The sequence below is a fragment of the Cyprinus carpio genome, chromosome B9, assembly GCF_018340385.1.
Source record: "Cyprinus carpio isolate SPL01 chromosome B9, ASM1834038v1, whole genome shotgun sequence".
NCBI classification, from domain to species: domain Eukaryota; kingdom Metazoa; phylum Chordata; class Actinopteri; order Cypriniformes; family Cyprinidae; genus Cyprinus; species Cyprinus carpio.
The window spans coordinates 25,357,241-25,429,329 of NC_056605.1; the positions used below are offsets into that span (position 1 = coordinate 25,357,241).

General features: G+C 37.2%; 3 protein-coding genes across 4 annotated transcripts in view; 2 read left to right on the forward strand and 1 right to left on the reverse strand.

Annotated features, from left to right (window-relative positions):
* The first annotated feature begins 943 nt into the window (after positions 1-943).
* ctdsp1 (CTD (carboxy-terminal domain, RNA polymerase II, polypeptide A) small phosphatase 1) lies at positions 944-24,133 on the forward strand. 2 transcript variants are annotated; one of them, XM_042730469.1, is made up of 7 exons: positions 944-1,340; positions 11,428-11,582; positions 16,908-17,009; positions 19,103-19,159; positions 20,813-20,905; positions 21,763-21,948; positions 22,123-24,133. In XM_042730469.1, exons 1-7 carry the CDS (start codon positions 1,265-1,267, stop codon positions 22,249-22,251), a joined length of 798 nt encoding a protein of 265 aa, XP_042586403.1. In that variant the 5' UTR covers positions 944-1,264; the 3' UTR covers positions 22,252-24,133. The 2 variants fall into 2 exon arrangements, with proteins under 2 accessions (XP_042586403.1, XP_042586402.1); XM_042730468.1 differs by lacking the exons at positions 944-1,340; positions 11,428-11,582 and adding an exon at positions 11,607-15,411.
* Positions 24,134-25,906: 1,773 nt separating this feature from the next.
* LOC109104029 (obscurin-like protein 1) lies at positions 25,907-57,505 on the reverse strand. Its single transcript, XM_042730463.1, is given in 27 exon segments — positions 25,907-26,637; positions 26,921-27,190; positions 29,059-29,325; positions 29,658-29,762; positions 29,872-30,033; positions 30,283-30,436; positions 30,573-30,685; positions 34,899-35,165; positions 36,184-36,450; positions 36,954-37,223; positions 37,335-37,601; positions 37,710-37,979; positions 38,077-38,352; positions 38,643-38,674; positions 38,676-38,916; positions 39,000-39,275; positions 39,374-39,409; positions 39,412-39,648; positions 39,878-40,150; positions 40,237-40,512; positions 51,033-51,308; positions 51,403-51,669; positions 51,740-52,045; positions 52,152-52,412; positions 52,542-52,811; positions 53,954-55,067; positions 57,165-57,505. Coding segments are annotated over 26 exon segments (6,465 nt in total). The 5' UTR covers positions 54,969-55,067; positions 57,165-57,505; the 3' UTR covers positions 25,907-26,626.
* A 10,993-nt stretch (positions 57,506-68,498) lies between these two features.
* Positions 68,499-72,089, forward strand: part of LOC109095683 (collagen alpha-1(XVIII) chain-like) — a 76,545-nt gene continuing 72,954 nt past the window's right edge. Inside the window, 3 exon segments of the mRNA XM_042730466.1 lie at positions 68,499-68,832; positions 68,927-69,000; positions 69,887-69,889. Of these exon segments, the coding sequence (XP_042586400.1) occupies positions 68,514-68,832; positions 68,927-69,000; positions 69,887-69,889 (396 nt within the window). The 5' untranslated portion in view covers positions 68,499-68,513.

Sequence of the window (72,089 nt, forward strand, 5' to 3'; positions counted from 1 at the left end):
TGTAGACTGTTAAGTGTAGTGTGTCATGAATACCAATGATGTAAACTTTGTAATCAACAGGACAGAGTGCGCGAACTTTGAGGACGCTCCCTGAATACGGTCTCAAGCCCCCCTGTGCTCGCAGCTCATGCTAAAAAAGTTAGCAAGAAAGTTATCTAACTTGTTAAAACATAGAAAATGGTCACGCATTCATTTAAAAATCATTTTCGCCTTACTTCTTACGATACATATTACCTGTCGGACGTTAGAAAAACTTGTTTTAACTCAGAATCGAGCACTTTCTTACGCGAAGGCCAAGAGATCTTTTAAACTTTGTTTGCGTATTGAAGTGAGTAGATTTTAAAGGGGCAACGCATAATAATCAGGTAGGAGTCCGAACGAATAGAACACTTTGTACCAAAGTCAGATTTCCTATACAGTTCAAATTAAATAATAATAATAATAATAAAATCTAAATCCAATACTTATAGCGTAGAAAATATATATTGGTGTACATTTGAACGATTTTTTTTTTTCAAATTAAATAATACAATAAACAAAAGTCAAAAATTGGACCCACTAAAAATAATAAAATGAATTTACCAAAAATCTTAAAAAATGTAACATGTTCCTCTTGAATATATGAGTATTTATTAACATAAAAGAGTGTTGTACTCAAAACCTGGTAAACAATATTGTGTATTGTATATTTTTGTATTTACATACTGTATAATGCTTGCATTGGAAAGCCATTAAAATAGTAATTATTGATGTACAGAGTTATTTACTTTTTAAATTTATATTACATTCAAATAATTTATAATAATGTGTGCAATACAATACTACGGAGCCCTGCACATGGCATGCAGGAAAAAATAGTAGGCTAAATTGTGCGCACGATTTACTAATTCATTCCCTCTGAGTTGTCGTTGCCCCTTTAAGACGAAGGGTGCCTTGAAACCGTCGAGTTCCATGTTTGTATGTTGAAATTGAGAGCAGAGCCGAACTCCATGTTGAGAAAAGTTACCATCCAGCAACTGAACTTTTTATAATTATTTTTATTTAATTTTCTTTTTGTCGTCTAACTTATGAAAGCACAGAAATCACATTTAGCTTCTTATGGTGTCGCATTATGAATGTTCTTAAGCGGTAAAAGTCTTTTGGATTTTGGGGTCATTTGCAGGGAGGTTTTTTCTTTCTTTTTTTCAATTCAGTCGTAGCCAGCCGAAAGATTTTAATACGGAAACCCCTTTTAAGTTGCGATTTTACTGGCTTTACGGATCTCATGGACCACCCGTCCTCCTCGATCATCACGCAAGTGAGCAGGGATGAAGAAGCCAGTGCTCCTTTACGGGACAGAGGTGAGTTTGGAGAAAGTTTGGAGTCAGCACATGTCAAACTCTGATGAATGTTTGGTGAGCGGCGGCCGACTCATACAAAGTTTCGTTCCGTATAAAAGCCGCATTGACTCGACTTTATGGAAAACTCGAGTGTTCAGTCACACATTTCCGCACATCAAAACACTACAAAAACATGTGATTTCCACTTTCTGAGGGCTTGGGGATGAGGATCAAGTCCATTCATTATAAGAGCACAGTGCAGACCTATCACATACAGTTAACTTCATTTGCATGCTATAAACTCGAGTTTAATTAGAAAACAAACAAAAAAAGTATATTTTTCCCCTTATAAGTGAAGGCTTTGATGTAGAGGGGGCGTGTCCATGATGACACTCTTCACTGACGTTTGAGGGAAGACTGCTCTTGTTTACTTTGTAGTGTGTGCTGCTGTATACAGTACATCGTCTCTAACCTGTCATTTTATGCTTATGTGTGCACGTAACTCATAATGAATGACTTCTCAGGTGATTGGTTGTCATGAGACATGATTGCATTGTTTGGTGATAGCAGACTTCTAGCCTCCCTTGTCTTATCTCTGATTTACAGATTAAGTCTTTTTGCTGTGGTGTCAGTGCAAGAATGCACAAGAATGGTTCTTTTTGGTATAGTTTTGTAGTTTGCATTAATGTGGTAAAGATTCATTAAATGATCAGGGAAGCACTTGATAAATGGAAATGTTTTATTAGTTAAACACACCTGTTTATGCTTTACTGATGGTGTCTTTTACATTTTGCAATAATCATAAAGTCTTCAGAATTATGAAATGACTATATGGGAAGTGGTGGAATTATGTAAGTCTAACTTCAAGCATTTAGGACTTTAGATGACAAGTTTTTATGATCACTGCCTAAACTTTTGACTGGTAATATTATTGAAAGGTCATAGGTCATAATGTGACAGTAAGCAAGATTGGCCACGGTTTGCAGGTCAAAGATTAGAAGAAAAGTGATTCCGTAATCAATTATTTGACTTTTTTTCAGGAAAATATTATGGCTACGACAACTTTTTAGGGACACAAAGGTCTCTTGTAGCAATTTAAGTTTTTTTTTTTTTTTTTTTTTTTAAGATTTCCGATGTTCCAGAAAATGTTTGGATGAAACTGTACTGTATCAAAATATATTTTCATGTTTTCAACTCTTGGAAACATGACTTCCACATTGCTAATTATATTTGCTCAGTGAAGATATGTATATATAACCACACAAGCATGAAGTACATTTATAAAATATTTTCTTAATTTATCTTAATATATATATAAGAATGGTTTAGATTGGTCCCTCATTTATTTAAAATATTAATTTTGATTCCTTGTTATAATTCCTTATGCTATAAAATTACTTATAAATAGTTAGTAGGTAGTTTTGGTCTTGGGTATTATGCTAATATGCATGTTTAATACAGCTTTAATTTTTTTTTCTTACAATTAGTTCTGTTTAATTGTATTTATTTATTCATTTTCAGAGCAAAAAAATAATGACTATACTAGATTTTTACCATGATTTACAGAAGACGCCCAGTAAAATATCATTCACTCACACTGTAACAATACTTTAATATCCAAAAAAAAAAAAAAACATATCAGGCATATTAGAACAAGAATCATTAGATAGCATAAAAAGGTTCTATAAGGATCACAGTGCATTCCCCAAATATGAATTAATTGCCATTTTAAATCTTTAACAATCTTGGGTACCTATATTTTACCCATTTATCATCAAGAAATGTTAAAGCATTTAAAATATAGTAAAATTTAGCATCACATTTTCCTTTTTATATATATATATATATATATATATATATATATATATATATATATATATATATATATATATATATATATATATATATATATATATATATAAATACGTAATGGTCAGAATAAGTATGGTTTTTTATGTAAATTATGTTATGCTAAATGATGATGGAACAGTATTTAATTTTATTTTCACAAAAGTTATTTAAAACATTAACATGGATACTTTGCAACACTAATGAGGTAGTGCTGCTTTAGTTTAGCTGATATTTTACACCAACATTGTTACTTTAAGCTTTGTAGAGGTTAGCAGTTTTTATATTTTAAAAATATAAAGCTGATATGTTTCAGCAACGTTATAAATGCGTTTGAATGAACATAAGCATGCTTTCTAAATGATGACGACTACAGTGAGAGCCGGGGAGGATCTTCTACAGCTAAAGCCATAGCAGTCAGCCTCACTGCTTGTTTTTCCAACCGCTGTGTTTTTCTCCAGCGCTCCTTTTTCCCCTCTTGCGCACACAGAGATGGAGATGGTTTACAGGCCTGTGTTTTTGTTAGAGGTTTGATGAAAACCACTCCCTGCAGCAGGTTCAGTACAGTGCACAGACCCTTTCCGTCTGTCTTAGCATTTAATTTTTATACATTGGTTATTTGTGCTCAAATCCAAAAAAATCTCCTGTTGAAGAAGGAGATACACTGGAATATTTAGGAATTAGGAAGGTGTATTATAGTTAAAAAAGGGGCAAGTCTCTGTGACATGCCTAGAGAATGTTGCAGAACTAGGTAGTTACATCCCCGATTGCCCCATGACTGTAAAACGAAACAGATTGTTTTATAAGGCGAAGTATGACGTGGTTGAAAAGGAATTAAGGGCATGTACTGCCTTTACAGCCATGTCAAGTCAAGTCACCTTTATTTATATAGCGCTTTAAACAAAACAGGTTGTGTCAAAGCAACTGAACAACATTAATTAGGAAAACAGTGTGTCAATAATGCAAAATGACAGTTAAAGGCAATTCATCCTAGAATTCAGTGATGTCATCATGCAGCTCAGTTCAGTTTAAATAGTATCTGTGCAATCATTTGCAATCAAGTCAACGATATTGCTGTAAATGAAGTGTCCCCAACTAAGCAAGCCAGAGGCGACAGTGTCAAGGAACCAAAACTCCATCGGTGACAGAATGGAGAAAAAAACGTGGGAGAAACCAGACTCAGTCAGGGGGGCCAGTTCTCCTCTGACCAGACGAAACCAGCAGTTCAATTCCAGGCTGCAGCAAAGTCAGATTGTGCAGAGGACTCAACTGGTTCCTGTGGTCTTGTCCCGGTGGTCATGTGAGACAATTTCTTTACAGGGGATCTGTCTCTGGGGCTCTAGTTGTCCTGGTCTCCGCTGCCTTTCAGGGCTGTAGAGGTCCTTTCTAGGTTCTGATCCACCATCTGGGCTGGATACGTACTGGATCCGGGTGACTGCAGTGACCATCTGATCTGGATACAGACTGGATCTGGTGGCTACGGTGTCCTCAGAATAAGAGAGAAACAGACTAATATTAGCGTAGATGCCATTCTTCTAACAATGTAGCAAGTACATCAGGTGTTATGGGAAGTGTTCCCAGTTCCAGTTACCTAATTAATGCAACCTAAAAAGCCTTTAACAGATTTGGATATTAGAAGCGTATTAGTGTGTTATGTGTAAGCCAGGTTAAAGACATGGGTCTTTAATCTAGATTTAAACTGCAAGAGTGTGTCTTCCTCCCGTACAATGTTAGGTAGGTAGTTTAGGCGCTAAATAGGAAAAGGATCTGCCGTCTGCAGTTGACTTTGATATTCTAGGTATTATAAAATTGCCAGAGTTTTGAGAAAGCAGCGGACGTGGAGGACTATAATGTAACAAGATCTTATTCAAATACTGAGGTGCTAAACCATTTAGGGCTTTATAAGTAATAAGCAAGATTTTAAAATCTATACGATGTTTGATAGGGAGCCAGTGCAGTGTTGACAGGACCGGGCTAATATGATCATACTTCCTGGTTCTAGTAAGAACTCTAGCTGCTGCATTTGGACTAGCTGGAGTTCGTTTATTAAGCATGCAGAACAACCACCCAGTAAAGCATTACAGTAATCTAACCTTGAGGTTATAAACACATGGATTAACATTTCTGCATTTGACATTGAGAGCATAGGTCGTAATCTAGATATATTTTTGAGAAGCTGCAGTTAATGTACAAAAACTTTCCCTTGCGCTATGTTTTAATAATGTAATAACTGTAATACAATATTAAATTAAAATATAAATTATATATGCATTTAAATAATAATTTTAGAAGTTTTAAAAAGTATTAAAAGTATTAATATATATTTAAACCGGCTGTTACTATCATTTGTGATCATATTCATGGTTGATGTGAGAGTTTTGCCTGGGTTTTGGTTAGGCTTGCATGGGTCCCTCTTTTGGCCTGTCTGTTAAAAGTGCTGTCTCATGAATCATGGGAAGACTGAGTAGCATGAGGTGCATATGAGTCAAATGATGCTTCTGTGGTCTTCGAGGTGAGGGCTGTTCGTGAGATCTTTTTATACTTTCATTTGCAAACATGATTAGAACTGCATGATGGTTCTGAAAGGGCGATTTGCAAGTTAGACCACATCAAAGGAACTCAACTAGTTCTCTAGCACGTACTGTAAATGTGATAGAGCCTACCATTACATGTTTGAGTCCAGCAGTGGGAACTTGATGCTTACGAGGATTTCCTGGATTTTCTAGTCTTCAGTATGTACACTCTCGATTTAGCAGATAACATTACTGCATTCAGGATGTGTCGTAATGGTTGTGTTTACAATTTTAGCACTCATGTACCCCACTACAAAGTCATAATTACTAATAGGAAGCCCTGGATTTTTTTCAGCACACCTCAAACTCACAAGTCAGCCTTGAAGGATCATGGCAGACGCAAATTGGTGTTATATATAGTATGTTGTAATGGTGCATGTTTTTGACATTTCAGTTTATGTAAAGCTCAAGAGTAAGGATTTTTTTTTTGCCTTTATAGATTTTTACTTGCCAAAATGTTTACTTTTTACAAAACTTCTACAAAATCTGTGCTGGCTGGTCAGATAATTTTTGTATATTTATTATGTATATATAAATGCACACACATGCATGTATATTTTTAAGGAAAATTTTATATCTATACATAAAATATTTATATTTATGCATTACTATAAATTATATATAAATATAAATACACATGTAATTAAAAAAATAAACATGTATGATATGTTTATATTTTCATGGCATAAAAACACATGCACAAGATCAGCGAATGTATAACAGGGTAGCTGGCACACCAGGCCCTGGTCAACAGGGTCATTCATTCTTACTGTTAAGCCCTGGTTTGTATGTTTTTGTGTTGTTATTATAAAACACACAGATAAAGCTTGTTAGAAAAACTGCTCATTTAGCTGGTTTTTGAATTAATTTGATTTTGCAGGAAAAGTAAATTTTCCCATCTCTCTGTGGCAGCAGTATAATGCTAAAATGCGTAGAAAAAACATTAACTTTTTTGCATTTGGAAGATGCTTTAATCCAAAGAACTTTACATTGCATCAAGGCCTACTTTTAATCAGTTCGTGCATTCCCTGGGAATCAAACCCATGACCTTGGTGTTGCTAGTACCATTTTCTATTGCTCGGTGCACTTTTTTATTTATTGGCAATCATTCTTAAATAATTTTATAATAATAAAAGTAGAAGGCATAAACCTGTCAAACTTCACCTGGAATAAGTGCAAGTTATGCACCTTAGAATCCCTTAAACTCAGTGCATGAAGTCTTTTCCTGGATACTGGAGTTAGTGTCGCGTCTGGCCGTACAAACACCCAGGCTGCTTGCATAATTCAGTAATTGTCGTCTTAACAGCTTGGTCTTTGAGCTAAGGAACTTTTTAGTACTTGGGTTAATTTAGGTACGCTGATTAATGCACCAACATAGAAGATATGTCACTGGATGATGTTGTTTACTGAGGCTTAGCTTTTGGCGTGACCCTGTGAAAAGCGTGCCAAGACATTGTCCAGGACCATCGGATACATTTACGGCGGAGCACCTGTTCACCACGTTGTTATAGAACTGTATTTTTGGAAAGGCCAAGCTTCAAAGCCATGCCCTAGTCGTTTCTCCATGTTTGGGATTGACAGCGGCCAATGCTCCATTGACAAGTCTGCTTGTATATGCCAAATATTCCTAATATTTCAAAACCCTTTTTGTTATTTCCTGTCTTAGAAGGTGTTATGGCCTCAGCAAAGTGGGTCAGTGGATGTGGTTAGTAATCTGAATCCTTCCCTGACTGCACGACATTGTGGATTATCTCGGCATGGTGTTCCCAAGCCTTCGCCCTTTTTTTACCTGTTTTGTTTATACGTGAAATATAATCTGCCTGATGGAAGTCAGAGGCGGGACACAATGAAGGCTCAGTGTGGGCCTTCCATTGCCTTGCGGCGGCTCTTACTTCACTTCCTCACACTTCCTGTTCCTATTTTGGTTTGGCCGGGCACAGTGCAGCAGAGTTATGGGCCAGAGATATGGCTGCATTCCAGTGAGGGTGCGCGAGAGGGAGACCGGGAGGGAGAGTGAGTTCATTGGGGCCCCTGGAGGGATTCTCATGCTCTCTGAGTTTAATCCAAGCGGCGAGACTGTCATTTTACGATCTGCTCTATTTGTCTGGTTTCCTTTCTGGTACTGGCCACTTTGTCATTAGGCAGTGGTTGGACCCCTTTTAGTGGCTTCTGAATTCGTTGAATTTAATTCAAAACTTCAGTCACTGTAATATTACTTCCAAATACACAACAGTGAAATTACATATAAAAGAAAAAGAAAAATGTGTATTTTTTGTGATTGCAACTGATATATTATGGATGCATGCTATATGTAAACACATAGGCTATTACATAAATATACACAGTATCAGCAAGGATGCATTCTATTGAATTCAATTTATCAAACATGGCCGTAAAGACTTTTATATTATTACAAAAGATTCATATTTCAAATAAATGTTATTCTTTTAAACGTTCTATTTGTCAACAAATTCTAAAAAAAAGTAGCATGGTTTCCACAAAACCACAGCTTAAACTTTTTGATAATATTGAAAATATATAATGTTTCTTGATGCCAAATCGGCATGCTAGAATGATTTGTGAAGGACTGAAGACTGGAGTAACCATGAACAAAAAACAAAAAAAAACATCAAAGGCAGAGCATTGCGTTAGTAGCGCTCAGTGGCAGAGCAAAACGTAAATAGCGAAAAAATTTTAAGTCTCAATTCACAAAAAACACACATAAATGCAAAAAAAAAAAAATGTATAGCCTGAATGCATTGTAAGTCGCTTTGGATAAAAGCGTCTGCTAAATGCATAAATGTAAATGGGGAGCAGTTAAATTGTAATATTAATGTTTTTACTGTGTTTGGTGTTTATTTCAAAAACATAAAAGAAATCGTAAAGACCAGAAAAGTTGATTGTACATTTTTTTGATTTTTAACAAGATTTGTATTTGTCCAGTTTTTATAAAAGACTGTACCATGGGAATTTTCTAGAACTAGATTTATTTAATTTTTTTCTCAGCAAACACTTTAAATTACACATATAAAATACATTGCAGGAGTGAAGTAATATATATTATAGTGTATTTATTTGTTTGTTTATTTTCCAGTTTGGCACTTTTTAAATGTTTAGACTTTTTCCCATAACAAATGTTTGTATTCAAGAAAGAATTAATAATGTGTTATGGTATTATTGCAGTACCATGATAATTTGTACAAGGCATGATAATACTACGTTTTTTTTGTGTAGTACCATATAAAGAACATGATCCTTGAATATAGTTACAATACCACAATATGTACTTATGTTCACAAATATTTACCATAGCATGTGCCAAATTGTAATCCACGAATCATGTCACACAAAACTGGCTGCCCTTGTCCACCAAGGGGTGGCATGAAACAAGTTACGAGTTTGTAACGTGGGATCGCATATCACCATCGTAAAGTCAGTCGCTGAGTGTCCTCTGTCCGTCGGGATTGGAATAGCATTGGGACCCTCGTTAAAAGAGACCCAGATAAGCCACCCTTAAGTATGTGGACAGAAACTGAACTGGGTGGGGTCACAAAGTTGTAGCCTAATTATCAGCTCTGGAGAGTTGAAGTGTATTTAGACCTCAGGCTCATTACAGAACGCCAAGGAGTCAAGTTTTCCTTATAATTGTCTGTCTCTGCTAGCTAGTCTCTTTTTGATCTTTTTCTGTTTACAAGTTCAGGTTTGTTGCTCCAAGCTAATAGCTTACAGCTTTTCGGTCTTTCATCATAGTGTCCATCAAGGTATCATATGTACAGCAAGAGATAAACATATGGTTGAGCCATTCTCTCCTGTCCCCACGCCGGGAACACAACAAAGTTTTGTTTTGTGATTCCGTTCTATATTTGTGTAGAATGCCATCACTAACCACTGTCAACAGCTGCCCGCGGGTGCTATTTAAAGCCCTCTGATGTGTAATATCAGAGGAGTTGGTGTGAAGTGATGGATGTGGTTTCTTCACAGTTCCCTTCACCTGCCCTTTTCCTCACATTTGTAAACCTGCCACTCTCGTGTCCTGTGCCGGGATGCAGGTGTGATCGCTTAGCGATGTTTCACTATTATGACCTCAGATTCTCTGGATATTTATTTACAGAGTGTCACATGCACGGTTGGCGTGTGTGTGGTATCGTTGACAAGTCAATGTACATTTTATGTTTGAAGGTCAAGAGAGACATGTTTTATACCCCGATGATGGGCATATAGGTTAACTTTGGTTTTAAGGGCAACTTTTATGTTGTAGGACATGTCAGAATGAAGACAAATCTGATAGGCTAATCTAAATTTAAAACAGAAACTCAACCTTTCTGATCACATTCTTTTACCGTCAATCCCAATAATAAGACGCTCAGAGTAACTCAATGAATGGACTGTATGAACTTTAAGTTAGAATTTGGTATGGTATGCTAATCTTCCCTGTTGACAGCTGCCTCGGCCGTCTTGGCTGCAGCCTAATTTGTCAAAGATTTTGTCTTGCAAAGTCCAGCTTTCGTCGCTGTTGTTCATGGCTGTGCTGCTGCCCCGAGCTTAACATAGATCCATAATCACATGGATTTCCTGTAATGTGTCACTATTCACGAATACTATGTCTCCATCTGCTGTATTTGGTGACAAATATCTTGCTTATTAGCAAAGAGTAGGCATGAGGAGTTTGAATAATTTTATATACGAGTATTCTAACACTGATTTTCAAACTATTTGATGCCAAGAACCCCCAAATATGATGATAATGATAACCTTTGCAAAACAATTCCCTTAAAATATAGGCCTAGAGGTGGTTGTATATTTTCATTTATGAAGGCCCATTTATATTGTTTTATTATTAAAGACCTGCAAAAAGAAATAATTTGCTTTTATATTCTTACTGTATTAAAGCCAAATTAAAATCTTAAAATATTTCCTGGGAAATATTGACTTATTATTTAAAAAATATTTTCTTCTACTACTTTATAGTTAACTTTAGAGTTAATAGTATTCTATATTTATTGTATTTTATTTTTTAGTAAAAACCTTTTTTTTCTTAAATTTACTTTTTTGGGACACAGTCGTGTTGCAACCATCTGTGAAAACAAATTTGGCTGTTGAAAATTTCAAATTAAGCGATTACTTTAGGAACAATCAATCTGAGCTATTTAAGTAGTGTTTTTAGTTAGTTTGAGGGCATGGCATAATTTTTCTGCACTGTGCTAGACTCAAAAGCATTGTTGTTCAGTGTCATACAGTGTGTTGAAGCTCAGATTATGGAGTAAGTTTTGGGAAGCTCATGGGTGTGACGCATGTGTTTCCAATTAATAAAACTTCCACTCCACCCTTTCAGAAATCCATAGATACAGTTAAAACACCAGTTATGCTAAGGCTTTCAGTGAAAGATTTTACAACAATGTAAGAAGCCTGCTTGTCTTAATCAGTATCTCAAAATGTGACTTAGACGTGCTTTGGATTTAGGGTACCCTTAATTTAGGGTACAGTCTGTAATTACAAAAACTTTTTTTATTTTGATGTTTACATTGAAGACTAGTCATTACCGGTCATTTTTATGTGCGTACAAGTACAGCTATCTCATAACGAGCATAAGCTGTCGGAACTAGTTGAGTGTATCATGTATGCAAAGATATATGACAGTGAACAGCAGGGTAGCTGTTGGTGTGATATGATTTCTTCTCGTTTCCCAGGTACCCCTCCACATGCTGCATCCTCATCGAAGAAACCCCGCAGTCGTGGCATTTTCCACAGTCTCTTCTGCTGCCTTTGTCATGACGAAACGGATCACGTGCCCGTCAATAACAACGCCCCGCTGCTGGTGGAAGAGAATGGAACCATCTCAAAAGTAAGAGTTATTTCAGTTTTGGTAACTTCTTATTTTGATGTCCTGCTCTAACCTCTCTAGAGTTTTCTGAATACTGGCCAGCTCGTGGTTAACACGGCTGAGAGCCACATGATCAACTGTGATAGTGAGGAAACCAAAACCTCAAGTTAGCTTTTGCGCAATCCCTTTCCTGTTTACGAGTTGTGACAGTTGAATATAACCATGATGAGAATTAATCTCATTTGTGCTCATGTAGAGACCCTAAATTACTCTAAATCAATGTTTTAAATTTATTTAGCAAAAAGTAAAGCTATCGGTTCTTATGATTCCCAACTAATTGAAAGCCGATATAAAGGTATCTCAAAAATCTTGCCACTCATAATTCCATTGAACTAATTATTCAGGGAAAAAAAAGCATGGCTGTGAACAACTACGAGCAGATCGGGTGTCAAGACGCTGTAGGTGTCGGATTCAGATTTATGCCTTACTTCAGCTTTTTATAGTGATTTGATACACTAGGAGTTATTTGTCACATCTCTGAAGCACCAAAATAAATCGGTAGGTGTCCTGAAGGCGGGCTGAGTGCAGGGTTCAGTGGAGTCTCAACCCCTCTGTCATGTCATCGTGCACATTGCTGCTGGTGTCTCAGGCAGGCTGTGGGCTCAACGAATCCCTTCAGCCTTGCAAGCCTTCTCTGCAAATGCAGATCTCTGAACCTATGGGAGAATGTTTGGAGTGTTTCCCTTCTTCTGACCTTTGCCAGTGTTTTGGAGAACGGATGTCTTTTGTCGAAAGCAACTTTACTAAATACTTGGAATCCTCTGCCTTTTTTAAAAGCGAGCCCTCAGAAGTAAACATGCCCGCTGAACTGTGCTTTGGCCATTCTGAGGTCTCTGGACAAGGGGATCCTAAAAAGGAAAACCAGTCTTTGGAACGTGCTGCAGAGCAAGAAGCACTTATTGAATCCACTGCACACCAAAACGCCATTGAGGTGAACGAAGCCGATGGAATTTGCATTGAAAATGGTCAAATCAATGGTGAATTTTCAGATCAGTCTTGTTCATCTGGATACAGCTCTTTGTTTGACAGCTGCTCTGAGCATGGTGAGTGTTTTGAAATAAGCAGTTCTTCAGTTGACTTGGTTGAAATAAGCCAGAATGATGAACTTGGCATTACATTTGAGCCAAGTGATCAAAGTGAGATTTCTGAACATGATGCTGAACAGTTAACTTTATCCGAGATGAGCCTAGATGATTGTGAGTCTTTTCAACGAGATGATGCAGAACAGATAATTTTATCTGAGATGAGCCTAGATGATTGTGAGTCTTTTCAACGAGATGATGCAGAACAGATCATTTTATCTGAGATGAGACTAGGTAATTGTGACTCTTTTGAACAAGAAGATGCAGTATGGTTAAACTCATCAGAGATGAGCTCAGACCTTTGTGAGTTTATTCCACAAGATGATGCCGAATCGGTAACTTCATCTGAGTTTAGCCCAGACTGTTTTCAAGAAGATAATGCAGAAGTAATTTCATCCAAGTTGAGCCTAGATGATTGTGAATCTTTAACACAAAGTGATGCAGAACAAGCAACTGAGGGAGATCTTTGTGATTCTATTCTACAAGCTGATGTTGAGTCCTCACAATTAGGTCCTTCAGATCATGAAACGCTTTCTGAATGCGATGTAGAATATCAGGACCTGCACAGCGAGTGTGAAAACAGCAGTGCTGAAGACAGCTTATCTGATCAAAACAGTGCAGTTGAACTAGATTCTGAAGTCTGCGAGACATCTAAACAGTCTGAGCATAACAATCAAAACAAGCTTGATGACTACCATGCCACACATTTTGAATCCCCTGAACTGTGTCAGGACTCTAAAGAAAGTAAGCCATCTGACCACTGTGTGTCCCTTGAGCACACACAGCTTACTGGGCAAATGGACACCACTGATGACAGCCTAGATGATTGCACTTGTTCGATGGAGAACTTTGATTGTAGTCGGACCTTTGACTCCCCAACTGAAGGGCATCAAGACTGTAACCGGCGATCTGAGCACAGCGAATCCTCTGTATGTTTTAAGGTTTTAGAACAATGCACAAGCTGTGGAACGTACTTTGAGAAATGTGATGTCCGTGAACAATGCACTCCCTCTGTGCCCACTGACCTTTCTGAGGGCCCACATCAAAGCAGACTTGCAGAAAAATGCCCAGAGTCTTCAAGAACACACAGCTCTGTCTTTCACAATCCTGAAATAACCAAAGAAAATTTGCCTAATCATAGCAGTAAAACTGAAATTAGGAAACCATCTCAGTCTGATGCCATGTTTTCTGGATCAATGGAAACCTTTGAGGCTCGGTGGCTTTCTCAATTTCTTACTGATCTTTTGAGGCATAATAAGGAGATTTCAAGTCCTGCTGCTGAAATCAGTGAGTCAAATGGAGACACAGAAATCCCTGAAGTTGAAGCTTTTGACAACTATAGGAAGCTCTGTAAAAAGTGTGACGACTTGGAGAATGGGAAATGTTGTAATGATGAAAACCTTCAATCTTTTCAACTTGCTGATGATGATGAGGAGGTAAAGTTTGAACACCACTCGAATGTGGACATCTCCCTGAATGCATTGACCACAGTGGCAGGTTCTTCAGATGAATCGAGCGAGGAGGAGTATGGCGACTGCATGGATGGTAAAAGTCAAGAAAGCTGTGAAACTGAATCATTCAAAAGTTTTGTTGAGTCTGAATCATTCGAAATCTTCTCAGATCAACCATGTGATAAGGAAAACCGTCTTGAAGACGATGATGAGTCCTTGATTCAAATTCTACAGCCAGATGAATACCCTGATGAAGGTAACGATGAGAATTTTGGTTTAGATGCTTGTGAAGAAGAATGTGAGATTGATTCTGAGCAACAAGTGACAGGAAAGAAAAGCAGTAAAACATATGCTGAAGCTGTAGCTGTTGGACTCCCAGTTAAATGTGCCAAACCAGATGAGGTCCATGAAACTGAAGATTATGGGCCTGGTTTTATGGATGAATGCTTCTCCTCGTATTCTGAGAGCAAGGATGATGAACTTTGCTACAGAAATGGAGAGGTCGCTGAACCCCTTGTTGATATGCAAGTGTCCTGTGTTGCAGCTATTGATGGTTGTGGACTTGAAGTCGTCGACAGTGTATCTGGAGATTCCACAGAATTGTGTGCTGTGAAGGACACATTTCAAGGACCTGATACTTTGGAATCACGTGTTGAAGGAAGTGAGGTCAGTCAGGATTTAACTGAAAATGACAGTTCTGAGAACGCAGAAAACGTACAAGATCTCAGTTCTGTGGTTGAAATCGATGCAAACGAGGAGACACACTCTGACTTTGATGAAACTGAGGGGGCTCATGGTCCTTGTTGTGGAGAGATTGAAACTACTGAAGATGAAGAAACAACCCTGTGTGACTTTGAGGATGTTGTGGTATGTTCTGATGAACTTGACGAAGGTAAAGAAACCCCAACTGCTGATCAACTGATCTCTTGTGCCTTTGAGGAGCAGTCAAAAACAGAGACTGGCACTATTTGGGTATCAGATGGTCAGCAAGAGGCCAATACCGAGCCAAAAGACACCTCTGGGCTCATTCATCCTTCTGGAACAGATGGCCTGTCTGAGAAGGACCAGAAAAATGAAAAATTAGAGGAACTTATACATCAAGTTGCAAGAAGTGAAGCATCTGAACAAGACACATTATTTAAGTCTGACCAAAAAAACAGTGAACAGAATCATTCTTACGAGGAGAGTGATGTATCTGAAGATGAAGAGTACCCAGAGGACTGTGATTGTGAATTCTGTCTTCCACCCATAGATCAGGTACCTTTTTCTTGGGGGAGACACTTGCTAATTTATTTCAGCATGTTTTGAAAAGTCTATGCATGAATTTGGTAGTTCAATGTGAGAATGTTTTACTTGTAAAAGAATGCATTCAGTCTGTTTTGAGTTGCCAGACATTCCTTCCATCTTGGTTTTTGCTTCACATTTGAATGAGTATAAAGTCAGTAGCAACAGAACTAAAATAAGACGCCATGCTGGATTCTGATTCCCTGTCATATGTTCAGTTATTTAAATCAGAGTCATCTGTAGACTCTCCGACTTGGTAATGAATCCGGAAGAGCCTGCAGGTCTTGAGATACTCATTCTGTAAATGTAGGACAGAGTCAGTTTCAGACTGTGTGTGCACTGTGTACTTTTTGATGAAGAATTGGTTGGGCAGCAGCTTTGCAATCCCATCCCAGCTCTAGTCAGTCACTTGATCTTCCTCTGCTTATGGAATGCTAGTGCTAAAAGAGCTACCTTATGCCCCCTTATGGATACTAATATCTATAACTAATACATCCTTTTTGGGTTAGGCTGCCTTACAAAAGATTTAGCATAGTGTATTTGCATAATGTTAATTGTGAACTACTGTGCAAAAGTCAGTCAGTGAATTATTATTATTATTATTATTTTTTTTTCTTTTTAAAGAAATTAATATTTTTTTTCCAGCAAGGACAAAAATAACAGTAAAGACTTAAACTGTTAGAAAATATTTGGTTTTAGTCAGTACCAAATTTGGTTTCAGCACAACTGTTTTCAACACTGATAATAATAAGAAATGTTTCTTGAGCACCAAATGAGCACATTAGAATGATTTTTGAAGCATTGTGTGACACTGAAGACTGGACTAATGATGCTGAAAATTCCGCTTCGCCCTAACATGAATTAATTGCATTTTAAAAAGAACAGTTATTTTAAATTTGTAATAATATTTCACAATATTGTTGTATTTTGGTCAAATAACTGCAACATTGGTGAGCAAGAGATTTCTTTAAAAAATTTATACTGACCCCAAACTTTTGAACTGTAGTGTACATGCTGTATTATAGTTTTACTTTTTATAATATATTTTTGACACGCCATGCATGCTTAGTGTTTTGCATTTTTCCAAGTGACTTTATAGCTCTAAATAATATGAAGCAACCCTGTCCACCAATAAATATTTAGGCAAAGGTATAGAATATCAAATAAAATCTTTAGCAGCTGACACATTTTACTGTCCATCATACAGTACATACAGTACACCAGCACACCCTACATATATTACTCATAAAACTAAATATCTTCTCTACTAACAGACTAGAGATACACAATATAAGATACAAAACATCATAAATTGTTTTGTATAGCTGACATGCAATTCCAGTCTTTATTTGTATGCTAATGTCTGTGAAATAAGAGCCTATACTGTATTTTTTACTATAAAATAGCTTCTTGTTGTAAATGCCAACTTCGCTACTTATTTACCAGCGTCCTTGAAATGTTTATTACAGGTCCCAGCCAAACCACTTCTTCCACAGATAAAGTCTAAAGATGTAGGGAAGATCTGTGTAGTCATTGATCTGGATGAAACACTAGTCCACAGTTCATTCAAGGTAAGTCAATGTGTTGAGTCCTCTTTTTCCATCACTTTATAGCTCGCAGACGGTGTGAATTAACTGTATGTCACATCTGCTGTTGGCAGCCCAGCTAATCATCTCATGGATATGGGATACACTTGACTCAAATGTTATAGATAGATATTTAACACCATTGCATGCATTCATATCACAGACTTTAAAGCTGAAGCGTGTCATTTATCTGATGTTCTCCTGTTCGGGCTTGAAGGGACGGTTCACCTAAAAAGGAAATTTGTCATCATTTACTCACTAACCAAACGTCATGTTGTTCCAAACCTGTAAGACTTGCTTTTTTCTTCAGTACTCAAAATAAATATATTTTAGTGTTTCTTGTCTGTACAGTGATAGTTAGTTTGGTCCAGTGTTGTTTTGGACACCACCGACTTTGATTATATGGACAACAGCAGTTCAAAATATAACTGCAGAAGAAAGCAAGTCTTACAGGTTCAACAAAAAAAGAGCGTAATGATGTCAGAAATTCCAAGTATAAGTAAGTTGGTTTCCCTGAAAAATGTAAAAACTGTGGCTCTGCGATGCTATCAGAACACTGCTTTGTTTGTTTGAGCAGTCTAACCAGCAGCATAAACTCAACCAATGGCGTTAGTTTAAAAATCAGAATTTCTGTTTGTCCAACCAATCACAGCTGGTGGGAGGGAACATGTTTGAGTCTATACAGTATATTAATTATACATTATATAATTGAAATATGAATCGGTGACAGTAGTGGTGCAGAATGCTCCAATGAACATTTTTGCTGTTTTAGATTCTTATTTTTAAGTGACTTCTACTGTAAACAGTCGCCTTTTATACAAACAGATAGGAAGCACACTTCGGTTAAATCTGTTCTCGCATGTTAATATAGACATGTTTTTGCAGGCATAATGCAACAGTTTGAACCAATTTAATGTTCTTATGCAGTGTAATAATGTAAATAATGTCTGCATTGTAAGAGAACATTTGCAATGTGTCACAATGTTTAACAACTAGTTTTAGATACCAGACACAAGTTATTTTCCAGTCTTCAGAGTTAGCAGGGATTGTGCCTGTGTAAATACAAGTAAGCTTATTTGAGCCGGAGGAAAGCATCAAATTGTCTCGAGAAAGTACAGTATGCTACTTTTAGTGCAATGATTCTGTCTAATGGCGTCTTTACTGTTTGTTTTTACACGCATGCATGCACTTTTCCGGAGAGATGCGGCATTCCTTGATTTGACTCTTTATGGAAGAATTTTCTTCCGCTGCATGACATCATTAATGTGTTATGTGCACAATTTGGGAAAGCCAGGAAGAAAAGGAATGTTTTCCTCCTGGGAGTCTCATCAGAAAGTCAACTTGAAGTATATTGAGTGTATTAAATATAAGCTGTTTGTTTAAAAATAGTTTATCCAAAAATTGTCATTATTTAATTTATCAATCTATCATTTAACCCCCATGTTTCAAATCTGCATGTTGTTTTATTCTTCTTTCTGTGGAACACAAAAGGAGAATATTTTGAAGAGTCTTTGTGGAGCTTTGTACTTTGCAACAGTTCATAGAATATGGTTTTAGTAGACTGAGAATACTGCAAAGTCTTGGCAACATTTATGTTTTTTTTTTTAAGCTTACCAGCTATGGTCATTATAAACTGCTAAGTAAAGATTTGTAAAAATCTTCATTCGCGTGCCAATGAAAATGAACAGTATGCTTTGGAATGACTTGAGAGCGAATAAATAATGACGGCTTTCATATATGGGGTGAACAAGTGTGATCTTTTAGCACAAGACAGCATAATGTTACTTCATGCCACATTTGTGAATGTAGGTCACACTGTCCTGACATCTCTATAACACATAAACGTAATTATCTCAACATTTGAGATTGAGTTTCTAGACCTATCTAAAGAGCACTCTCAGGGTCTGTAGCAATGGTCTAAATAATGACTGGAGCCTGTTGGGTGTTTACACATCATGTTCAATAACATTTTGTCAGCCATTGATCCAGTCACCTGCAATATAGATGTAACTTATTTTCTTCTGCCTAAAACAGTTCAATCAGTTTTATTGTGTGTGTTTTTTTTTTTTTCTTCCTAGCCGGTAAATAATGCTGACTTTATCATTCCAGTGGAAATTGATGGGACAGTACATCAGGTGAGCATAACCTGTTCTCATACAAGGGTGTTCATAAATAACTTATGAGTTGAAAATCAGGCTATGTATCAATTGGGGAAAAAAAGATCAAGATTATAACTGCTGTTTCAATAATGAAAGTTGCCAATTTTAATGCCAATATCCTCGAAATGTGATGACACCCTGAAGAACCTGCTTCCTAAAATATACATTTTCATAAATAAAAAGTGTGTGTGTGTGTGTATATATATGTATATATATATGTATATATATATGTATATATATATATATATATATATATATGTATATATATATATATGTATATATGTGTGTGTGTAACAAAAATATATATACAGAATGCAGTCTTATATTCTGACTGTACTGGAGAAAAATAAATTTTTTCTACCCACTTTGAGAGGTAATGTTAGATGCATAAACCTGGAAATAAGCATTTCTTCATATTTGTTTGGTGCTTTCCATCAAATATAGTTTGAGAGCAGTTTTACAGATAACGTCCATTCCTAAAAATACGTTTTGTATTTTTATTTTTATTTTTTCTACGGACCCCCTAAACCCCTTTTGCTGACTCCTTGGTGTTCACAGACTCCAGGTTGAAATCCTTTGATTACAGTGTTCAATCAAAATAATGTATTTACATGTTTTGGCAATGGATGGGAATTGTAGCCAATCATAGCCCATTATATGCATGACTGCAGTGGTGACTTATAAGGTTTTAAATAAGTCTGTAGGCCTGTCGTTGCTCATCCTAATTAGATGAACGTATTATGTTTCACTTCTGTTCTTAGTGTGTGAAACTGATAATCTGCACTGACCGTTTTGTTGATTATAATGTGAGTGATTTTCCTGTTACTTGCTTCCTTTGTAAAAAACAAAAAACAGTGTGCTGTTGTCCCAGACAGAAGTATTTATTTGAATGCAATTTCTGTTCATTAGAATGAACAGTTGTGATTGCATTATCAAAAAATAATTGATATAGTTAAGCTTCATTAATCACACAGTCCAAACTAACCTGTGACCTCTATTATTTGTCTGTCTGCTGTTGCGCAGTGTTGAACAGTTGTATTGCCGCTTAACTCGGTTGTGCTACCTGACATCTCCGCTGATGGGTCAGAGCAGCAGGTGGCTATTTCTGGGTCCTGACGAAATGGAGAAACCCAGACTGGCTTCTGAGAAGTCACTGGCCATCAATCTCTCCTCAGAGCGCGTCTCTTGCTCTCTTGGGCTATGACAGTATGGTGCCTTGGCCCTTTAAAGGCCAACCCCAGTTACACCACGGGACTGAAGACGTCTGACAGACAAGGCTTTTGCCTGTTTCAAGTAATCCAGGATAGGCTTGTGATGTCCGGAAAGCCTATTCGGGATGACTTGGTTCAGGAATGAGACCACCAGCTTCATAAACGAGCCTGGCTGACCTAGTTGTTAGAGTAAAACAACCCGTTTTATTGCGTCTCTTAAAACAGGGTTTATCATTCTACGATCGTATAAAAATTGTTATATGAAGCATCATATGAAGATGCAGGCTAATATAAATCTTATTTATTTAGTAATGTGTCTTCATGACTGTGACCTGATTTAGCACTGGTTTTAACGCTTCAGATAGTAGCTGAATTGAATCCTTTGCAGGAATGACTCATATTTGAACTGTCTCTGTAGGTGTATGTGTTGAAGAGACCTCATGTTGACGAGTTCCTCAAACGGATGGGGGAACTGTTCGAGTGCGTGTTATTCACTGCAAGCTTAGCCAAGGTAAGAAATGCAAATGGGTTTTTGCACTATGCAAGGTATTCAGTATTAAGTTTGTTAATGAATAGGATTTAACAGCACTTACAGTATGTATCAGTTTATAGATGTTACAGGGTTTCCACATCTGTGGAAAAGATTTATTTTAAAATAGACTCTTGCAGACCTGTAACAAAAATACAGCTTAATACATTTATTTGATCTGTTTTCATAAATATTGTTTTCATCTTTTTTGTAAATCGTTTTTCTTTTTTTTTTTTTTAATTGTTTTGCGATTTATTTTTTAAAATATATTTCTTAATATACCTTTAGAAATTAATAATTTTATTTAGCAAGAATGCTTTAAATTGATCAGAAGTTAAGACAATGTTGCAAAAGATTTCTATTTCAGATAAAAGCTGTCTTCTGAACTTTCTATTCATCAAAGAAACCTGAAAAAATTCTACTCGGCTGTTTTCAGCATCAATAATCATATTAGAATGATTTCTGAATGATCATGTGACTGGAGTAATGATGCTAAAAATTCCATTTTGAAACCACAGGAATAAATGACATTTTAAAATGTATTCAAATAGAAAACAGTTATTTTTTTAAATAGTACAAATATTTCAAAATCGTACTGTTTTTGCTATATTTTGGATCAAATAAATGCAGGCTTGGTGAGCAGAAAAGACTTCTTTAAACACTTTTGACTGGTAGTGTAAATATTTCTTGTCATCACAAATGACTTAAAAAATAAAAATCTTAGAATCACACTATATTTTAGAGAGGTGTTTCCATGTTTTGTTCTTGATACTGGCACTTTTTTGCCCCTCTGTCTAACCGTGTCCGTCACATTACCTGTTTCTATTCTGTTTTTCTAGTATGCTGATCCAGTCTCGGATCTGCTGGACAAATGGGGAGCTTTCCGAAGCCGTCTTTTCCGGGAATCTTGTGTGTTCCACCGTGGAAATTATGTCAAGGACCTAAGCCGTCTAGGCAGGGATCTCAACAAAGTCATCATTGTGGACAACTCGCCAGCCTCCTACGTCTTCCACCCGGACAATGCTGTACGTTACTGCCCTCCTTTCTTCTTTTGCACATATAACTGCCTCGGGTCTCATGATATATTATGCACAGTCCTTAGCTTGCTAAACCTTTTGAGAATTTATTTGTCAATTGTTTGTCGCTTTGTCCCACTACTCGTATCATTTTGAACAGAAACTCTTCTCTGTCATTTTTAGGTACCTGTAGCCTCCTGGTTTGATGACATGTCTGACACAGAGCTGCTGGATCTCATCCCTTTCTTTGAGAGACTGAGTAAAGTGGATAATGTGTACACTGTGCTGAAGCAGCAGAGGACTACTAGCTAGCACGACACTAAAGGGCAGCTGTCACTATGGGGCCAGAGAGGCTGCTGGGCTCGGAGCACCACACTGCTTCCCCCTAACAGGACCAGCCACTAGCTCAGTCCTCATCACCTACCCAGAATTCCATTCACATGATGTTTGAAAAAGAAGTCAAATGACAGAACTGTGAAGGACTGCTTTAGCTATTACGTGCATAAAAGAAGAAGCTGATTGTTTTAACACTCAGTTGCGTGAATCTCAGGAAAGCGAGCAAGAGCATATTTCACCCTGAAGTCAAATAATAGAAATTATATTTTGCGCAAAGAAAATGAAAGAGATGCTTTTTTTGCCTTTGTGACATTATTTTGACAGCTAAGCACATTGCCTCGAAATGTTGCCATAACGCAAACTTATATTTACTGTAATGTGTAAAAAAAAAAAATATTATTTAAATTGTATTGTATTTATACATTATGGTTGTATTTGTCGGACTGCTTTTAATTTATGCTTGTTTATGCAAAAAATCATCGTTGTGAATAACAATGGAAGCTACAAAAAGAAAACAAAACAAGAGCATGTGTTATGGTAATAATGAGGGGCAAATTGTTTAATTGTCATAAAATTAATTTCACAATGAAAAAAAAAAAAGTCAAAGTACACTTTGTTTTCTTTATGCAAATATTTTGTATTTATTTTACTCTTAATTTTAGGGGGAAATGTGTCCTATGCAAGTGTTTGTGCGATTCACCCAAAAACGTGTTACTCCTTAGCAAGTCTCTCATTTTTTATGGTCAAGGGAAGCCCTGTTAAAATGAAAAAAGTTGATTGTCCTCTTTGGTTGGTTATTTGAGGATATGTTTTTTTTTTTTTTAGAAAATGACTTCCTCTTCTTTGGTTAATATCTTGAGTTAAACTTCCCTCATTCCCTGTGTCTGATGAGTTTACTTCGAGAACTCAAGTATGGGCAAAAACATAAATGGCAATCACATGGAATAATATGCTGTCTTTCCTTTCCTTTTTTTTTTTTTTATTTAATCTAGCCAGCTTTATTGGACTCTAAAACAAGCGTTTATTATCCCTTTATTTTTCCAAAAATCATGTTTTTTTTTTCCTTTTCCTCCTCCAGTTTCTTAATCAGATAAGAAAGACTCTTGATGCAATCAGCCAGCACTTGAAATTCAAGTTTCACAAAGCAACAGATGTAAGAAAGGGTAATTGGTCTGACAGTTGTTGTGTCCCACGGCCAGTTTTCACTCCGAAGGTAAAGCTAATGCACCTTCTGAATCATATACAGTATGCTTTATTTTGTCTAATGCGAGGTCATTCACCATGGCCTTAAAATTACAGTAGCAAAAATTTGTCAGACGATATCAAAGTGGTCTTATTTACGAAATCAGTTTGTCTGATGCTGTATAGTTTTTAAATTCATAACAGTATGCCATTTGTGTGTTTATATTAATCAAAACGAGTAAAGAATACTGGAATCAAATCTTGATTATGTTCGACTTGTAATGCCTTAACTCTCCATTAGATCACTAAGCTGTCAGATGGTTCATTGAGAAAGTGATTTTGGCATTGGCGTAAGCATGCCGTACTGTGGACTGGGGAGCCCATGTTAATGTGCAAGGCCTATCTTGCTCAGCACTATCTGAGTTGATTGTTTTGCAAGTGCCAATATTGATGTTTCGAGACATAACGGTGATGTTCATGTGTCCGGGAGAGAGTGGAAAGATGATGTTATGGTTTTTAATACTGGTGTTTTGTCCATTTTTCAGTGTTTGACTGTTTAAATAGATTTGGTGATGGCGAAACATTTGCCATCTCTATATTTGTGATATTAATGAAAATAGTGCTGTGCCATGGAGAAAAAAAAAAGTTTTTGTTATTCATAAAAGTTTAAAGAGCAGATTGAGTGTTATTTGATTCTTAAAAAGCGCAACTGATTTTTCTCTTCTGTACTTGAATCGAGGCCTGTATTTTATTCTGGTATTATTTCCAGTAGTAGTGGATGTGCAGTTATGTGGTTTGTGTATACGTTATTTGGGTTGTCTTCTACAAAATGAGTTAACATAAATCACTATGAATGTCTTTAAAGGTATTTTTACCTTAAAAAAAAAAAACCTCAATGTCATTCATTCAAACGGTTACTTAAAATCCACTGTTTCTAAGAAATGATGAAACATCAATGAATTTGAGCCTAAATTGAATAGGTACGTGAGTACATAGAGTCTTTCAGAGTTTGAAACTGATGATGCATGAGAACGTGTCTGACTTGGTACATTCTCCGAGGTCTCACTATTCATCAATCTCAGCAGGACTTCTCACACTAGTCTGCTTGCGCAACAGAACCAACCCAGGCCCATGTTTTTCAGAGGTTATGTAATAGTCTTGGTAGTGCTTGTTTTGAATAATATGACGCCTTTTCAATATTCTCACAGATGCATGAGAGGGGCCACAAATGCATTTCTCTTAATGTGTAATTGTTGAATTAGAAACGTGTAATACTTCTTTGTCCTCCAGAACAAAAATGTGATTGTAGCTTTGTGAATTGTTTCACTTGTGTATTATCTGCAATGAGCAAGTAGTCAGGTTCCTCATAGCCTGTTTTAATATGCTCCACACCAAGTCTTTTCATAGGTACTTGGGCATTATTAAGAAAAACGAAGACTGGAATTAAAAACCTACTGCCTTAAAACTTAGGTTGCGCATGTTCTTAAATTTATTTGAACGCTTATGGCTCCCTCTAGCGTTACATAAAACTTTGTTTATTATTATTATTATTATTATTATTACTATTTATTTTTTACAATATTAATATGAAATGCACTTTGCAAATGGCAATGCAAATAATCTTTAACCAAATGTTAATACGTTTAAACAGAAAAAAACAAATTTAATTTCAAGTCAGTGGGAAAATGTAATATGTCACTTAAAATAACTTAAAGCATAAAAAAGTAATTGGTCACTATTTTTAGATATGGTGATAAACTATTGGGTACCTAAAAGGTACATATTAGTACTTTAAACCTACACACTACCTTAAGTTGTACATATTACCTTTTGGCCTTTTTTTTTTCTGAAAATGTACAGTGTTTTTTTTTTTTTTTTTTTTTATTGCAATGTTTGATAGCTTTTATGTTTCTAAACGTGACTTTTTTTTTAATCCAACTTATTTTTCCCATAAGCGCGAGCGCGGCCATAAATTTAATGGGTCTGGCTTCCGGTGTCATTGCTTCCAGCTATTATTCGATGTAAAAAACGGCTTACTTCTGCGTTGAAAAATAAGGTGAGACTTTTCCCCCTTAGACTTTTTCTAAAACAGCTTCTAAATCTAGTGTTCTGGGATGTGGTATGTAGTATGTAATTAAAAAATACTTAAATTTAGGTTTTCTGATTCAGACAATCGAGTTCAGTGGTTATAGAGGTTGGCTACAAAATTAAGACACACTTCCAGGTGTTTGTGACCTGTTAAGCTACAAGCCATTACAAATAATTTAATTAACCCCAATGACTCTGTTATTATTATCATCATCACCATAATACCCCCCAAAGTCATGTATGTAACTTTCCTTTCTGCATTGCAGTACCAGTAGATGGCAGTGTATTGACTGTTTTGACAATGCAGCGCAGTATTGACTGTTCACTAAAAAAAAAAAGAGACAATAGAACACTCCTCAAGAAAATTAGTTTTCAAGTTTTATTGAAAGATATTGCTTAGCAAGGGAAAATTGCAGCACTTTATTCGGATACTTCAGTAAAAGGCAAGAATGGTGACATACCTTCTGATTACAACAGAAGCAAACAACTAAAACTATCAAAACCGTTTTCATTTATTTCTAAATATTTCCCTACTTTGTAAAACGTCTGTATTCTTGAATTCAGTGTATTTGTTATATATATGCTGAAGTTACTTTCCGTCCCAAACCCTCTTTTGATCATCTTTGGCCCTGCAGATTTTTATTTCGCCTTAACCTCACTTTAATCTGCATCCCACAAAACAAGAATTAAAAAAACATCACAAACGATATCTATACAAGGATATACAGTAGTACACAAATTTCAAAATTAAATACCAAATTAATGTGCAAGAAATTTAAGCAGTAACAACATGGGTGAATTACGTGTCTGGGTGTCTGTTGTTCATTTTGTGTAGCCCATAAAGTACTACACGAATGTGTTTGATCATAAATTTAGAAAAACTTAAAAATGATTATGTAATGAGTGGTAAACCATGTAGAGGAGGATATGATTTGTAAAACAGCATAATAAAGATATCAAATTTGCATTTCAAATAAATTAATGATAGACCTATCTCTTTCAGACACATTAAAACAATTCATTTAATACTTAAATAGTGGCGTAGTTGAGTATTATGCACTGTAATTGTTTGTGTTGTTTCTCACTGGTTACCTGCCAAAAAGAAAAAGATTAATAAATAAGTCAGCAGTCACTTAATAAACCCTTACCTTCAGCTAGATACCAATGTAAATCACATAACCCCAAGCTATTAAGTGTGTCAAATTCTTATTAAAACAAGTCTAGACTCCTATGTCTAAGAATAGAAAACATCTCCTATTTGGAGTAAAGGTAATTATACAATATATATGTACAGTATATAAGCACATATTGAAAACTTTTACTTAGCAATATATAAACATGCATTATATCTACTATAACAAAATAAACAACTTACTTATGACTTGCAGATGTGCAGTGCTTTTGACTCTCTCTGTGATAAAGCACACTGTGCCGCTCATGTCTTCGGATGTTTGTTTGAGAATGAGCCTATGAATGGTTCCTATTTTCTCCACCACAACTTTAGGACCAGGATACAGTGTCTCCCCATTCAGGGTCCAGGTAGGTGCCTTGGCCACAGGCAAAGAGACTTCACATTCAAAGCATGCATCTGCAGGAGCTGTCACATCCACATCCTTCAGCTCTCTCACCATTAGGACTGACTGAGCTGTTTCAACAGAGGAAGTGCCAATCATACTGTCAATGCAATGTTTTATTATTATTATTAAGTAAAAGTAAAAGAAGCAGTTCCTATACAATACTATTAATATGTCAAAATCAATATTTCACAATCAAATTTAGCAAAATCACTAAAGTGCAGCTAGCAATTTTTTTGTCATGACAAATGTGCACTTAAGTGTATTATTTGACATTTTGAGCAAATCATTTTGAAAATTGTTTTTGAAAAGTTTTTTTTTTTAAATGTATGAAACCAACATAAGACATTTTTAAAAGTTTGGCAGATATGTTTTGAATTAGATTTTAGGCTCTCACCTTTTTAGTAATTGCAGAGTAATTGTAGTAATTGCAGAGAACTTTTGGCGTCTACAGTTGAGTGACAAGTGAATGAGGGTAAACTGAACACCCAAAGCAGGCCAAAGATTTATTCGTCTAAAGACAAGTACTTAGAAATGCACAAAATGTTTAAGTAATTTTGGTAAGAAAACCATGTTAAAATGTATTTGACGTTTAAAAAGCGTTTAAATATTAAGACAATTAGGTCATTTAATTTTCCATGAGATTAGATGTTGTGTGACACACGGTTTCATGTCTTCGTGCCAAGAAACATGTTTGGTTTTAATTAAGAACGTCCCACCTAATAGGGAAGTGACTGCTTGGTTTAAGTTGTTGCAACATCCGAAAAAGACTTGTCATCCGAACAGATTATTGTCATTAGACAAGGCAAATATATTTAGGTTCTGTTAATATATGTTCGTGTAGGGATGCAGCAATAGCGTATTGAAATTCTATCCAAAACTATTTGATGATGTTGCTTTACAGTATATGCTTTAAGTGCATTTTTGATTCAAAACATTATAATGTACAGTACAAAAGTTGGATAAATATTGTTTTGAAATATTTGCCATAATCTCTTTCTATAGGTAGCCTATTCTTGATTTAAAATGTATTATAACTTTTAAATACCTTTCCATTTACGTTTCCGCAATCACATATATAGCCTATAGCCTCTCTCTCTCTCTCTCTCTCTCTCTCTCTCTCTCTATCTCTCTCTCTCTCTCTCTATCTGATCTCTAAATGAACAACTGACTGCCCTGTTGAAAAAACCAACATATGCTGGTTAGGGAGGTATTGGCGCTGGGATGCTGGTTTGAGCTGGTCCTTTGCTGGTTTATGCTGGTCCTTTGCTGGGTTATGCTGGTCCTTTGCTGGTTTGAGCTGGTCTTTTGCTGGTTTATGCTCCTTTATGCTGGTCCTTTTGCTGGTTTATGTTGGTCCTTTGCTGGTTTGAGCTGTTCCTTTGCTGGGTTATGCTGGTCCTTTGCTGGTTTGAGCTGGTCTTTTGCTGGTTTATGCTGGTCCTTTGCTGGTTTATGCTGGTCCTTTGCTGGTTTATGCTGGTCCTTTGTTGGTTTATGCTGGTCCTTTGTTGGTTTATGCCGGTCCTTTGCTGGTTTATGCCGGTCCTTTGCTGGTTTATGCCAGTCCTTTGCTGGTTTGAGCTGGTCCTTTGCTGGTTTATGCTGGTCCTTTGCTGGTTTATGCTGGTCCTTTGCTGGTTTGAGCTGGTCCTTTGCTGGTTTATGCTGGTCCTTTGCTGGTTTGAGCTGGTCCTTTGCTGGTTTATGCTGGTCCTTTGCTGGGTTATGCTGGTCATGTGCTGACAAAGGACCAGCATAAACCAGCATCCCACCGTCAAAACATACCTAACCAGCATATGCTGTTTTTTTTTTTCAACAGGGTGACAGCTTAAAGAACTACATTTTTTTCTTTTTCTTTCTTTCTTTTTAATTTTTTTTATATGACAGTGCTGTCAATCAATCCATAATTGGTGTAAAAGGGCTGAATTTGCCTCACCTTCAACAGTTAGTTTTGCTGAAGATGTGTAGTTTCCAACTTGGACACTGTAGGTGCCCTCATCTTCTAGCAACACCTGCTGAATCACAAGTTTTCGATAGCACCCTTCACTGCAGATCTCAAAGCGCTCTGAGGGCAGGATGACATTCGGTCCCTTATACCAGCGAATGCTGCAACGCGGATTGGTCACAGTGCAGTCCAGTATGACACGGGTTTTTTCCAGAGCAGTCTTGTCCTGAAGTGGTTTCACAATGTTTGCTGGTAGTGCTGTAGAAATGAAAAGTTGTAGTTTTAAGTCAGTTAATTCTTGACAGTGAAAATTTGTTTTTATATATATATATATATATATATATATATATATATATATATATATATATATATATATATATATATGAAACAGTGCTTGGAAAAGGTTTTTTTTTTTTTTGTTGTTGTCGGTCATTGCTGCTTTCTCACTTGTCGGGACAGTGTAAATATCCAACGTCTGGTTGGCCACATTTCAAACCATTTTGAAATGTCAAAGCATCTGTGACTTGTCATCAAAGGGGGTGACTAGCTTTGGATTTGTAGTGAATGCTTGACTTAAGCTGAATACAGACCTTCCACCTCAAGGTAAGCTGTAGTCTCAACATTCTTGGCAACAAACTTGATCTCTCCAGAATCGTCTTCTTTAACATTGCATATGAGGAGGAAGTGCTTTGTCCCTAAGTAGTAAAAAAATTGTTCAGAAAATTTATGATCAGATACTGATTTAAATATTTTGTGGTTAATTTTTGGAAGAGGGTAACGTTTAGCAACAGGTGTAATAATAACCTTCCTGACGAATCTTAATGGTGCTGGTTGGTTTTATCTTCTCGCCATTCTTAAACCACTCTCCGGGCACATCATCCAGGGACACTTCACACATGAACACTGCATTCTGACCTTCTTGAATATCCAGATCCTCTAAGCTTTGTAGTATCTCAAGCTCCCTCTCTGTTGAAATGTTAATAAACATAAAAAGGCATTGCATAATTTCATAATGTACTCATTTAAAACAAATCAAGGGTAAATGCTTCCCATTATGTTAAATTCACCTCTGTACCAGTAGATGGCAATGTTGTACTTAGAGTGAATTACTTCAGCAGCAGGATTAAGATATAGCTAAGATTTAGGTTAAAATAATCAGGAAAGTATATAGTCTGCAGATTATTGTGGTGATAATCTAAGACTTTCTGTTCTTACCATAGATATCCACTGAACAGGAGGTAGTGCCATCCCCAGCATCACACACATATAAACCAGAGTCTCCCAGCTCACACTTCAGTATCTGTAGAAAGCACTTTCTTCCCATTGAGTAAATGCGATGATTTTTTCCTGGTTTAAGATGAACTTCATTCTGAAAAAAGAAGACACCCACCCCCCCCTTCATTTTATAGAAGTTTTTCAAATAATTATTAATAGTTATTGGCTTAGGGCTTTTTTATTATTATTTTTAATTTACAGCAACAACTGAGGATTTCATGTAACTTTACCTTTGTCCACTTGACATCCACATTGTGGCGTGAGAGCTCACATTCAAGGGTTATGCCAGATCCTTCTGGTTGCCTGATATCCTCAAGCTTTTTCAGAATTGTTACTGGAATTTCTGAGGAAACAAAGGAGTCTTTTCAGCTTATGGGAAAACAATGCTTTTGACATGAAAACATGCTACATATGCACTTTTTATTAGGCAAAACCAATGACAAAACCATTTTGATCAAATTTGAAAGGCTGTGATCTTCAAAGCCAGTAAATACTTCTTATTATTTTTTGACAATTTACCTATGGTTGCCCCGTTTGACTTTTGAGATCACATGAATCAGCTGTGTACATATCAATCTGTCTAGTACAACAGGAGCTTATCGTTTACCCATACCTCAGCTTTGTGCCTAGAGGACTTTGAGATGAGTCCTTTGTTGTTGTGGCGTTTACACGTTATTGTCATCCTCAGTGACAGCTCTGTGACTCCAGAGGATAAGCTCTATTGAGTGACTTGGCATAGAAGAGAGTACCTTACACCGGCACCTTATGCTTGTGAATGTTTGAAATGTTTCAGTAGCTGTAGTCTGATCATGTGATCCGTATCTTTTTATATGTGTAACCTGACACATGGTAAGAGCAGTAGCAAAGCTGTCTGTCCATGCCATTGTACTGTCATCAGCTTCTGAAATTTAACCAGTTTGAGACTTACATCATTGCTGTGGACTGTCTTACCTCCTACGACTTGTTGATCATGGCCAAATTCCACCCCTTATATGTTAATTGTTTCCAAAGCAATTAAGAAACAAGATACAGATTATTGCAAGCCAGTATACCTTGGCGCTATAAGTTAATATGAGTATATGCATGACCTTCATAGGTTATTTAAGGATTTTGGATATGTGTTTCAGATCCTTTTGGGTGCCTTTTTTTGTACGGTAGGGTGTTGGAGAGAAGGTGTGTGGTTAAAGGGATATGGGTGGTTTAAATCAGTGGGTAAATCTTACAGAACTGCTAAATCACTTTAGGATTTGTGTAGTTTCTGCACCACTAGTTCACAAACAGATTTCTAAACTAACAATAAATAACCCTTCAAAATAAGAGTTGTCCTGCCCTGAACTCATGTCATTGGTTGATGTCAGGCAGCTTAAATAAACAAAGTCATCCTATCAGTTACATAATTTTAGTTGTCCTTCCACTTTAAACTAGAAAGTATTTTAACACTGAATCGCAGATGAATATTCTAAATAAAAATTTCCAGTTTATGTCTAAAAAATCCTTGAAAGATGAATTTACTTAAAAAGTAACGCTGCAAAAGCTATCAAAGAGGTCATGAATTGCATTTTTTAAAAGTTTTATAATGTTCTCTGATGTCTGCTTAGAATGTTAGCAAGATTTTTGCATCAAAAAAACATAATTTAGTTATAATTAGTGAAACATAAATCCACAATTAAATGAAGTGAACAAACTAACATTGTCTTACTGGCAAGATCTGAAGCTTCCTTAAAAATAGTGTTTACCCATGCTTTTGTAACGGTACACTGTGTCTATACTGTGACTGGCTCAATGCAGCGTGACTAAAGGCGATAGAACCCACTATAATCAGTGATTCTGTCTACACTGGATGCGGAAAGTGCTCACATCAGAAATAGAACATGGCACCAGTTTGCTGTCTGGGATTTGCCACATTGCGCTGTCTGGTGTAATCGGCGTCTAGTGTAAACCATAGACCAGTGGTCTCCAACCCTGCTCTTGGAGAGCTACCGTCCTTCAGATTTCAGCTCCAACCCTAGTCAAACACACCTGAACCAGCTAATCAATGTGTTCAGGGCTACTTGATAATTACAGACAGGTGTGTTGGAGCAGGGTTGGAACTGAAGTCTGCAGGACAGTAGCTCTCCAGGAGCAGGGTTGGAGATCCCTGCCATAAACTGCATAAAAACATGGACATAGTGTCCGTGACGTCACCTGTAGGTTTCTGAAGAGCATTTCTGAATTTCAAAGTGGACGGAGCAGTGCCATCTTGCCACAGTTGCAATTTTGGCAGCACATCACTCCCTGATAATCGAAAATGGGAAAAGATGCGGGAGCTAGTTGCTGAAATCACACCCTCCTAGCTCGACGGTGGTGAAAGCAGCGGCAATCCACCTGTCACTCAAGTGGCCACACCCTTAATTATGCAGAATTTTAAGGCTTAATATAATTTAAACTGACAAGTTATAAAAAAAAAAAGCTATATAGACCGAAACCACTTTTTATAACAGTCTGCAAACACATTTTTTTTCTGCTGTAAAGTTGGGCATTTTAATATTGGGTGTCTATGGGACTGACTCCCTTTTGGAGCCTGCCTCTAGCGGCCAGTCGATGAATTGCAGTTTTAGTCACTTCCGTGCTGGTAATTTTTTTGTTAATCTTCTGCAGAGGCGGTCTTTCATTGCACTATGATGTCATATTGAGATAAAATCTGAAACGCATCATTTTGGCAGTTTGGCTTGGTTGGTTTTGGACTAACAAGGAAGATTTGAGTTATGAAACTTACAGGATGTTTTTATAGTTTACTGAGCTCTTGTATGTCAAAATATGATTTTTTGTCTTACTGCACTGGCAGTTTTTTACAGTCTTATTATCTTGTGCTGTGTTGCTTTTCTAGTACATTTTTCTTGTTTTCACAAATTATTTAAACTAGGTTTGCCCTCGACTATAGATTTTTCTGATCGACTAGTAGTCATTCATTGGAAGCATTAGTCGACTAATCACACGTTTATTAATAACTTATTTGAATCATAATAATGAGCCTTTAATTGCCTACATTGCCTGATAAATGTTTAAGCGCACACATAAAGCTTGCCATGGCACACTGGCAGAAGTACCCTAATGATAGAATGTTTTCGGGAAAAACTGTAAGGAGGCTGCATTAACATTTTAATAGCCCAATTCATTGATAAAATAGTGCTTTCTTTGTTTTTGGTTTCAGAGAAGTCGGTGACACTGACTCGTCATCTCCACAGTAGTGGATATGCCTGTATGCATGTTTCCGCGAACGGACCGAGAGGGGGTGATCTCCCTACTTCGCACCGGGCCCCGCATCAGCTAAGGAAGGTCCTGCATACAGATTACATAATTTGAGAGTATTTGTTTTCCATTTGAATTGGTTCATTTGAAAGTAGACATTTCACTCATAGATATATATATATTTTCATAAATCTCACCCAGCCAAGCATACACAGAGTTTTGGGGTTTAGCGCTCAAGTTCACAGAGACCGAGACAGCAGAAAGCGCATCCTGTTTGCTTTCATTATTTTACAAAAGCACAATGTTTTGTTGATATTGTGAGTGCACACAAATTAACGTAGAGTCTTTACAGATTCTAAAGCTGTATTACTCTTATCTGCATGACCAAAAAATAAGGAGTATTTTAAGGGCAAGTGAGTGTACCTCCATCTGTCCTTCAGTGAGCACTACTGTTCAGACACACTCCACAGACACTTTAACAGCACACATTTCTCTAGGTTAATATTAGATTGAGCAGCCATGTAAAGTTGCTGCTACTAACATATTTCAGATGATAAGTCATATTTGAGGTCGATATATGATAGGCGAGTGTTTGGATGTCCTGCCCGATGTACTGTATTAGCTTACCACATAGACTAGCCGTTAATGATCTGTGTGACTTTGCCAGTGTGGATTTTTATTTATCTATTATTCTTTTTCTGCGACTAATAAAATCTTCTGGTACTATAGGGCAGCCCTAATTTAAACAATATTAAAAACCACGTAAGCTGTCATTTTTTTGTAGTGAATAAAATTACAGTACATCACATTTAAATGGATAGATTTTATACCACAAAAGGAAAAATAATGTAAAAAAAATGTTCTGCTCAGGCTTATCCACATAATGACATGAATCATGATTAATAGAAACCCTACACAAACCACAAAACATAGAAAAACCAAAAAGTATCTGTGTACTTTCTTCTCTGAGGTGAGTATCTCCAGATCTGAACTCCAGTTGTCAGAATGAAAGCTGATAGTGTGAACATGCAAACTCATTTTGTTGTTGCTACAACTGGAACACAACAAATATATTTACTACAGAGAAGAAAGCAAAAGTTGCATTGGATCATTTTGTGATCAAGTAGCTAGTTGCTTTTCACTGCCATTACAGTATGTAGATGAAGACATTTTAGAACATTTCTCCTTTGTGGTTTGAAAAAGAAAGAAGGGCATACAGCATTAGAACAACACCTGCTAAATAATGTAAATAATGACTTAATTTTCCTTTTGGGGCAAACTGCCCCTTTATGTTTCTGCTATAAAAATAGTTTTTATTTGCACAGTACCTTTAACTTCCAATCTTGCTAGTGATTTGATGTTCTCAACAGAGAATATGTAGGTGCCAGTGTCATCCAAGGTCAGGTTAGAGATGGTTAGGCTGTGTACTCGTCCTTTTGCAGTCATACGCAATCGGTTGTTGTTTTTGAGAATGTGCCCATCCTTCTGCCACACACCATCCACATTGCCATGTGACAGCTCCACCTCAAAAGAAGCCGTCTCTCGTTCGTAAGTCTGGATCTCAGTTAGACCTTTCTGAATCTTGATTTTTCGTGCTGTGTGAGAAGCACAGGTTGTTAAATGAAAAAAAAAAAGTATTTTTCAATGGTGAAGCAATTAGATATCAGAGAATTGCTTGGAAAAGAAAGAGAGATTAAGATGAAAGCTAAAGGTAATAAAGAGAAAAAATAGAGCAACAGTTGTTGAATTAGTTGGCACGGTTTTGTCTGCTTGGTGTTAGCAATACACTAAATCCTGCCTTCGATCATGACTATGCCAACATTTTTTTAAGTTTTCCAAAACAGACAGGCAGACAGGCATTCCCCGCGGAAAAGAGGGGTTTATTTTAGAGAGTTGGTGACACCACCCTAGATTTCGAAGGCCAGTGCATAAATTTAGCTGCAATGAAAACAGATCCAGATTCATAGTTGGTGCCAGGAACAGCCAAAGTGCAGACTTTCTCTCATCACTTGCTCATTTGTATAACACAGCTTCATCATCTTGACCTATCCTGAAAAGAATGTATATCACTGGTAATTAATTGCTTGTTTTCTAAAGAGTAAATAAATGTTATCTTGAAAAGTTATGTTAAGAGATATTGAAAATCTTGTATGATAAGTTTGAAATAAGACTGGCTAATAAATATATTGAAGGCAATGAAAATCAGTTGTGAGTAGAGCCACATGAAACTTGTATCCTCCTCTCATAATATCTTTGTTTCACAGGCAACTAAGAGGAATTAAAAGGTTACTTAGCCGGGACCTTTTACCAGCTCTTGATCCAGTTCTCATTTGGCATGCTTAATTCAATTATCATAACTCTTCTGATCTAATGTCAATACAGAAAGCTGTTCCTCAGGACTCAGTAAGTAGTGTGCCAGTCACCTGTTAGCTGCTGTCAAACCATGGAACAAGTGTCACTAAAGTAGCTGCCTCCTGCTCGCATTACTCTTGGTCACTTGATTCAGTTTGTTTAAGACAACAACATCGCAACGGGCAGTAATGAGGGACCATCACCGTAAAGAAATGCTAACAACAGCACATAGTGAGAAAGAAAGCAGCAGTGCAGACTCACGTTCCACAGTGAGCTTGGCTTGTGTGCTGTCATGAAGCGTTTCACAGCTGTAGGTGCCGCGGTCTGAAAGGGTGAGTTTGTGGATTGTGAGAGAACGTTTTTGGCCATTCTGCTTCAGGGTGAATTTGGACCCTGGATGTATAACCACTCCTTGTCTCATCCACTGCACCTCCGCAGTCTCAAGGCTGACCTCCACCTCAAGTGTTGCCTCACCAAACTCCTCTGCAACCACCGGGTCCATGCTCTTCGTGAAAAGCACCTGTGCCTCTGAATACAGATAAGGTTAAATGATAAGATCTTTTCCCATAGCATTTTTACACTTTAGAAAAGTCTTTATATTTGAAAACCAACGAGCAGAGCCAATGAGAATGACATTATTTCATGTGCTTGGAGTACAGCTCCTTGTTCTACATTGCTATGTGCTGTAGTAACACTTGTCTCTGTCAGTTAAGAGTGGAATTCTAACTGGAGAAGCTGTTAAGCACAAGCCATCATAAGCACCTTTTCAACAATTCAGGCATGTCTGAAAGGGTCATTATTAAACTCAAACATGTTGACATGGCATTAAAGACCTGCACAGTCTCTTAAAATACACCACTTTCTGCATTCCAAATATTATTTTGAGGAAAACTGTAGAAAATTACTCATTAGTTAATTGGTTACTTTATAGGTTGATGCTAAGAATACATGTTCATGAGTCGCATTTTGACTGATTTGTAAGCAAACGAAAATCATGTAAAGCAGTCAAATAATATTGGATGGTATTCTACCTTGGACCTGTAGGATAGCTCTGGAAATCACACCTTCAGCCTCGGCTGTCAACTTGCAGCTATCTGAGACTAGGCAGTTGTTGATATGCAGCATATGGCATAATCCATTACTTGAGATGTTGAACTTCTCATTTGATGAAATTGGCTGGCCATTCTTAAACCAGGCCAATTTTGCATCCTCTGGGGATACCACACACTTAAATAATGCATCTTCTCCTTCCATGACAGTTATGTTGTGTAGCTCTGCAATAAACTCCACAATGCGAGGAACTGGGACAAGAAGAGAAGGAAATTGTCACTAAATTAATATGTGATTCATTCATGATTTCAGGTCAAGCTCTATGCAGATTAACGGAAGTCCTTTGGTGGAATTTAACTTACTGTTGACCACTACAGTTGCCGATGTCCTTTCATCTTTAGATTCACAAGCATACTCTCCTGCATCATCTTCTGTGACATCATGTATTGTCAGGCTTCTCACTCGACCCTCAGCTCTGATTGTAAAATGTCTGTTTGGTGCAATCTCTTGGCTGCCCTTAAGCCACTGAACATCTCCTTTTGACTTATACAGTTCACATTTTAAAACCACATCACTACCTTTGAGTCCCACTACGTTTTCTAGTGGTTTGGAGAATTTCACTTTCATTGCTGATTAGGAAACAATTTAGACAACACTTTACTAGAGATCTTTTACAAGCAGTCACATATAACACTTTGTAGAGCTGTAGAATTTCACAGCCCATTCCCTGGTCTTACCTTTAATATGGACACTGAATTGCTTCTCATCAGATCCCACATGACACGTGTATTCTCCAGTATCACTTCTCTTAAGTGGGTTAATAGTGAGGTAGTGAGTGTTACCATCACTTGTTGTGTGGAAACGATCACCTCTGACTGGATCATGGCCTCTCAGCCATTTAACTGGGGCATTGACCCTGTTAACAGTGGCACGTAGTGTCACACTGTCTTCTTCATTGGCTGAAATATTTGTTCTTTCGTCTTTTTTGATGAATTTGAATGGTGGTTCTATGAAAAAAAAATATATTTAGTGATTTTATGCACAGTGTTTTTTATTGACACGTTTGAAATTGTGTATTCTTGGCTATGCTACTGGTAAATTTACCTTGAACTGTTAGTCTAGTTGTCATTTTGTCATCAATGGCATCGCAAAGATACTCTCCAGAGTCGGATGTCTGAAGTTCTGATATCACAAGCTTCCTCGTTGTGTCTCTGCTTTCAATGTGTGTGCGTGAATCCTCTTGCAGTAAACGTCCATTGAAGTACCACTGGACTATAGCATTTACTCGAGATACCTCACATTCCAGGATAAGCTCATCTCCTGTCATTAAAATGTGGTGTTCTGACTTCTCTGAATTTCCAACAATAGACACTGGAGCCTCTGAGCAAAAAGAATTAGTTATTGTTGTTAATATTTGTAGTTAATATCTGTGCAAAAATCGTTAGGGGGAACAGCAGTTTGTCAATGGAGCAGTACCCTTAAAGGTACGGTGTACCTTATCTATGCCTAATGGTACCATAAGTGGGTAAATAAGATACAGAAGTGTACTTTTAAGGGGAGTGCCCCAGTGACAAGCTAAAGGTACAGCTAAAGGAAAAGTTTTGTATATTTTCTTTGAACGAGTATGTACATGCTTTCCATTGTTTACATTGCCTTTTAACAAGCAGTACCTTCTACAGTAACACTGAAGACAACTTTATCATCTTGCATCACATATGTACTCCCCTGAGTCCTTCAACTCAGCGCTCAGGACAATCAGGGATCTGAATGTTCCTTCCTCTTCACAGATGAAATGCTCATTTCCCTCAATCTTCTCATTGTCTTTAAGCCAACTGACCACCCCATTTGGTCTTGAGATCTCACATTTCAACACAATGGCATCAGATACTACAAATCTGCGTTTTATTTCTATGTCAGTTTTCCGCAGAATTTTTAGTGGTGGATCTGGAAGGAAGAAGGTAAAATTTGAGTTAGTTTTAGTGATGGATTCATCAAAGCATTTTAATCTGCTTATCATAGGAATGCACCTTTGATTTTCACTAGGAAATCCATCACATCATCTCTAGCATCACAGACATATTGCCCTGCATCTTCAAAAGTTGCAGAATGAATGGTTAACTGTCGACTTGTGCCATCCTCTGTGATAGTTATGTTGCTGTTCTCCTCAATCTCTTCTCCATCCTTCTTCCAACTAACTTCAGCATTTGGTCGAGACACTTCACACTCAAGAACCAAAATGTCTCCAACAAGTTTTTCTACTCCATAGGCCATTTTCCTTGGCCGAATAAATCTAACTGGTGGCTCTGCATGAAGAAATAAAGTAATTATGGACATTGAGAACTGAAGCTTTTATTATTATTATTATTATTATGGATTATTAAATAGAGAGTCTTTGACACACCTGCGATGTTTACAAAGAAGGTCACTGAGTCATCGCAGTGTCACAGACATATTCTGCGGAGTCTTTGACGGTAGGCTTTGGGATAATAAGTCTCCTATAGACACCATCAACCTCCAGAATTAGGCTGTCACTCTCCTCCACTTCTAGTCCATCTCGATACCAACGTACAGTGGCGTTTGGTCTAGAGATTTCACAGCTCAGGACCATCCTCTCAGAAGTCTGTTGGCAAAGTTCCATTTGGGACTGGCTTGGAGAAACTATGCGCACCGGTGGTTCTATAGGGAAACATGACTTCAAAATTTACCTTATTTACTTTCCTAATGCATGTTCCTGATCATTCTCACTTCGTGAAAATTCATCAATGCATGGTATTCCAAGATAAAAAAAAGTCTTCGTAATCTGTCATCTAACTGAATATCTTGATCTGATCTGCTGCAACAACTTTCCTTCTGGCTGACATCAGAAATCTCTACATGCAGTATATTTTAAACCTAAAGTTGATACCTTTAATGTTTAGATTGAAGAATATTGAATCATCAGCTGTGTCACAAACATATTCTCCTGAGTCCTCAACACCACTGCGCAGAATTTTTAGTCGTCTGTACGGACCCTCTGACTTTAGCTTTATGTTTTCACTCTCCTGTAGTTTCTGTCCATCCTTGAACCATGTCACTTTTCCATTTGGCCGTGAAAGTTCACAGCTGAGGACAATTTCTTCGGGAACATAGCGATCAAGGTGGACATCTTCCTTGGGATATACAATCATCACTGGAGGTTCTGTGAAGCAAAAGAAAGTAGTTACACAGCCTTGTAAATTTGATCAGATTTTGAGTTGTTGGTATGAATGTAGATATATTACTCACCTCTTACATTAACTTTAAATGTTAATGCACTATCTCCAGCACGGCAGGTGTACGTCCCAGAATCTGAGAGTTGAGACGACAGGACGATCACTCTTCGTATAGTGTTTTCTGCCTCTATGAGGACGTTGCCACTAGGCTTTAGCTCTACTCCATCCTTGTACCATTGTGCAGTAGCATCTGACCTGGACACTTGACAGCAAAGGAGTAGATTGTCTTGTTCCACAATATTTCTGTGCAGATCATCTTCTGGTATGTAGGCAAATGTCACAGGAGGTGCTGCAATGAAAAGGAAATGGACCTTAGTTTTTATGTTGTGCTGCTTTTAATTTGTCACACAAGTATGATGTGAAGCATGCAATTCAAGCACTGATGATGATTGCATGGGCAGCCCTGTATAACTTTCTCCACTCTCAAAGCCAAATGTAATACAAAGAAAAAGAGAATACAGTTAATGAAAGCTTTGTGAGAAGTGCTGTTAAGCACAGATAATAAAGGTTACTTGCTTGCCCAGCATAAATGGTTTCTTTAAAAATAAAGAGAAACAAGATGCTGGTTAAATAGCATTTAAGAATAGTAGTAGTTGGTGGAAATGCTGCAAACAAACTTGTGAAGCTTCAGATATAATCCTGCATTAGGAAAATGGTTAAGGAGCCCATAAAGCAGCAAGAATGGATCTGTTGAAAGGTAGAGAAGAATGCTTTCACCCAATGAAAACTGAACTCTACAAAATGATGTATTTGTTAGTTATATAACAGAATACTTTGGATATTGTATGTCACCTTTAACTTCCACAAAAAATTCGCTGATATCATCAGCAGTATTACAACTGTAAAACCCAGAGTGGGATAGATTTGCTGCCTGGATAACCAGTGTCCTCATGGTGTGCTGTGATTGGATGTAAACCCCAGATTGAGGTAGGAGCTGTAATCCATCCTTGTACCATTGGACCAGGGCTGTAGGATCAGATATCTCACATTGGAGAATGATTGGCCAGCCTGCTTCAACGGACTTGTTCTTCTCAATCTCAGGAACAGCTGAGAACATCGCTGGTGGAGCTAAGAGGATTTTTGTTCAGTCAAATTCATAGAATTACCAAAAAGCCTTTCTAAGATATGAAAACTAATGAAATGAAATGATGAAAAAGATTAAAATTTACATATGGCTAATGAATGAGACATTTTGCTGATTTTGAGTGTTTATCATGAGTTTGTATCTCATGTTATTTGCTACTGGAGTTCTGAAGCGTATTCTTCTGAGCATATAAGTTAATGAGCATGTCTAAATTAGGTGACATGATCTATACAATATAGTAATATTGTATAGTAAGTGATTCGGAAGATGTTCAAAAACCTTTATAATCCTTTTTACAGTTTATATCAGCAAGTGGCGAGGAGATCATTTTAGTGTTTAACAAGAGGGGCTTTGATTATTTGGTTATGTATGTTTATTTTGTTAAACTCTGATTAGGGCAAACAGCATTTAGTGGATGAAGCGTTATATGACTCATTGTTAGTGGTTTTGAGAAAGTATGTAGACTCAAAATCACCTGCAACATCCACCTTGAATGCTATGCAATCATCTACAGCCTCACAGCTGTACACGCCTGAGTTTTTGAGCTCAGCTGATTGGATGATCATTCTCCTGATAGTGCCCTCTGACTGGATGTCAAGTCCACTGTCTTGTAGGAGTTCGACTCCATCTTTGAGCCATGAAACTTGGGCAGTAGGGTCTGAGATTTCACACTGAAGTATAATAGGACAGCCTGCTTCGATAAACTTGTTCCTCGCAATTTCTGGGAGTGCTGAGAACCTAACAGGGTGTGCTATGAAAATTTGGAAAATTAAAAAAAGGTAGATTATTGACAATTTAATTTGTGCCAAAAAAACATAAATCGTTTACAAATCTTTCAAAAGACAATTAGACAGTCTTAACCTACAGATGTGTTAGTCACAGGGTTTTCTATTTTGTCATCAAGAAGGGAGAGGATGGTAAAGACGTTACATAAGGTATGTTTTTCAACAGGACTGTTTAGAAATGAAAGAAATATCTAATGTGCCATGAAACAATAGTTAATTGTGTGGTAGTGTTGTGAAAATCACCTTGAACATCCACCTTGAATGATACAGTATCACCTGGAGCATGACAGGTGTTGTTTCCAATATCAGACAGTTCTGCTGATTGAACAGTTAGTTTCCTCATATTTCCATCTGTTTGGAAATTGAGCCCAGGGTTTGGGACCAGCTCTCTACCATCTTTGCACCAGAGCACCTCTGTGTTACCGTCTGATAGATCACATTTCAGAACATTTGATGAGTCTACTTCAGTGGACTTGTTCTTCTCCACTTCTGAAACTGGAATGGACTTCAGTGATGGAGCTACAAAGGTGTGAATGGCATAGGGCTGGGCGTTATGACACTGTATATTGTGGCGATGGTACAGTATAAATTGTCTATCTTTAAATACTTAAGTCTAGTATAGTGTAGTGTTGTCAAAAGTACTGACTTCGGTACCAGTCGGTACTGCAGTTATAAAAAGGTCCATTTCCTGCTAACATTTGAGCGCTGTTGATTGTTCTTAAACACAGCTGATTGGCCATAGTGTTCATGCGCTTAACAGATATGACTGTGATTGGCCGTGACTATCAGTGGATCCCTAATATATCTGCATATAGACGGATCCGCGCTGATAGACACGGCTTTTAAACGCTCCTATGTGCTTCTGTGTGAGCACTCGGTGAAAAGCGTGAAGTGATGATCATTGTAGCCAATCAGTTATATCTGTTGAGTGTGTGAACACTATGGCCAATCAGCGGTGTTGAAGAACAATCAACAGTGCTCAAATGTTAGTGGGAAATGGACCTTTTTAAAATTGCAGTACCGACTGGTACCTGGTAAGTCAGTACTTTTGGCAACACTAGTATAGTGTATATTAAGGTATTTGTGTTCGCACTGACTGACACTGCGAAGCACGCGCAGAGAAAGCCACCTTTCTCAGACAGTATGCGCCATGCGATCCCGAATACGGGACGTGCATGATGTTAAATATAGTTATTAAATGCAATAAGCTGTGAAAAAGAACTCATTGCAGTGGTCACGCATTAACTGACACAGCTGAAGCGCACGCACAGAAAACCGCCTCTCAGACAGCATGCGACTGCAAATTTGCTCTCTTTCGTATTATTACTCTTTCTTATTGCACTTGAATGGTCAAATACACACACACTTATGTCAAAATGTCCATTTTGTGGAATATTCCACTAAACACAGTTGCTTATGTCTTAAGTGAATGTAGACAGTTGAGAGGAATCTGTATGTATGTCATTATATTGGAACCGTGCATTTGGTCTTAAAGTGACAGAAGCCTATTATACATCTGAGAAAAAAGAAAATAACTTTCTGTAGCTTTAATAAGAATACATTTATATTTAATTATATTATATTATTATAGTGAATACTATGCAGTTTTTTTTTTACTTTTGATTATTCAGTTTCTGTAGTACTACTACACATTAAATAAACTTATTGTAGCTGAAAATCTTATATTAATTTGTCCCTTTGCTATATTTGTCCCATGTTTGTAATTTGCTTCTTATTTTTAATAAGTTAGAATAATAAAATAACACAAATTACTATATAGTAATATATTGTTATCAGAATTTTTTTTTCATATCATGAAATAAAATTTTGGTCATATCGCCCAACCCTAGCATAGAGAAGGAGCTGCGTGATTTAGTGGAAGAACATTGGCTAATAAGTTGTTTTTTCCTATTTATGAATGCATGTGCTTGATTGACAATTAATAAACACTACTTTTAAGGGATAAAGGCCAAATATTTGCCTTCTACTTCTTAATATCCACAATACATAGTTATAAAGGAGATTGCTTGATTTGCTCAGTATACACACATCTCATGTGGTGTCTTCATGAAAGAAAACATCAAATCACCTTTGATTTCCACATGGAATGAGATGGTGTCATTGTTTGTCTGGCAGCTGTATGTTCCGCTGTGACATAATTCAGCACTTTGCACAGAGAGTGTTCTCATGGCTTCCTCATACACAGTAACCATACCATCTTGAGGAAGCACCTCATTCCCATCTTTGTACCACCAGACTTGTGCATCAGGGTCTGAGACTTCGCATTGTAGCTTAAAGGGTCTTCCTGACTCAATGCATATGGTCCGTTGATCCTCAGGGACACAGGAGAACGTCACAGGTGGAGCTACAGACAATTTTGTAGAGACACATTTACTTTTATATTGTTTGTTTCCTTTTTATAGATTATACATGCATTTATAGTTTTTCTCAAAACTTGATTCTCAAGAATGAGTCAAAATATTGACTAACATTCAGTGTTTTATGAAAGAGTCTGCTTGGCATGAAAATTACTGTAAGAATATATTTATGATTTCCAGTACTGTAATGATAAATAAATTGGGAAGAAAACAGAAAACACATGAACTTCAGATTATAAGATGAAAAATTAGTAGCGCAAGAGTAAAAGACAACATTCAAAGTCACAGATATTTTACAACAAAGACAAAACATGGGCAACAAACATCAAAGACAAACATACTGAAAATGAATTTAGTTGTGTTACTTGTGTATGTATCAGGCCTTTGCCTTTGTACATTTTGTTAGTTAGTGATGGGATTTCCTGTAGCATCCCTAGTATATCATTGTAAATTATTAGTAGTATTTGTAATCGACATGATAATTACTAAATAGATATCTGAATGAGACAATTACTTTTAAGTTTCCTTAAATATTTTTCAGAACTTGTTAATGCCAATTTGTCAACTAATTACTATTTTGAAAATCATTTTACTTCACCATTTTCCAGATGCTGCTATGAAATGCAAATGTAAATAATAATTATAATATTTTCTCTACTAAAATGTTCATCCGCAGTAACAACATTAGTCTGGCTTTTATCCGAACAACATTTTGAACAGAGTTAGTAACCATTGCATGATCGAAGTGGTTAGTTTGGTAATCGGATGGATTGAGCTGGCGTAGATGACTGATGAATCACCTGGTAGGTCCACTGCAAACTGGACGGTGACATCATCTGTCTCACAAGCATGTTCTCCAGAGTGAGACGGCTCAGCTGTTTTCACAACAAGAGCTCTGAAAGTCTCCTTAGATTGAGTGATAATGTCGCATTCTTGGAGTTCCTCACCTTCCTTGTACCAGCACACCTCTGCCATTGTGCTCGATACCTCAGGTTGTGGAAAATTAGCAATATCTGTTCCATCATTTGACTTGCTCCTGCCAGTCTCATGGATAGTTGAAGTTTCCAAAGATGTAGCTAAGGGGTTTAATTTAATATGTTTTAATGCAAGCAGATGATTTGACCTAAACAGGTTATAATTACAATAAATAGCAATGAGAAAAATTAAAAGTTATACTGCATTGAAGTTATATTCTGATTATCACTATCATTTACTAGTATCATTTAATCATTAGTAAATATTTCTTTTTTTTTTAGATCTAGTAATTTCATTTCATATGTTTTTTTTTCTTTGATTTTAATATATGATTAAATGACTGGAACTGATGTAGCGGTGTGGATTTAAACTAGTTTAAAATCACCTTTGACATCCACCTTAAATATTATGTCATCATCCTTTGCCTTGTAGTTGTTTACGCCTGATTGACCCGAGCCTATAACTGGAACATTCAGTCTTCGCACACTTTCCTCTGATTCAAGCGTATGTCCATTTTCAGAGTAGAACTGTAATCTGTCCTTGTAACAGTGAACTGGAGAATCACCTTCAGTGGGTCTGAGAACTTCATCTTCTGGTGGTAGTGTAAAGAATTCTGCTTTATGACAAGGTTCTCAGTTTTGAGGAGACAAAGCAATGTTTATCGTGAGTTATCTATTAAGAGTGTAAGTGTAAAACAATTTGGTTGACTAGGGTACAGAACATTTAAGCAAAAGCCAGACAAAGTTAGTTGCTTTTGATCATTAACGATGTGTTAAAAACAATCTTGAGTCACCTTTCACTTCCTCTTGATGTACAACAAATTCGTCCTTGGTAACAGTCTCATATGCTTCTTGCAAACTCATCTCTGATGACTGGATGAGCTCTTTCTGTGTTGTAGGATTATTGAATATTACGGTTGTCTCATCTTGGCAGGATATAGGTTTTTCTTGGATTGTGTGGTCGGATTTCTCAGTAAGCAGTACACTGGAACAGTCTGCATCAATGCTCTCATCCATTCCACAAACTGGTGTGGAATTTGTCCTCGAAGCTAGGGATATTTCAAGTTATATGAAAAGAGACATGTATTACAAGTATGACACATTACATTGTATACTTTACGTTAGCTAAGCTAAATAAACTGCACTTATAGCTAGGCTTGTATCTTTTTTATTACTTGCATATTAAAATTACACTATTTTGGCTAGAAGTTAGATTCAAGATGATACAATAGAATTTTTTAGTGAGGTGATCTTTGTTAGATAAATATTTGGTGATGGAATTCTACAGGTAAATAATTATAAAATGCAGCTGTTTTTGTATCTTAAGTCAGTAAGTTGAAGTTTTCGGAGTTATTCAGATTCAGTAATGGATCCGAATAGAGAAAAATGACGTTAAGTGGTTGTTAGGTGGTAAATGTCAATGGCATATATTTTGCTCCCATCATTATTTGCAGAATGATGGAGCTAACTATTTAAATCACCTTCAACATCCACCTTAAAAGCTAAGACATCTTGATCCATGTCACTCTCTTGCATTGTGATGTGATTTGATCCTTCATCTTCAGAAACTGACGTATTTATTTGGTTTGCTGGTTGCAGCAGTGGTTGTAGCATTGTTTGTAGTTGTGGTTGTAGCTGTGGTTGTAGTATCGGTTGTAGCTGTGGTAGTAGCATTGGTTGTGGCATTGGTTGTAGCTCTGGTTGTAGTATCGGTTGTAGCTGTGGTTGTAGCATTGGTTGTAGCACTGGTTGTAGTATCGGTTGTAGCTGTGGTAGTAGCATTGGTTGTGGCATTGGTTGTTGCTCTGGTTGTAGTATCGGTTGTAGCTGTGGTTGTAGCTCTGGTTGTACTATTGGTTGTAGCTGTGGTTGTAGCATTGGTTGTATCTGTGGCTGTGGCATTGGTTGTAGTTGAGGTTGTAGTATTTGTTGTAGTTGTGACTGTAGCATTGGTTGTAGTTCTGGTTGTAGCTGTGGTTGTAGTTCTGGTTGTAGTATTGGTTGTAGCAGTGGTTGTAGCATTGGTTCTGGCTGTTGTTCCTCTTCAGTCAATCTGAAGGTTGTACCTACAGACACTGGGGTATCCCGCTGAATCTCTTCTTCAGATCTTTCCGCTGAGAGATTGTTGTTCTCTTTTTCAGATCTGATCTCAGCCTCAGTTCCTGATGTTCTCAGGAACTCTTCTATAGTTGAATTGTTTACACAAAGAAAAGGTGAAGTTCTTGTCTTTTCTGTCTTCATAGTCAGAAAAGCTGGTTAATGTTTAAGAGTATTTCAAGATTGTAAAAATGTAAGAGTGATGACCATATCATATAGTGGTCTAAAACAAGCCAAACAGTGGTTAAAACACATTTACACAATTACACAAGAAGTCATATCACCAACTTTCATTCACTCAACTATTCATTCTGTATTTCAGCTCTCTATAACATAATTCAGTCAAGACAATATTGATGATGATTCTGAATGACACATGGACAAGATGACTCAAGCAAATGTAGACGTGTACAGTTTAAGTTTAAATGAAATGTGCTTCAATGAAGAATGAAGATAGGTAAGTCTATTGAATGAGTGTTAGTTTGGAAGAAGGGTTTGCAGACCAACTGGATGTTGGATAAAGACATGATAGCATGAATTAGTTCTGGGAAGGTAACCAAGATGCAGGGGACCAGCATCTCCAGAAAGAGCTATTGGATAGTTAAAACCACCCTTGTTAGTGGCACAGAGGCACTTGGTTAAATGCTTGGGTTGAGGTAGCATTATATCACCTTTTATATCCACAGTGCACTGGACAGAGTCATCATAGGTCTCACCACTGAACACCCCATAGTGAGACAGTTCTGCTGTTAGAAAAGCCACAAAGAAAACAATAACTGACTTGCTTCAGCCATGTTAATGCACCTAATTCAGAATGGTGTACAAATAAGTGGCAAACCACCTTGGTCCATTTCAAATGGGATGGGATCATCTGGTGTCTTTTGGCTGTTTACTTCGAAAAGAGATGTCTCTGGTGTGTGCATGATTACAGTTCCTCTGGATGCATCTGAGTGAACTTCAGGTTCGGATTCAGGTTCAAATTCAGATTTGGATTCAAGATCCAAATCAGGTTCAAATTCAGGTTCAGGTTCAGATTGAGAAAGCATGACCTTCTCTTCTTTTGTCTCGGTATATGGAGTGGTATCTGAAATTTCATAATGTAGTGCAACAGGTTCCATTTCTTCAGTGCATTTGGTCTTCTCAACTTCAGGATCAGCCAAAAATGTTGGTGGTGGCACTACAGATGACCATTGACAGAGGAATGCTTTATTCAATGTAAGTGACTAATTTCTAAACTCAGAAAGACAGAACCAATTATGGCCATTGAAGCCAAGGACATACAAGTAACATTGTCAGAATACATTTAAAGAGATTTTTAAAAAAAAGCTACATAGAGCACACAGTTGTTAGTTGTCACACAAAAACATTAAGTAGATTAGAAGCAAATATTTGAAAATCACCTTGATCTTGTACATTAAACTGGGACATCACCCGTTCTCACACAGTCGTAACATCCAGAGTTAGAGGGCTGTGCTGTCTTGACAGCTAACGTCCTCCTGGTACTCTCCGATTTGATATGAGGCTGACTTTTTGAGACGAGCTCTACACCATCCTTGTAACAACACACATTGGCATTTGGATCTGAGATCTCACCGTGCAAAGCAGTGGAGTAGTCTGCTTCAACCAGCTGGTTCTTCACTGTGTCTGGTAATGCTGAGAACATCACCGGTGGGTCTAAGGGTGATCCGTTGCATTATTAAAGAATATACATAATTAATATCCCTTATTAAAAAGTCATCTAGACTGCCTATCTGTGATTTCTCAGACCATCTGCCAAGAAGCAAGTTAAATAATGCAAAACATGTAACATCTGTATCAAATTACTGCCAACGAGTTGGATGCAATGGTTAGAGGCATGTCCATAACATCACTGCTAAGAGACGCAGACAACAAAAAGCTTGATTGTTAGTTTGCATCTAGTTTGGCAAATGTGTTACTGGATGTACAAGATTCTGAAAAAGTCATAAATCACCTTTGATATCCACAGTGAAATGGACAGAGTCGTCGGATGATTCACAGCGGTACAATCCAGAATGACTGGGCTCAGCTGGATTGACTACCAGTGTCCTTACATCTCCCTCTGACTGAATATCCAAACCAGTCTCTGGCTGAAGCTGTGTATCGTTGTGGAACCAGCTGACTTGGGCTGTAGGGTCTGAGACCTTACAGTGGAGTTCAAAGTGACCACCAGCTTCAATGCATTTATTCGTCTCAGCTTCAGGAACAGCTGAGAACCTCACCGGTACAGCTACAGATGATGGTTTATATCAGAATCATCAAGAATGACAAGAAATTAACCAGATTAAAAGACCTATTGCTTTAAGATAACATGCAATAACTCAATTTACAAGAACATCATGACATAATGAAAAGATAATCCAAAATTATAAAGCTAAAGCAGAAAAAATGGTGACAGAGGTACTAAAGAATGTGACAAAAGAGCAATACAGAAAGCAGTGATTGTTAGTGGCATAATTGCAAGAAGACATATAGTTAATTTGTAAGTGAGGAATAAATTTGGCCAAAATCACCTCGTATCTCCACATGAAACTTGATGACATCATCCTTTGTTGTGCAGCTGTACACACCGGCATGAGACGGTTGTGCTGATTGAATACTGAGTGTTCTCAAGTGGTCATCTGATTTGAAGTCTACTCCAGATTCTACAAGGAGCTGATCCCCATCTTTGTACCACTGGACCTGAGCAGTAGAGTCTGAAACTTCGCACTGCAGAACAATGGGGCAGCCTGCTTCAATGCACTTTCTCCGCTTAACCTCAGGGACACCAGAGAACCTCACAGGTGGGGCTATGGATATTTTAGAGTGTTTAAGTCCTTACTTTATGATTTTAATAGTCATTATTATTAATATAACAGAAAAAAACCAAACAAACAAAAAAAAAATCTTAGTCTTACTCTTAATCTTAGTCTTAATCAACTTTGTTGTATGTCAGGCAAAATAAAATTATTTAATTCACTAGCAAACATTTTAATCACCTTTAACATCCACATTGAAGTGTACAGCATCACCCCTTGTCTTGCAGCTGTACACCCCTGAGTGGTAAAATTCAGCTGACTGGACAATCAGTTGCCTCTTTGTGCCCTTGGACTTGAAGTCTAGTCCACTTTGCAGTAGAAGCTTCACACCATCTTTATACCAGGAGACTTGGGCGAGTGGATCTGAGAGCTCACATTGCAGTGCTATCGGTGAGCCTGCTTCAATGGACTTGTTCCTCTCATCCTCCGGAAGAATGGAGAACCTCACTGGTGGAGCTATATGGTATGTGTTTTGGTTCAGCATTATTCGGTAAACTTAAGAGACTTGGAAGTGCAAGATTCCATTTTTTGGACATACTCATTTGATTTTGATTCATAGGAATGCAAATGAATGTTATTAATAAATGCCTTCATTCTTAGATTTCCGACATGTCAACATTATGAAGCTGATTAACAACTTTGAAGAACGGAATAGTAAGAACAGAAAAGACTCACCCTCAACCTCCACGTTAAACCTGATGACATCATCAATAGCATCGCAACTATAAACTCCTGAGTGGGAGAAATCAGCTGATTGAATGACAATCCTCCTCATTGTTCCCTCTGATTGGATGTGCAGACCTTCCATTGATTGAAGTTCAACACCATTCTTATACCAACGAACTGGAGCCTCAGGGTCTGACAGCTCACAGTAGAGCACAATAGGGTTGCCAACCTCCACAAATTTGTTTCGATCCATTTCAGAAAGTGGAGTGAATTTTACCAGTGGTGCTGATTGATGGGAATATATAAGCAAGTTCAACAACACAAGTTAATATCCTCATAAATATATCTCGGTGCAAGGAAATCAAAGTTAAGTGTATACCTTGTATATATAAAGCAGCAGAATCTCGAATTCCGTAGGCAATGAAGGTGATCTCTGCTCCGTTGTCTGTGTCCCGTACCCCACGAATGCGTAGGGACTGGTGTGTACGTGAACGCCTTATGGAGAAACGGTCATCGTCTTGAAGCTGATTTCCATTTAAGAACCAAGTGCCTATAACTGAGGCAGATAGCTCAATGGTAAAGCAGGCATCCTGGCCCTCTGGCACTAAAGCGTCTTGTAGAGGTGCTTGTATTCTGGCAACTGGGACTGGAATTGGGAATGAAATTTGTTAGTGCTTTTTTGTGTATGCAATGGATAGCCCTAAATAGGAGCTTACCAAGGTGCACTGCTCGTGGAAACTCTACATTCCCACTCCTTCCATATTTGTTGACACTGCATATCCGAAATCTGTAGTCTGCCTCGCATGGAACGCTGTCACCAAGAATCTCCACTGAGGTTGCAGAGTCTGTGGTCAAACATTGCAGCCACTCCTGTGAGCCAACCTCTTGCCTCTCAATTATATACCCTGAAGGTGGATTCTTCCGAGAGTCTTGTGCTGGATACCAGGAAAGGAGAGCTGCATTTGCTCGTTCTGTGTTTATCTGTACCCCGATAGGACAGCTTGGTGGACAGTGCCTTGCAGCTGAAATTATCACAAGAGAAGATGACGTTAATTGGAAATGAATACTTCACACATTCTGGAATAGGTGTGTTTACGTATGATTATTTCCAAACAAATGTTTTCTTACCTTTCACCCGTAACTGCGATGACGTCTTTGATCTACCCACATAGAACATGACCATACCAGAGTCTTGTGGTGTGGTGTTGACAAAAACCAAGATGTGTGTCCTTCCAAAAGATTTGAGAATGGTCTGATGGGTTTCCCTTAGTTCTGTTCCATCTTTGTACCAATGAATGTCCATTTCCTCCTCCTCCACTTCCACACAGAAGGCTGCATTTTCCCCCTCCAGAACGTCAACTTTTCGTGGCAGCTTTCTTACAATGGTACCTCAAGAGTAAGGTTACATTAAGTACATCAAGTGTACATTTGATTGAAGTCAATTAAGTTATACGTCTGCAAATGCTCAGAATTGGTTTTTCCCAGGCAGATGTTGTTGATGTTTTTTTTTTTTTTTACCTTTGACTGCTACCTCAGCAATGCTTCTGCCCCCATCAGCCATCTCACAGAGATATATCCCATCATCATCAACTCCAATATCACGAATTGTGAGTCTTCGCTTTGTACCCCACTCCTCCATCCCATATTTGGCTCCAGGCTGTAGTCGTCTGTCTTCCAAGTACCAGGTGATTGGAACAGAGTCCTCAGGAACTTCACACTCAAGAACAGCCAAGTCTCTCTCCCATACTTGCAAGTCATTCAGTGGTTGCTTAAATCGAACAGGTGGCTCTGTTGTTACAAGATGGAAAGAGCCCAAAAAGGAAAGTTCTTAAAATGTGTTTTTTTATTATTTTTTTTATGTCAGTAATGGATAGATCTGCATTATCTCTGCAGAGATGCAGGTGCAAAATATCACATACCTACCCCGCTAACAATGAGCAGCTTATGTTGTGTTTTGGATTGTGATGTGCTTGTCCTCATCATGCTTTTTAACTAACTAACTAACTAACTAACTAACTAACTAACTAACTAACTAACCATCAAGACTGCCTTGATAGACCAGCTTTAACCAGAAAGACCATGCTTTGCATACATTAGCCTCGACCAGCATAGATATTGATTCTTAGAAATTCAAAGTATTTCCCCTGTGTTAATGAGGTAATCTGAAATCAGTAATGATGTTGTTTTCATACTGTTATACTATTACATTTTAGAAAGTAATTGGTAAAATATTCCAAAAGAAAATTCTGAAAAATCTGCCAGTGCAGTTAGGCTTACCTTCAAGATAAAATGCATGAAAACTTATGATTTAACATTTTAGAAATGCTATTTCTTATTATCTTTTTCATGTGTTATCTTATTGTACCTTACTAAAAAAATATATAGCTTTAAGAATTATGTCTTAAAGAGTAAATGACATCCCTGACAGTATTATTATAATTTTTTTTTTTGTCTTGTAATGCTTGCTTTAGTAGTAATACCTTTAATTTAGACCTGGTGACTTGAAAGCCTTTTGAGCTTTATGGAGTTGCCTGGCTCTGATACGATATAGTCATGCAAAGCAATCAGTTTTGACTGTTTGATGGTCCATGTGAGAAATATGAGCTTGCCTCCAGAGATTTCTATCACGTGTGTGGGCCTCAGGCCTTTCAAAGCCTAAGTGACTTTGCAGATATAGGACTGGGTGGAATCTATTTCATGTTAATGAGTTTGGCCAGGTCAGGTAATTTTAAAGCTCCCTTGATGCATTTCATACAATTAAATCATCATAAAAGTAACCGCTGATTAGAGTACCAAATGCTCAACATAACAGATGGCAACTGGATCCTTAATTGTACAGGCCATATAAAGCTTATGCCAAATTTTTATATATATAATAGATCACTTGTATTGATCTGCATTGATCGTATCCCAAGTCAAATGATTCTTACCTTTGATGATAAGGTGTACAGCACTCAGGGTTTGCCCTGCAGTGTTTGAAGCAGAACAGACATAAACTCCATTGTCCTGTTGTTTGCAGTAGAGAACTTTAAGTGTGAAGTAACCCTCTCTGTCTTCATATAAAAGATACCGTCTCCCGGACAAGATTAGTCTCCCATCTTTCCTCCATAATATTTCTGGTTTTGGCTTCCCTGTTACATAGCACCGAAACTTTGCATGTTTCCCTTCTGTCACTGCAAACATTTTCACTTTGGCTGAGTTTGGCAGTGGGCCATCTTTCAGCCTTGTCGCAACCTGCCTACCACTTCTCTGTTTTCCCTGATGTGCTTTCCAGTGGCCATTATTGTATCCATTACGGTTCCCTTCATCTTCATGTCCTGGTCCAGCATCCACCAACAGCACAGCCCCTGCCAGACTCTCTCCAAATTCATTCCTGGCCTTACACGTGTACACCCCTCCATCTGGTGCTCTTGTCTTGAAAATCTTTAGTTGGAACCATCCTCCATCCTGATAGCTAATGGCAAAATGTGTGCTTTCAAAGATCTCATTCAACTTCTTGCCATCCTTCTCCCACATCACTTCTGGTCTAGGGTTTCCCCATAGCTTACAGGAGAACACGGCATCCTCTCCTCGTCCAACTCTAGTCGAGAGGGGCTTGATGAGGAAGCGGGGCTTGTTTTCCTCCCGGAATTCCATCTCCTGTGCTTCACCTTCTACTTTCAAAGTGGCTGCTGCATAAGTCTCTCCAATGCAATTCTTGGCCTTGCAGATGTATTGCCCGCTGTCCTCCATTGTCACAGAAGTTATTATAAGGTTATAGATATTGCCATCCTCAAACACCCGGTATCTGCCCTCTGGATGAATCTTCTCATTGTTTCTCTCCCATATAACTGCTGGTCTGGGATCCCCACCAATCTGGCATTTCAGAACTGCATCTGTGCCACTTTGTACTACCACAGGACGAGGGTAGGCCAGGAACCGTGGCGCTCCACCAAACACATCCATCCCTGCTCACTTGCCAACCTCCACTCAGATTGACAGGCTACAGGCATTCAGTCTCTATATTACTTTGGAAGAATTTTGTTGTCCAGCTGTTAATCAAGTCTCCGATTGGAAACAAAGAAAAGGATATTTAATTTATACTCTTATAATACCAAACAGTTTCATACATTATTTAGATAATTCAGACAGTATGTGCTATAAATATCAAGTTGAATGTCTTAAAATCCTGTCAAAATCCTGAATTTGAATTGAGGTAGCAAACTCGATGCAGAATTATACATTTGAATGAAATCCATATGACTAAAATTTTAACTAAATAAAATGTATTACTATATAATCAGTCACACAGTAAATAATTGAATTTAAATGAAATTAATGAATGTTCAGAAGGTGTGGTTTTTCAGCAATTGGTCAGTACTCATTACAGATAAATACAACTTTATTTGCTTATATATATATATATATATAAAAAAGTGAAAAAAAGTGACGTAACATACAGCCAAGTATGGGGACCCATACTCGGAACTGATGCTCTGCTTTTAACCCATCCTAAGTGCACACACACAGCAGTGAACACACACACCGTGAACACACACCCGAAGCAGTGGTCAGCCATTTATGCTGCGGCGCCCGGGGAGCAGTTGGGGGTTCGGTGCCTTGCTCAAGGGCACCTCAGTCGTGGTATTGACGGTGGAGAGAGCACTGTACATGCATATATATATATATATATAAATATATAAATCATAATTATTATATTTTTCATTCTACTTAAAAGCAGAAGTAGGCTTGGCCTTGGATCTGACAAATTACTTCAGTCATCATTTACTGAAGTAATATAGTTCAGTGTTTATTCAACTTGACCTGTTCATAGCATTAATTGTCTAACTGTATTTGTCTTTTCAGAAAATGAAAAATCAATAACCAAACTTTTCATGTCCCAAAATTTTTGAAAAACTGCTTCAGCTATTTCTCAAATTGTCAACAATCTGCTAAATTATACAGGCTCATTAAAAACTCATTGAGTTTTGGTATTTGTACTAACAACATTTGATGGTGTAGGCTCTCCCCAGAGAGAAAGGCTTTTAGTACACCAGAGTATTAATGGCCAGGACTTTCTTAGATATTATGCCTTGTGTGAGAAGTGGTGAACCATCTTTTTGCCATACTGCAACAGTGACCACAACACATAACTAACACAGCTGGTGCTGTATTTCAATGGGAAAGTGCTTTATATAGTATGCCCTAAATAAAGACCTGTGAGAGAGCATGTGTCAGGTATCACAAAGCACACTACAGAACATGCGTGCACATACAACACAGGTCTCACACACTCACGCATGACACACCCCATGGGGACCTCTCAGTCAAAATATGCTATGCCTCTCTCACACCCCTTTTAGCAAATCCAGTGATGAATTTAGGTGTTAAATGTCATTGTCAAAATTAGTTTGTTTGTCATAAGTTTCAAGAAAGAAACACTTGCTATGTACTTTTAAGTGATATCTTCCTCTGAAAATATCCTCTCTGTTGCATATGAAGCAATCCAGACCATGTTGGTTTAATATGCCCTCATATGATATATATATATCTTTTTAAGTGTGGCTTCTCAATTTCAATCACGCTGCATGTTTGGCCTCTGAAGTGTACAGGGGAATGTTTATACGCCAGAGCTAGTTTATCTGTTTTAGGATGGTAGAACACATGAATCGCTAGTCCTGGGAATCTATGACGCACTGCGAACTTCAGGAAAACGATCAGGTGTCCTCTTCAGAAACTTAAACGTCTGCAGGTTATACATCATGCTACGCATTGAGGTTTGTGCTACACTACAAACAAGACAACAACACATGATATAAGTAACACAAAAACTACCTTGTAAAAATCTCCCTAGAACACACTAACCCTATTACTATATACTCTATAGCCACGGTATTGTCCAAATGAAGAAAACAGGTGTTCAGATGTTCCGTGATGAAGTCAACATTAAAGAACTCATAGCAGAAAGAAACAAACAGGGTAGATACTCTTATAATATCACCAATTGGGATTAATGGTTTTAAATGTAAATGTTTAAATGTATAGCATCGACAATTTCCCTTAGGACTTTAAAAGGAGATTAACCTCCTGTTTGTGCTCCTAATTTAATTAGACTGACCTTTGACCTCAGGGAAACTGCACTTTGTAACAAACATATCCTACCTCTCTTCAGTCCTTAGAGACAACTGTCAATATACATTCCGTGGCAACCAGCTTCTCCTGCTTCACAGGCCCTCACTTCCAGCGGTAGTTTTTTTTGAAAGAATAATCCTTTTCCACTTTGGTAAGTTTGTTGCGGTAAGTCCTCCTCATTAACATCTAGTCAGTGTCACCTGCTCATTTTCCAAAGCTTTTACATGCCCTTTTTAAGATGATTTTAGCCTTATCAGACAGCTTTCCTTTGAATGCTCCAGCAGTCCCACAATCTCTGTGGCGTTTAGTCCTGAGACACCCCTAGTGTCATTGTTCGTAGAAGGCCGTTAAATGCTTTTGCAGCTGCTGCTGTCCCCTAAAAATACTGGCAGCCTCGATGACAGCAGTGAAGATAAGTCAGGCTCTCCATTCACTTGCTCGCAGAGGCTAAAGATAGGTTGGATGGCTCGTCCTGAGCAGATTGCTTGACTTACTTGAGACCTTGCAATAAAACTTAAGGAGAAGGGCAGTAGCCTTCTGGCCTCCTGAAAACTTTCAGCATTTAGATGAATGTTCAGATCTTTTTTTTTTTTTTTTTTTTGTGGAATCAGCGCCAGAGTAGCCATCCAAAGGCATTCAGAGACTGCAGAGGATTCCTGGTAATGGCCATAATTTTATGGGATCTGTCATCAGCCTTAGTAGAGGTGTAGCCCTACAAATTACTAAGACAAGTATGCTGATCACACTTACTCTGGCCTGTTTAAAAACATCGACATCAACATTTGATGCAAATGGCGTAATGTGTCTGCTATCAACTGGTGTGACATAGCCGATGTTGTTATTTCGAAAAGCATTGTGCATTTCATTGTCAGAAAAGGTACAACGAATTGTCCTTAAATAAACTGAGCAACTGTGAAATGCCTTTGTGGAAATATCTAAGAACGAAGCGTTCAAAGAACAGATCCAGAGGGGAGTTGCGTGCACGTGTGATTCGGCTTATGAATGTGTGAGGGTGAACACAGAGAGCAGTGACCCTTCAGCTGTTTAGAGGCTCACATCTCACAGGCTCAACACTGCCTCCTCTGATTTCAGCCATTGGAAGTAATCTGATCTTACCCTGAACCCTGAAACCAGCATCCTGGCAATGAAACGGTTTGTACAAGCCACTTTGTGAAAACCTGCAGGGATTAGCGGTCCTCTTTTTGAAACTTCCAAATTCCACCAGCTGCTAAAGAAGATATTAGCAAGTGCGTTGTTTCTTTATGTGTTGCAACCTGTTGCAATGTGGACTGTGCAAAAGGAATAATTGTAAAAACAACATTGAGAGTCTGTTAATAGCTATGCTTTGCTGATAAAACCCAGTTGTCTTCCGTGTTGACGTATTTTCCGTTAAAACAAGAAGTTTGAGTAAAAGCTTTCTTTATGTTGGATATGAATACAATTTGCTACTTACCAATCAGATGCAGATGTATAGGGTCATCAATATATGTGGCCTGTTTTTATGGTAGAAAAAGAATGAAATGTAAATACACGTAATCTGAAGAGAGTTAATTTTATTGACATTTAGAAGTATTCTACAGTAGCATAAGCTCATAGATGTAAATACCTTCTATATGAGACCTGGAATTTGAATAAGCCTTAATTCTCCATTAGATGTATACAGTATAACCCCCCTTTTTGTAGCTTATGTTTGAAATAATAGTAGAAATGTATTTTTAATACTAACTTTGTTTACTGTTGCTTTTACTGTAACTTTTTAACTTTGCTTACTGTTGCAATATGATAAAAATAAATAACAATTTGTTATTTATAGTGGTTTGATAATGGCAAGGAGAGCATTTAACAGCTCTCTCCTTCCCTCTGCTGGCAGGAGAACTGCCACAGATGTCAATACCCAGTTATCTTATTTTAAATATAGACTCCTTATTCACATGCTGTCTTAACAATTTTGTCTGAAACCTTTTAGCTCATGATTCCAAATAATAAAATAAGAATCTGTCTGTCCCCCAATAATCAGTCATTTCTTTTCTAGTTAGACTTACAAATCAAACTGAAGTTTTAAATTTGAAGCAAACCCACAAATGTCTTGCAAAGTTCTTTTGTATCCAGGTAGAAGATTTCTAATTTTAAAAAGCATCGTCATTGCTTTATAAGCAGCTTTCTTCTGACCCGCTCTGACATGTTGTATCTTGGCTGCATACCTGCTAGAACTATCCAAATATATTTCTAGCCATTTGTTTACAAAGGTGGCCACTGCTCCAACAAGTCATATATCCTTTTCTTAGAAAACATTGGTTTATCTATGATAACCAAGCATGTAATAGATAGAGGGACAGAGATGAAGATAAGTTATGAAGTTAAAAAGTGTAAAATGCCTCTACTCACAATATTTTTCAGATGGTTTAGTTCTGAGCTCCCCAAAGAGTGATTTTGGCAAGTAGCAGACCTAATTTCACTACAGTCAAGAAATGAATGTTGTTCAAAGACAAAATGTATATAATTTTAAATTTTCATTATTCAGTACTCTGTTATTGCAATTATTCTGCTGAATGTGTTCAATCACGATACTGCTGCTGGGAGTATCTTTTATAATTTGTCTCTAACATGTTTCTTTTCCAAAACTAGTGTACTCACATGAGACAACAGTTTTACTGAAGAGCAAGAGAAAAATAAAAATAAAGGTAAATATTGCTTTTTAACAGTTAATACTAATAAATGATTGTAATTTCAATCTAATTTTCTGAGATCATGCAAAAATTTTAAAAAATATTATTTAGGGTTTAGCAAGACCAGACAAACAAACAACAAATAATTTTCGATTTGGCAAAATGTAATTGGCTTAAATAATCACAGAATGTGTTACTGTAGAAATTAAACTAATGAATATATGAAAAGTACCATAGAAACCACTTGGCTATGTGTCTAATGACCCATTGTAATATGCAGTCGGCAGATTTTCACGGGTCTAAGTGATCTGATGAATAACTCTTTTGATGTTTCATGGGATGGAATAAGCTGATAAACTACTAAATGGAAAGCACAGAGAGTTTCCCCAGGCTTCAAATACTTTCTCAGATTGCCTTCTGAAACATGAACGGACATGAATGCTGAATGTGTACAGCAGCACATCTTTAGCAAAGGATGTCAGAATATCAAGAAAATGTCTGATTATTTGCGAAAATATGCATGTCTCTCCCATTCATTGCACTTCTGTTGCAGGTGAGCATGTTTGACTTTGACATTGTTCAAAGCGCTGTGTGAAAGTATGTTTTTGAAGATCTAGTGATGAGATCGTTTCTCTTGCTGTCACTTCAGTTGGTTCATGCATTTTAGACGCTGGAGCCTCAGCACATCAAATGGCTGGTTTCTAGTCGTGACAATGTTTATCTGTGTTTCGCTAAGTCAGAGTGACATAAGCCTGGCATGACCTCTCAGTTTCAATAGGTGCAAAGCCATCTATTTTCACTATTTGTTTTTCCTACATCTACCTCAATGTTTCCTCATGATTTCAAATTGAGCCTGGCAAGTCTATTCCTATACGACCTTGCTGATATACAGCAGAGCCAAGCAGTCATTTAATATTACTACCTCTGCAAATCGCAAGAGCACAAAGATTAATCCTGCTGTTCTGCTGTGTTGAAAGAAAACAGTTGATGCATATATATCAGACAATTGCACAGCCCAAGCAAATTCAAATGAACTCACACAAGGTTTAGAATGCTGCCTGGATGCTAAATGCCTGTAGTGCCCTGTCTCTGCTTGCTTGTTTTTTTGTTTTTTTTGCCAGGAAACATTACAGCTGGAAGGTGTCTGTCTGAGCCGAGTCATTACGAAACTGTCTGCCTCGTTATTCATTTGTTTAAACATGTTCACATTTAAACCACAGTCTCTTTAATCTGAATAAAGAATACACTGTAGTAGGCCAGATTGTTCACAAATGAAGAATTGATAGTCTTGCAGATCATTTGGCAGCCACTATGTGGTGATAAAGAATCAGTAGCTATGCAGTAGTTGTCAGACTTTGTCAGTCCTTCCTTTTGTCAGTCTTTTAATGGTCTTGCTTCATACTTTTATTTTAGCTATTCTAAATTTCATTGTTGCTTGTTTTATAGGTGACATTTTCAATAGAAAACACTTTCTTTAAACAATCCTTTTACTTTTTTAAAGAAAGATTTAAGTTCATTCACACTTCACATAAGGTTACTTAATGCTTTTGCATTTTAATGGCTTTTTTTTAATGTAAATTACAGTTTATTTAATAATATATGTATATTATAAAATATAACTATTAAAAATTATAATTTTCAGGATTAATCCACTTTTCATGTTTAAATTAAATTAACTCATGTTAATGTCTGTGACCTGAAATATCATGTATTAGCATACTGTATATAGAAATCAACATTAACCTTCACTAATAAATTATGTAAAAACATCGTACATCGTGGTACCATCACAAAGAGGCACAAAATCACTTTCCAGAACATTTTCGTTTACCGTTTCTGGCTGGTGGAATGATCTTCCAAAATCTTTTTCTCTTTTCTTTCATCTTTCTCTATCTAGCTTGTACTTATTTAAACAATGCTTGAAACTTGGTATGACGAGCACTTCCTGTGTCTGTTTGCCTCTTTAAGATGAATCGCTTTAATTCCCTATAAATTGCTTGTTGCACTTTGTATATTTAATAGTTAATTTGTTCATTTGTTTCCACAGTCTAGGTGCCAATGCATGACTTCTACCCTTACAGGTGGAAGATGACCTGAATGGAAGGTGTCAGGAATTTTGATGGCCTTGTGAGCCCTGGACAGCACTAACTACCTGCCTCCAGGCACAGAAGTTGAGGTCTAGGGTGGTAGCTGAAGGTATGTTGGTCTACATGTGTGAACAAGGCAGTCAGCAGGGGCACCTGGAGCCAAATTATGCAGATTCCACTCAGGTGCTTCCACTGAAAGAATTCATGACCTTTTGTCCCGTTTTCCGTTCAATATTTTGTTTAAATCACAACAATTCAATGTTTTCTTTCTGAGTTTTTCACAAATGTTCTCTGACCCAGTTTTGGTTATGTTGCTCATTCAGAAAATGTTATCAGACATGGTTTGTGGTTCATGACGTAGAGCAAATTTCAATATCTCTCTAGCCACACATGATTAAGCAACCACCAAATAACCCTTGGTTAGGACACTGACAACAAATTGAAGAGCAGATGTTATATCTAGGCTGTTATAAGTCTTTATTTTTGCTGTGGAATGCTGGTTTAACCAGAGAGAGGAACAAAACCAGAACAATCCTGTGACTTGTGGGAGAATTGATTGTGAAAATCAACATACATGTATCTTACAAAGCTGAACTAAAGTGTATTTCTGAATTAATATACAGTAGCACATCATTTAGTAACACCTGCACATTCTTACTCTTGAGGCACAATGTAGCTCTTGTATCACAGTTTTGGGCATCATGTTAATACCCGAGAAGATTCAAGTTAATGAGAGCTTTTTTGGAGACCGTTGTCATACAATAAACAGCAGAAAGCTTATCCCATCTGAACTTCTTACAGCTACTAGATTTATGCATCTTACCCAACCTGAGGCAAAAGGCCCTTCTTTCTGATTCCACAATCAGATAACAGGATTCTTTCATGAATATTGTTGTTAGCCATTGCCTCACCCAAATAACTAAAAGTGTGACCCTAGAGCCATACTGTAGTTTAAGACATACTGTGAATAATGTAATAAAAATGCAAGGAGATATATTTGAGGACTACTTTGTTCTCTCATCAATTCTGTTCTTTGTAAATGTTTTTGAAAGAAGTCTCTTACTGTATGTGCAACAAGGCTGCATTTATTTGATCAAAAATACAGTAAAAACAGTAGTGTGAAATTGTATTACAATTTAAATTAACTGTTTTCTATTTAAATTTAAAAATGTAATTTATTCCTGTGATTTTCAGAAGCCATTACTCCAAGCTTTTGTGTCACATGATCCTTCAGAAATCATTCTAATGCTGATTTGTTGCTCAGAAAACACTTATTATTATTAATGTTGAAAACAGATGTGCTGCTTAGTGTTTGTGTGGAAACTGAGAACAGTTTTCAGGATACTTTGATGAAAAGAACTTTAAAAGGAAAAGCATTAATTTGTAAAATTTTAAATGTCTTCACTGTCACTTTTTGTCATTTAATGCATCCTTACTGAAAGTATTCATTTGTTAAAAAACTAAAAGTTTTTTACTGACCTCAAACTTTTAAACATTAGCGTAAATGTTCCAATAACATAGGGATTTTCTGCAGATACTGCATGAATACACATATTGCTAAAAATTGTATGAAACCAAAAAAAAAAAAAATTAAAACAATTTTCCCATTGTTCTGCATCAAGTCCCAACTGTGGCATAACACCACCAATCCAGATTCCTTGAGAATAGAGCAGCATACATGGATCAGTCATCAGCTCAAATGTCATATTAGTGGAATTTGAGTCACTATTCTAAAAGTTAAAATATGAAATCCACTCTTGACAGAAAAAAATCCATAACTAGACCAGACACATTCGTCTCTAAACAGAAGAGTCTTTGATGATTGATGTTCCCAAATAGAATGAATTCAAAGGGCCTATGTTTGAAACAGAACTGCAGATTATTTCTGCACAACAGCAGCACAATACAAATCAAGAGGGAAAGGATTGGAACTTAGCTGGAGGACATGGATGACCACAATGAAGCACGTTTTTTGAGCAAAAATTGACAGACAAGATGAGGATGTTCTTTCACCGAGTGCAAACCAACTACAACTTGGGTCTTAACAGCTTTTTGACAGGTGGAACAAACTGTAAAACTATCTTAAACCCTGTTTGTTTTTTGATGCACAATAGCTCAGCGTAAAACGCATTTATGTCCTATTTGAAAATTATTTTGCCTGGAAGCACATGTAGGCCTGTGTGTCTTATGACTCAATTAAGTCAAGATATTTTGAACATGAAAAGATTTTTGTTTATTTAAGATTCTTCAACAATGAAAAACCATATGAAAAAAGTTTGGTTTGATTTTTTTTTTTCCTATTTAGTTCTTCTCATGAGTTGTTTAAAGTTATAGTACTCACATTTTGACAACAAAAAGGTTGAATAATGGTTATATGTTAAAACATAAAAAAGCACTTATAATTGAATTTGGGGATTGCTTATGTAAGGGAATTGTACAACATAACTTGATTTTTTTGAGACATGCTTTTATTAACTCCAGGTGTATAACCAAAATGTTTAGCACTTGATCTTTTTTTCTATTCATAGTATAGGGCTGTGAGTGTTTAACACTTATGTCACTTTGAGAACTAAACTAAATATTTTTTTCCCCTTTTCCCCATGAAATTTACCATTAATGCCCAGGCTGGGAAAGAACGGCTTTTCTTCTCAACTAGTGAACTGCGAAATGACTGATAATTGTGAAAAAATGCTGTCTTGGCTTTTTGCTGAGTTGTGTGTGTCTGGTGAAAGGCTCATCTAGTTGTGTATTTGTTTAATTCTGAAGTTACTAGCTCTGTTGATTTTTTTAAATACAGGACTTCACTCTTTGAACATGGTTTACCTTGATTCTTTCAACTGTTAAGGAAATCTGCTCCATTAAAGGGATAGTTCACACAAAAATGAAAATTTGATGTTTGATGTTGATGCCACCTATTTCTCAAATGACCATTGACACTCTATCTACAATCTCATTTAGGAGTGTCAATGATCCATTTGAGAGATAGGTGGTGGTAATGCACTTACAAGTCTGCGATCCACCATAAAGCAAGAAGAAGAATAAGAAGAGACCTCGCGCGCCTGGCCGCCTGCTGCAGAGAACGCGTATAGGAGGACGTGCTCAGGAGAGTTCTAACAGTTCGGACATTGCATGAATCAGAGGTAAAAAACGATATAAATACTGTTCAGTTTCTCGCACAGACTGATCGTTATGTGTCTTTACACATCAATGTATCATTAGAGCCGCAGGGTTTAATTTGGTTTTGTTTGTGTATTTAAAAAAAATAAAAAATTGTATATTTTAGCCGTGATTCCCATCCACTTACATTATAAGAGTGATAGACTGCAACGGTTTGAGTTAAAAATCTTGGTTTGTGTTCTACTGAAAAACAAAACAAAGTCACCTACATCTTGGATGCCCTGGGAGTAAGCAGATAAACATCAAATTTTCATTTTTGGGTGAACTATCCCTTTAATGTTGGTTGCTAAAAATCTGGTGTTCATTTTTTTTTAAGTATAAAGTCCTTCCTGAAATCAAAATTAGTCTAATCTTTTTTTAGCTTATGGAAAACACACTGTGTGATCCAGATGGTCTTGCCATTATTAAAAGAATAATACTTAATAATACTGTAAAACTCAAAGGCTGAAAATGTGAAGATTTTTCTAGCTGCTCTTTTCCATATTCCATATTTTCCAGCATCTAAAGTCAAATCAAATTATGATTTGAGATCTGCAGTTTAAATCATAGGTTTCAGTTATAATGATGACTTACATTTTGGTCTGTGTGCCACACATGGCTAATGTAGTTATATGGACTACTTTTGTTCTCTTGTCATCACTTTGGAGCTTGACAGTAACCACCCCCATTCATTTCCATAAAATTAAATTCTTAATTTACATCTCACAACTTATTTTTTTCTTCCACTGCGAAATAGAAAATAAAAAGGTAATTGCAACATTTAATATACAATTCTGGCTTTTCTTTTCAAAATTTCTAGTTTATGTATCACAAATCTATAAAGAGTTCATATGCAAAAGCCTCTAAGTGCCATCTGAAATTTTCTTCTAAAATTAGTATTTTTCTCAGGCTCCTATGTTTATGTTCAGTTATTTCACTTTAATGGCAATGAATAGAACCTATTCACACACATTACTTGTTTTTGTTCTATTACCAGCTAACCTACTTTTTAGTTTGTTTTTCTTGAGTCCGTTGATTCTACCAGAGGGACTGTAAATAATTAATAAACATAATTTATAATGATAAAATGCCAGTTTAAACATAAATCTCTTTATCATTACTCTTTAACGTGCCTCTGTCTTATATTAGTTAAGAAAGAAAAGAAAGGAAAGGTAGGCTCTAGTGAAGAAGAAAGGGATGATTATGCTTTGATAGAATATTTTGCATTTACCTTAATATATACATACTCCTTTATTTCTCTGCCATGTTCTTAATGCATTCTTTGCTTTTATAGGAATGCTAAGCTCATCGGGTCTGTGAACGTGTTTGAACAGCAGCCCATAAACTGCTGATCACAGCTTTAGCTCCAGAGGCAGTGACTGAAATTAACTAGCATCAGACTCCTCGGCGATCCTCCCCATCTCCTCCCTCTCTTCCTCACTGAGAGGTTACCCATGGTACAGAGTGCTCATAATGAGAACATGCTGGAGATGTTTTGATGAGATGGCCTTACTGCACTGTGCATGCATGTGTGTGCCAGTGGGTGTTTCTGAACCTGAAGGTGTGTGTGTGTCTGTTCCTCTTCCTCTCTGGGTGACCCGCTGTTCCCAAGAAAGCTGACCTGACTGGGAAAACAAAAGCTGCACTCTTATTGACCCAGTTCACACTGGTGCATAAATCTGATTGGGCGACAGGTTCTTTTACCTCACACTTGTTGTAAAGAATGTGCGGTCTGAGTTCAACTTGAAAGAAAGCGGAAATATTTTGTGATCACTCTTAAAAGGGTCTTTGTTTAATCTCATACTATGTCTAGAAGCATGTTTGCCTAAAGTGGTCACGAAAGAGCATTTGTAATCCCTAGGAATTCGATGTCTTGCTCTCATTGGACACGTCTTATCTGGATTCTGATTTTATGAGTCCATTCTAACTGACAGCATACCAGACAGTGACAGACATATTTGAAAATTGATTAACTTTTATGTGTGAGAAGCACTCTGCTCACAATGGACTTCGTCTTATCCTTTGCATTGCACAAGCACACCATGTAACCCCCAGTTAAAATTGCACTCTAGGTCATGCTTCTCTTAAGAGCGCTGGTGACAAGTTCATCTGGGAGACAAATCAGGGCTGGAAGCATAGGAGGAACTCTGTACACATTTGAAATTGTTCCCATTCAGAGACAGGATCAGATTTGTTTCTTTTTGTTGTTGACCCCTTTTCTTAATGGCAGTTCAACATTTTCCTCAGTACAAACAAGGTGATGTCATATTGTTAATATGCTATCCAAGTTTAACATGCAGAGCCAACTGTAGGTAAGGGTTTGTTGGTTATCAAAACATTGCTCTGTTTCAACCAACCAGATATGGCGACATTGACGCAACCAATGGTGTGAGTTTGCAGCAGGACTATCCACTGGTGACCAATGCTTGACAGGGAGTTGTTTAGGAAACCTGTTTGGAATTGTCAATATTTTTGCAAATCACTTTGGTGATTGCCAATTCACTTTTGCACCACTAGTGTCAGCAAACAAAATTAGCAATCTGTTTGGCGAATGAGAGAGACTGCTGTAATTGTTTTTGCATTTTTGTTAGGTGCCACATTGGCGCAGATATTATGCACTTATCATTTAATAACAGTGACGCCAGTGATTTACTGTGAATGATCTGACTGCCAACAGACTGGCAGTGCTATCAAATAAAGACTGCAAAAGCAACACTCATCTAGCATCATCAAAGAAATCCATAGTTTTATTAACTAACATTTATAAAGATTATTTAAAACATTTATTTGCTCATTGTTAGTTCACAGAAGGTAATGCATTTACTAATGTTACCTAATGTTACCATTCACCCAGGAATTTGAATTTTGTACATTTTTATTTTTATTTTTTTTTACAAAAGAACACTTTTTAAAGGATATTTTTTCTTCTAATCTCTGTTTCTGTTTTGTTGTCTTGTGATCATGACTTAGGTTTCTCACAAGAAGAAAAAACATTATTCTGAACAATTCAGTCATCCATATTGCACTTAGAAATAGGTTTTGTATTTCTGAATTAGGAAAATACTAAAGCACTTTGAGATCTCAAGAAAACAGTTATTAAAATAAAAATAATAAAAAGAGTCAAGTTCTTAAGAAAACAAATTTTCTTATGCTGAGGTCATGGAAAAACAGTAAAATAATGCTAATAAGGCAAACAAAATTCTTGGGTGAACTAGATTGGTAGCACTTTACAATAAGGTCAAATTTGTTAACATCAGTAAATGCATTAGCTAACACTGACTAACAATGAGCAATAGACTATATATTTCAAAGCATTTATTAATCTTTAGTGTTAGTGAAAATAGTAGCCTACTGTTTATCATTTGTTAGTTCACAGTGCATAAGGTTAACACGTTTTAATAATGTAACGTTTAAATTAACATAGATTAATGTTAATACATGCTGAACAAGAGAACAAGAGAAAACATAAAATGTATGATCTCTTAGGGCTTCAGTACTTGATATGGAAGCTCGTGGCGTCACAGGGGCTGAGAGCAGGTAGGTGGGTTGTCCAGTCAGCCCAGGAAGGCTTTAGGACCCAGCGGATTCCTGGTGAACTGTTCGTGCGCCGCGGCTGTCCTCTGGCTCCGTCTCCTTCATCAGTGCGGCTCCCGGATCACTCTCATCAGCTGCTGCTGCACCGGCGCGAGGGCTCTGCTAACTCTAAAGCGGGAAACTCCTCCACCTTCCAACCAGTTTCACATGTAGCTGTCAGCAGAGATAAGTTTTACAAACTGAAATGGCAAGAAGGTATAAGTGAGAAATGCACTTTACAGAAAATCTTTTTGGAGTGTAAATGATAAAGATGGACAAAACAAAAAACAGCTGTGGTTCATGGTTGCAGGTGTCTCGCGTTTCTGGAGCGGTTCCTCTGCTGCGTGTTCATTGCTCTGTCACCGGCTGCGCCGCAGAGGAGAGGTGAGTACAGATCCACACGGGATGCGAGATGGACCACAGGCACGTGTGTGTGTCCCAAGACTTTTTGGAAAATCGAGAGATTACAGACTTTATTTTCTGTAGTTCTACAGTAGTAGGCTAGCTGATCAAAGACAGCAGAATGACAAGGGTAAAATTGACTTTTTAAAGTTAATTCTAGTTAATTTGTTGGCCGCTATGATACTCTTGAATAGGCTACTCTATCTATCTATCTATCTATCTATCTATCTATCTATCTATCTATCTATCTATCTATCTATCTATCTGTCTATCTGTCTGTCTGTCTGTCTGTCTGTCTGTCTAACACATCTTCCAAACTTCTTTTTCCCTGGTGCATGTTATCAAAATATTTTTTGTTTAAATTAGGTCTGTTTAATTTCCCTCTTTGCTATGTTATTAGATAGAGACGTTAGGCCAAAATGTGCTTACAGATTGTTTTTCTCCATCTTTCTCAGTGAAGTTTCTGCTGTGGTTTGTGGGGTCTGCCTACATCATACAGTAGTTTTGGAAGTTATGGAGTGTCTTCCGATGTGTATCATTCTCCCCTGACTTCAGCTGCAGACCATTTAATTAAGAAATGGTCTGTACAGCTGTCATGTGTGGCAGGCCTAAGAAACCGAGAACCTCTTTATAAATATTTGATTGACAGAGATCACTGTTGCTGTCTTTATGTTATAGAAGGATAACTGACAGACTTGCATCAAAGTTTGTGGGTGTGCCGTCTGCATTTTTGATTGAGGCACTAAAATACTTGAGTGTTTCATCTCACATAATAGATACATTGAAGGTCTGTATCCCTGGTTGGATTTAAAGATTTATGGGCAGTAGTAAATTCTTGATGTGCCAAATGGTTTTGAAAAGGTAAAAGAAAGTTCTAGTGTTCACTGTGCGACTCCATGTCAATATCTGTTCGATAGTTTTATAGTTGAGAAAGCGCTGCTTTGTAGTTTAAATAATCTCAGTTTAACTTTGTATAAGAGACTTATGTTGTGTTAGGGCTGCAGACTAGTCCAGACTGCTTTCTTGCCTCTTAGTGGACATATCTTTGGTCTTGCCATCATTTTGTCGCTCTGTGACTGATCGTGGCCTGAGGCTGCACAGCAGGCCGGAGGAGAACAGCTGTAAAAGGACACCCAACTGGGATATTCAATCGCTGAGTGAAATTATGCATTAAAAATCACAGCAAACAATGGTTCCCACCTGCTGTATATGGATGCCTAAGCGATAGGAGGCAGGAACGTCCTGTTGAGAGCTCTGCAGTTGCAAGTAACAATACACTTTTACCCAAAACAAAGCTTTCTCCATGCACTGATACCTGGAGACCAAATAACCTCCGTGACCTGTTCTCTGTGCAGTGCTTTAGTTAGACCAGCTTTTTAAGATTAACAAACCTGGTTGCATAATGGAAACTGATTGTATGCAATAGTTCTATAAACAAGTTAATACGTTGTCAATAGAAAAAGAAAAGTTTGTATTTTTTTATTATCTATTTGGACTTTGGTGATTCTGACACCTCTTTGATTGCTTTTTCTTTATAATTAGTTACTTTATTACATAAATGTCTCATCTTATTCTTGTTGGATTGATGATCTCATAGCCTTTACATCCCCTTTAGAAAATAGCATCAACTTTGTGTTCGATTTCCATTATGGAATAATATATTGTTGGAAATTTGTTGAAGAGGTTAAAAAGGGTGGATTAAACATGATATGACATGATGACTTTAAATGCAAGTTTTGATGCTAGATTTATGTTAACTGTCTAAACATGTTTTGCTGACTCCTTTGAACACCCACAGGCAGTGAAGTATTTGTTAATCATATTTTAAAATGAACATAATGCCTCCATTTTCATGACACGGATAAAACTTAATCATTACAACTTAGAAGTCCTTGAGTTTTCATTGACTTTTTACACAGATGATCTATGGTGTGTTTGAGGGAAGGGCGTGATGCATGTGTGAAGCGTGACCTTTTAGTCAGTGGCAGCATTCTTGTGGGTGAATGGCAGTGCTTATTTAAAGAAGGAGTTCACACAGAAATGAATTATTTTGTCATTATTTTCAGATTTGCATGCTTTTAATGGTGCTTTTTTCTTTTTTCAAGCTTGGCAGTAAGAATCAATATCCACTTTTTTGTGTGAACTGCAACTTTGACATTTTTCCTTTGGTATTACCATTCTTTTAGAAGAAACTAAAAGTGCAGAGGGATGTTCTCAATTCTGTCTTGGTTCAGCAACTCCTGTGGTTTCAGAAATCCATGGATTTTCCAGTCAGTAAACAGATCCACTCATAGCCGAGTCTTTTCCCCACTCAGACTCTAGTGGGGGCTTGTTTCTTTGGCTGAGAATGTGAATTGGATTTTTCTTTAACCCACCTCTTCTTTTCAAGGAGAGCAGTGGAGATGGCATTATCCCATAAGCTAAATGGGCTGTATTTAACCTACTTTGTGAGAATGGGAGCCCCTGGGATCAAGAGATGGCTAAACTGTGTGTGTGTGTGAGTGTCAGTGAGTGAGCGAGAGAATGTGTGTTTGTGCACTTCTCATGTACCTCATCAGTACAAAGAGTCTGGATTTGTCATTAAACTGGAGGCATTGTGATCTGGTAACAGTTGATTCAGAGGATTTGCAAAGTTGTCAAAGAGACTAATAGCTCTCATTTCTTTTTTTCCACTCTTAAAATTTTAAATGAAAGCATTCCAAACTTGTAGCCATTGCGTGTTCTGGATATGTAAATGTTCATAGTCCATACACTATGCAGTGTTCTCACAATATTATTAATTATGCATGGAAGATATTAGCAGTTTATTTGAATTCAGCTCCATACAAATTAATTTATGAGAGGAAAAACTATCTAGATCAGTGGTTCTTAAAAGATTTTGCTTCAGGACTGAATTTTATAATTTTATCAAGCAGTGACCCAACACAAAATAGTGTATCATACAAAAGTAAACAAAAATTGTTCAGATACTTGGAATGCACAGAGAATATATTTCTTCTTCCACATCATTCAGCAATTATGTGGTTCTTTTTAATGGTTAATGTGTTTAGTTAGTCAAAATGACCCAGCAA

What these genes read in the sequence shown, in the direction of transcription:
- ctdsp1 (XM_042730468.1), top strand. Translation starts at nt 12,178, where the DNA reads ATGTCATCGTGCACATTGCTGCTGGTGTCTCAGGCAGGCTGTGGGCTC. An exon ending in TTGATGGGACAGTACATCAG is followed by an intron (nt 19,160 to 20,812) that starts GTGAGCATAACC and finishes CTGTCTCTGTAG; the next exon opens with GTGTATGTGTTGAAGAGACC. An exon ending in TCTTCCACCCGGACAATGCT is followed by an intron (nt 21,949 to 22,122) that starts GTACGTTACTGC and finishes TGTCATTTTTAG; the next exon opens with GTACCTGTAGCCTCCTGGTT.